At 32.2% G+C, this 56,299-nt stretch overlaps 4 protein-coding genes and 1 long non-coding RNA gene across 15 annotated transcripts; 3 read left to right on the top strand and 2 right to left on the bottom strand.

The window, feature by feature from the left end:
* The first annotated feature begins 15,900 nt into the window (after positions 1-15,900).
* LOC114415449 lies at positions 15,901-21,724 on the top strand. Of its 2 annotated transcripts, XR_003667360.1 has the most exons (4): positions 15,902-16,078; positions 21,003-21,038; positions 21,133-21,257; positions 21,451-21,724. It is a non-coding gene; the product is annotated as an uncharacterized LOC114415449 (long non-coding RNA). The 2 variants fall into 2 exon arrangements; XR_003667359.1 differs by having other exon boundaries at positions 15,901-16,078; positions 21,133-21,724.
* On the bottom strand, positions 17,116-40,052 carry LOC114415447 (protein translocase subunit SECA2, chloroplastic). Of its 2 annotated transcripts, XM_028380130.1 has the most exons (36): positions 38,321-40,052; positions 37,768-37,823; positions 36,857-37,129; positions 36,525-36,761; positions 36,262-36,381; positions 36,006-36,134; positions 32,264-32,468; positions 32,111-32,175; positions 31,904-32,024; positions 31,692-31,783; positions 31,426-31,491; positions 31,259-31,323; positions 31,075-31,162; positions 30,859-30,924; positions 30,653-30,768; positions 29,710-29,800; positions 27,310-27,393; positions 27,119-27,211; positions 26,926-27,021; positions 26,717-26,802; positions 25,461-25,539; positions 25,207-25,320; positions 24,340-24,435; positions 24,199-24,262; positions 23,803-24,092; positions 23,286-23,341; positions 22,634-22,751; positions 21,873-21,953; positions 20,621-20,700; positions 19,509-19,563; positions 19,358-19,427; positions 19,039-19,228; positions 18,837-18,960; positions 17,889-17,963; positions 17,520-17,813; positions 17,116-17,414 (listed from the first exon to the last, which is right to left on the bottom strand). In XM_028380130.1, the coding sequence occupies exons 1-35, from the start codon at positions 39,960-39,962 to the stop codon at positions 17,649-17,651; spliced, it is 5,448 nt and encodes a 1,815-aa protein (XP_028235931.1). In that variant the 5' UTR covers positions 39,963-40,052; the 3' UTR covers positions 17,116-17,414; positions 17,520-17,648. The 2 variants fall into 2 exon arrangements, with proteins under 2 accessions (XP_028235931.1, XP_028235930.1); XM_028380129.1 differs by lacking the exons at positions 36,006-36,134; positions 36,262-36,381; positions 36,525-36,761; ... (1 more) ...; positions 37,768-37,823; positions 38,321-40,052 and adding an exon at positions 32,546-32,881.
* Positions 40,053-40,288: 236 nt separating this feature from the next.
* LOC114415448 (protein KRTCAP2 homolog) lies at positions 40,289-44,509 on the top strand. The gene is made up of 5 exons (XM_028380131.1): positions 40,289-40,496; positions 41,687-41,845; positions 42,481-42,532; positions 43,387-43,453; positions 44,164-44,509. The coding sequence occupies exons 2-5, from the start codon at positions 41,690-41,692 to the stop codon at positions 44,264-44,266; spliced, it is 378 nt and encodes a 125-aa protein (XP_028235932.1). The 5' UTR covers positions 40,289-40,496; positions 41,687-41,689; the 3' UTR covers positions 44,267-44,509.
* A 525-nt stretch (positions 44,510-45,034) lies between these two features.
* LOC114415446 (pentatricopeptide repeat-containing protein At1g77360, mitochondrial) lies at positions 45,035-48,341 on the bottom strand. Of its 9 annotated transcripts, none has more exons than XM_028380128.1 (4): positions 46,439-48,341; positions 45,697-46,254; positions 45,501-45,595; positions 45,035-45,396 (listed from the first exon to the last, which is right to left on the bottom strand). In XM_028380128.1, exon 1 carries the CDS (start codon positions 48,026-48,028, stop codon positions 46,583-46,585), a length of 1,446 nt encoding a protein of 481 aa, XP_028235929.1. In that variant the 5' UTR covers positions 48,029-48,341; the 3' UTR covers positions 45,035-45,396; positions 45,501-45,595; positions 45,697-46,254; positions 46,439-46,582. The 9 variants fall into 9 exon arrangements, with proteins under 9 accessions (XP_028235929.1, XP_028235926.1, XP_028235928.1 ...); XM_028380125.1 differs by having other exon boundaries at positions 45,035-45,595; positions 45,697-45,784; positions 45,881-46,254; XM_028380127.1 differs by having other exon boundaries at positions 45,035-45,595; positions 45,721-45,784; positions 45,881-46,254.
* A 1,354-nt stretch (positions 48,342-49,695) lies between these two features.
* Positions 49,696-54,519, top strand: LOC114415445 (auxilin-related protein 1). The gene is made up of 9 exons (XM_028380118.1): positions 49,696-50,514; positions 50,662-50,879; positions 50,966-51,219; positions 51,318-51,453; positions 51,537-51,631; positions 51,950-52,015; positions 52,155-52,244; positions 53,334-53,510; positions 54,038-54,519. Exons 1-9 carry the CDS (start codon positions 50,039-50,041, stop codon positions 54,074-54,076), a joined length of 1,551 nt encoding a protein of 516 aa, XP_028235919.1. The 5' UTR covers positions 49,696-50,038; the 3' UTR covers positions 54,077-54,519.
* The last annotated feature ends 1,780 nt before the right edge of the window (positions 54,520-56,299 follow it).

Here is a 56,299-nt window from a genome sequence, read left to right as displayed (position 1 = left end):
AATAAAGCCACAATTTATTATTTTTTTTACTAAATGATAATAATATAAAGTAATCTCCATCGAAAGCAATAATTAACTTTTATGGAGAACTGGTAACACACATAAAATAAACATTTCTTTCTTAATATGATTTATTTTATGTTTAAAAATCAACTAAAATTTAAATCTTAAATCACTTTTTCAGCCAACTAGCTTAGTTTTTAGTACATTGAAAATCAAAACCTAAAGCTAATATTCAAGTATCATCCACCTAATTATCTTACGGGAAAATAATTTTAGGATTTTGTCGGGTGATGTTTGTCGAACAAGACAAATTAATTTGCCCATTTCTAATGTTACAAAAAGATGTTTTGGCATGAATGAAAATTTGTTAAGCTAGCCAGCAAGTAAGTCGTAAATTATATAAGTATTTGTAAATATAAATAAAATATACAAATTTAAAAATTCAAAAAAAAATACTTAAGAGTTTAGTTTAATTGATAGAAGTTTACATTTTACTGGTAATTACTGTCAAATAAAATATAAAAAATGTAGATATTCGAAAAATTTAAACTTTAAAATTTAGTTTGATTCATAGAATATAATGATTTGGTGATTAGTAAATACTATAAATATCCCATTGTGTTTAGTATTAATAGAAGAAAAGTAAGAATTCATTTCAAATATTAAGGAACATAAAACTCTCTTTTAGTCATGGTAACGGGCCAAACCCGTGGAGCTCGTCCTGGACCCGTCTCGATTATGAAGGGAAAAAATCTAAGTTGATCGGGTCGGGGTCGAGGATGAGATTATTAATACCCGTTTCCAAATCCGTCTCGCTAATAATTAATTTACAAAAATATCATTATATATATATATATATATATATATATATAATATTAGATTAAATTTTATGTTAGTGTTGGATTGGATTTTAGATTGTCATGTACAATCTAAAAATATATTATGGTTGTTATTTAAAATTATATTTTTTATTTTATAAAAATTCATATTTTTAATAAAATTTTATAAATATGTCTGGGGCGGGGTGAGGCAAGGAAAATTGGATCCCGTCGGAACAAAAATGAGTTAAATATACACTCTCGTTGGGTTTTGGGGGCGGAGACGGGAAAGGAAATGAGGAGTCAGGGACAAGGGTGGGGTAAGCAAAACCTGATCCCAACCTGTCCCGTTATCATACCTACTCTGTTTTGATTGAATAACTAATTAAAAAAGAAACATTAATTATCTAGATCGATACTTATACCTATATATTAAATTTGAGGAATTTAATTTTCATACATTAATTATTAATAAAATCATCCTAGATATGTCTTTTAAATCATTATTATGTGAATAATCTTGAGATTCCTTTTTTTATTCTTGATATGTAATTTTAATTCTCATTTTTTCTGTATTTTTAATTCCTAAATTTTTAGAATATAACAATTTTGGCTATACCCCAATTTTATTTATGTGATGTAAGAAATAATAATCGTAGGCTTGAATATAATCGAACCTTATTTTAGGTAAAAAAAATTTACATATTTTAATTTTATGGAAACAAAAGACCTACTAAATTTTTTATAGGAACAAAAAATATATATTTTTAATTTTATATGGATAAAAAATATATTTTAATCAAAATTAAATTATGAATGATCAACGTTATTTTAAAATAGTTTATCTTAAAAGTAAATATATATTTTACTTGATATATGTATCAAAATTTAAAATTTAAATCAAACTTAAAAAATAGTTTTTGACAGAAATAAAAAATATAAATCAAAATTAAAATTACATACTCGATGTAAAAAAGTCACGTGATTCAATAAACATATTAATAGCTTTTAAAAATATTATATTTAAAAATGAAGACTATGTATGTTTTAAAATATAGAAATAAACATGTTAATTCTAACATTCTAAAAGGCGTTTTTTTATATAAAAATGTATAATCAATATTCAATGTGCTCGTGCAGGACATTTTTTTGATATAATGTCCACTTCTGTCACCTAGTTCGCAATTAGAAACATAAAACTTATTGTGATGAGAATACATTTTCACTAACTTAAATTATACATCATTTAGTCATATGATAAATAATAACTCCAAATGAATTATATTATTTTTAGTTCAAAAATATATCGAATATATTTTGAAAACTCCTAATTCAATCCAATAATCAAATTTAGATAATCTCGGTTTGGTCTTGAGCACATGTAATGTCTAATCCCACATCATTATATGCATAATGCATGGTTTTGTTTTGGTTGATATGCTTTGCAAGGCATTGTTACTGTTATACTGCTGCATTAGAGAGCCTTCTTTAATTGATGTTTTATCATCTTTTGTTACTTGTTTCTTCTTGTGATTCATACCTACTGATCTCATTTCATTAATATGTGTACGTAACCTGTGGGTGGCCAGCTGTCCATGTATATATTCATGTACCTATTGTATGCGCATGCATATACATGATGATTTTGCATTGGAATATTATGAAGTTTGGTCTTGGAAACTATCATTATTGAACATTGATTGAAGTAATTTTGCTAATGGATTATAAAGCGACCGAATACAATTGCATACTATATTGATTAATTTGAGTAAACTCATGAATTTATAATATCTGAACTATATGCCTGAATAAATTAAACAAGGAAAAGAAAACTAAAACTGAAAATATATTTACTATTATATATTCAAATTAATTTGTCATAAAACATCCAATCATTCATCATATAATTAATGTTAGACTGTGTTAATTAATTATGTTATGCACCACGTACACAGCACCAGTCTATAGGAATTGAAGAGCCGAAAACTTGCTGGAGGAGATAGAATTTTGAACGAGGTGATCTTCACAAAGTTTCTCATGCCACATGCACGTTCAGATTTTGATTGCTTACAAGACTTTGACACTCAAGTCAATAAAAATATCTAAAAATTGTCAACAATTCAAATTTAAAACTTGAACACCTTGATATGCATGCCTCCAACAATAAATGAGAGGGGTGAAAATTAGTATCTGTATGCCTTGTGTCTTCTGTACCTTCTATCATTGATTTCTCATTGCTCGGGTAATGTCATCTGCATCACTGCATGAGTCCTTAGGCAATATGATTGCACTAGCCCTGAGATTCTCAATTGCTTGTTACGACATATTTCTCAATTTTTATTCAGTGTTTCAAAGATGTATATATTTTGGGACCATTTTTAATTGTTATTGCTGGCTGCTGATAAAAAAAAGAAATCATTTACTTAAATTTTCAGTTTCCCTTTTTCAGACTGTTAATTTTTACGAAATGTTACTGTACAAATTTATTGTGAAGCCACATGTCTATATTTTTTTATTCTAGCCACATCTTTATATTTAGTTAGATAGAAGTTAAACAAAATAATTATATAAAAAAACAACGGATTTGATGAAAATTAGACGTGCATTTGCAATGCAGTTTTTTTGCCAATGAATTGTGCAACATTTTTCGTACCACATAGCATTTCTTCCCACACCTTCTTACAACGTGCTTTTCCACGTCCTCAAGGCCACTTTAGTGTGAATATCACATTAAAATGGTAAAATATAACAGAAGCAACTATTAGTTGTTTCTGCGATGACGACGAGCATTTACAGCTTGTAAGACGTTAATTCAAATACGCTATTATTTGTAGTAATGAACAGTAGAAATATGAGTTTTTCATTATAGTTTTCAGCTCTGTATTACTTTGTATATATGAATCCTACTTTCCGTTAAGAAAAAGAATGGCCCATAATATAGTAGCCACTTGCAATAATTTAACTAGAGCTAGCTAGATTGAAATCTAGGCAAAGCTAGTGTTAGAGAAAATCCAGGAGCTATGTTAGACTAGCTAGTTATGCGAGTTGAAAGTACTGGAGACAAAGATTATAAATCTAATTCAACAATCAGGAGTCAGCACTGCACTAAATTAAACTCTCTATCTATATATTCTGTCAAAATTTAAGTAACGATCCCCCAAAATGTCCCATGTTGATCGGAACATGGGTTTCCTTATCGAAGGTCAACCAAACTCAAGGCGACAAAAGCTTAGGTATAAAGCTAGCGAAATAAACAATAACTAAGAATCGGATAGAAAAATTTAAGTAACTTAATTGGTCAAAATCTTTATATGACGGAATCACGATGTGTCTCAGTTTGCAACTTGAACTTTATGTAAGTGGAATTAGAATTTCATTTATAACATATATATTCAGAACCAAGATCTCAATTGATTAAATAAAATGTTTAAATATTATAAATTTTTTATATCGTGTTTAATTTTTATGAATATATATATATATATATATATATATATATATAGATAAGAAATGTTAATAGTCTAATTTTTATAATACTTTTTTTTAACATTTTTTGTTGTTGAAAGTTAAGAAAAATTACAAATTTTTTTTAAGTCTTGACGACTTTTACTCATAGTTAAAGTTGTCAAACTTTCAAGTTAATTAGTAATTAGACTCTGATTCTAGATATAAAAAAAAGTTAACTTATTGTCGAACTCTTTTCTATATAAATTTGGATAAAACTCGTAAACTTACATAAATTCTTAGTCATTTAGGATTTTATGTAGAAGAAACAACTTAACTTGTTGTCAAACTCTTTTTTTATGGAACCAGTCTCACGTTCCATATGTATAAGTAACAGTCTAACTGAAATAAAGTACATAAACAAAATTTCTTTCATAAAAAATAGAAAATTTAAAAGAAGAGTGAAACCTTAACACATGCAGTAGATAAAAAATTGAGAAGAAGAATTCCTATGGGCGTGAAAAAGCTAGCAGTTTTCCTTGAGCGGCTTCCATGGATCCATTTCAAATTATTCTTTTCTTTATGGTTACCACGTTATTCACATTGTTTCCCTCAATAAATGTTCATATAGTGCTCAATTATTATCTCCCTGCAGCTCAAAACTCACTCATGTGCTATACCCTCAAGCTTGAGTTTTCTGTGAAATCATTACAAATGCATTTGGCAATCAATTAGGAGAATGAAACTTCGGTGTATGTACATATATACACATGCGTGCATTAATAACTTTTGTTCGCTTAAAGGCGAACTTGTCGAGACAGATGACACAGAACCATTAACATTGTAGAAAATATTCGGAAACAATGTCCCAAATTACATAACTTTTGTTATTATTCATTTAATTTTTAAAATCCTACTTGATGTTGTGACCTTGTTACTTTTATTTTTGGACTAACTTTAAGTGTTGATCTGAATGTCTTGAATCCTTGAACCAAAGGATTTATATTGTGATCATAATTGTGATTTTGAAATCTTCAGAAACTTTAATATGATAAAAAAAAAAAGTGGTTGAAGTGTTCTTTCAGTCTCTCCTTTTATTTAAATTATTTAATTTGTTTTCTTTATTATTAAATTATTCAATGTGGTCATTTAATTTTAAAAAAAAATGTCTAATATTAGTTATATTACTCATTCATGGCTTAACTGGTTGTGTATTTAATAACCTATATATTTTTCTGTAAGAGAACGTAAGTACCAAAATGCCAGACGCCCATGTTCTAGCCGATCGACCCGTTCTAACTTGTAAAACCTGTCCCACTTCAGTGTGCTGTGTGCACAAGCAAGCTCTGACTGTTGGTAGAATTTGTCAACTTGTTTCAAGTACATTCACAATTATTTATACTAATTTTATTTTGTTCGGCCAAAGAAAATATATTATATATAACATAGAAAGGTACCAGAGATACCATAACCAAATACAATCGATCATACTAGTATATTTTAGCCAATATTTTTTGGTTTTCAGAGTGTGCATGTCGATCGTGACTATCGTGTTGGTCGTACTGTGCCATTTTATATTAAGCTTAATTATTAATTAGTGAGAATTTGAACACTAATTTCACAATTATTAAGGTGTTTGAACTTAACAAATTAAATGAAATAAGAATTAATTAGTTCACTCACACATGCTTTTATATATATATATATATATATATATATATATATATATATATATATATATATATATATATATATCAATAAAAATTTCGAGGGTACAACTTCAGTTATAGACTTTCATAGCACAACTAATTAAAAAAAAAAAACTTTCATGACAATATTATATATATAACTACACGTTCAATTCTCGTTGATATATAATTAGGATAAAATTTTGTATTATGTTATTTTTTATCGATAACAATGTAGTTTAGTTTTTCCTATAATATATTTTAAATTGGTTAGCATTGCCTAAAAGATATAAAAGAATAATTTTCCAACTATAACACATTGACATAGAAAAACACATTTTTTTTTCTATGATTATTGGTATTGTTGTTATCATTAAAATAGAAAGCATTTTTCACCACGACAGCAAATATATTACCATAAAAATCATTGCACTTTTTGTCTAACAACGTTAGTAATAAAGTTTTATTGTTGAGATAAGTATAAGTTGTCTTATGATGTTCATCTTGTTCACAAAAGAAAAATCTTATTCTAACAACAATCAAATGCTATTGTCAAATGTTTAAATTTGTCAATAATTCAATTATCATTGCAAAAAAAAAAAAAATCATTATGAATACCCTTATTTCTTATAGTGGTTGATGAATAAGTTGATTTAATGTAGAACTGCCTTGGAGGTTTTGTTAATATGAAAATTAACTCTTTTTATTGTAAACAAATGGCCATTACCTTAAACTTTGTCAAAAGTTGCATTCCACCTTATTCTTTTCCCTTTTAGTTATCTTTTGACATGAATATAATTAGTATTTCTTTTTGTTGAACAATGGGAATGGTTAAAATTTATAAACCCCATTTATTATTTTCTTTTTTTAGAGATCACAACGAGAAGCAATTATGTTTGAGCTAACTAAAACCTCACTTATTATTAATTAATACAATTAAGCTATAATTATAAAATAAAAAATAAAATTAATCTTAATTTTTTTGTTCATAACAAGACTAAGTTTCTTTTTAATTTAAAAAGTAAAAGAGGTCTAATTATATAAATTTATAAAGGCAAGAAAATATATAAAAAAATATATGGTCAACATATATAAGTGAAGTAAGACAGGATTTTGTATATGAAAAGTCACAAGTTCAAGTTATTTTATGACTTAAACCTAGAGGCATAAACATGTGGTAGAAAAAAATAGTTTGCCTTAGACTGGAACTTGCGACTTCTCATTTTTGACCGAAAATTAAAAAATCTAAACATATATATTTTACCCACTATTATTTTATTTGTTTCTAAATTAGTCAAACGAGATGAGCATATATATATATAAGCTGATAATATATATAGTTATATAAGGAAACAATATTGTGAGGCAGTCATCCATAGAATGAAGTACAATACATTCCCCCAGGACAAAGTGTCAGCAGAGATTATGAGCAAGACATGAGGGCGTGTCTAGGGACAAAGCTATAGTGTTTTCAGTTATATTCATGCATTATGCAACTTTTAAAATTCTGATTGGATTCCCTTCAATGCCTTCTTTTTCAAGATCCCCTCTCATTGTCATAGCAGAAGATGAAATAAAGAACACATGGTGCTGAGTAATAGTGTCCCTCACAAGGCACCCACGACAATGAGGATGACAAAGAGAATTGGTCCAGGGTGCATGCACATACACATAGATTCTGTTTATGCTCTTAAATTAATTTGTTTTTATACTCAATTCACTATTCAATTAATTATATATGCCTTCTTTTTCATTCCCACCACAAAGAAAAGATTATCTCATCTTCATGATAGATGTCTACCTTTTATTGGTGAATGGTGCTTTTCAGGATTTGCTTCTGAGGTGGTAAATTAACAATTACGCACATCAAGCTACATACACCAAAGTCGTTGCCTGGTCGGTGTTACCCCACCTTTTTAGCAGCAAGAGATGTGTGCACTACTTGCTTGTCATTTGATTACCTGATCATAACTTTTTAACTGAACTGTTGTTTAAGTATATTCTCATCGGAAATCAAAATTAAAGTAGAAAATAAATTAATATCGGTCCAGACAATAAGGTCAACTGTTTTATTTATGAACATCGAGGAATTTCATTAATAATATATTAACACTGATGACTTTTAATCAACGGAATATATAGATACCCCTATAAGGTACTAGTATAGAGTAGTTGTATATATTTTTAATTAATCAATTACAGTGTATATACTAAAATGATTTATTAGTTGTATAATTATATATAATTAATTTTAAATAAATTTAATTATTAATCTAAACACTTATATATAATAATAATAATAATAGTAATAGTAATAATTGTTATTATTACTTTTTTAATAAAAAACTAAGCTTAATGGTATTTTTTACCCTTAATTTTTACTGAATTTTTTTATTTGAATTGAGTAGGATTATTATAAACTATAAATTCCTTCATTTATGTATTTAATACAACTTTGAACATGGTTAAATTAAAATAACATTGGGTCAATTAATCCATGTATTTATAGTTAAATGTCTTAATTAATTTAAGTGTTTTTCATGTCAAGTCATTCGGGGGTGAATGTCTAAACCTAACTAATTAAATAATTGATCTTAGCATATAGTAGTTGCTTAACCACCTGGGCGCAATAACTGTATTTGGGTTTCGTGAATGCCCTTGCGAGTGGGGTACTCGCTTTATTGTGTCTCCTCCATAATGGAAGGGAAAAGCACGTCAATTCAATAGCAATTGTTTTTTAGATGTCTTTTTCCAAGGATGGATGGTCTAATTCTAGTTTGTCGTATAATACTTCTTATCGTTACCTTCCGAGTCTTGTGATTCCTTAAGAACTAGGTTTCTTCGGTGCATTATATTAAGTTTAACAAGTATTGTTGTCTTTGTTAATTAATTAAAAATTGTTTTTAGTAAAAAAAATTAAGATAATTATTATAAAAATTTTAAAAAATTACTATGATGATTTGTAATTATATAACAATGTAAAAAAAATTATGCCACAAATATCTATTATTTATTCTATTAATATAAGACAAAATATTTTTATGAGTATAAGAGAAAATAATTTATAAAAAAAATTATAATATCATCCAATAAAAAATGATCGTTAAGTGTGATAAGTTATACCCACCCATGATTTTTTTTTTTGGCTTAACAATATAAAAACTTGTACACTAAACATATGCACAAAACTTAAACTCTTAAATATTCAATGTCAGCTATAATATAATTAATTAGATAAAACATTTAAATGAGGTATTGAATTATGCATATTAGTAATAATTAAAAAAATATACACTGATAGCTTAAAATAATTTTACAGAATAATCCAACAATAATTTTTATTCATTGTGCAAAAAAATTTATATTAACCGTATATATCGTCATCAAATTTATATTTTTTTTATATAGCAGTCATCAAATTCATAATTAAAACTAGAATAGTACGCAAACATATTAATATATTGATAGTAATAATTACAACAAATAATCAAATAGTAAATTAAGTACCAATATTCTGATAATCGTCTTGACTATTTTAACAGATTATGTTTCAGTGTAGTGGATTAGAAAAGGTCGTTTGATCATAATTGACCTTTTCAATGTTTTTTTTCCCTCATACTTTTGAAAAGAATAAAAAGTCAAGCGTCTTTTAAGGTCAAGAACGTTCCCATGTTCTATATACTCTAGTTATCAATTACTATCATTCAACTTTAACTATTTTTTTTCTCTCCACAAGTATGTATTCTTTCAAACACAATCATATTTAAGACACATCGAAAATTAAATATAAGCATCTTTGATCTCTTCAAAAAAGATTTGAATCTTAATTTATTATATTGTGAGAGATTAATTCCTCTTAATAGACCAAATTCTTCTATATATTCTATTTCTATTGTCTCACGCCATTAGATTTTTTTTTTTTACAAACATTGGAAGTTTATTTCAGGATGCAACCGTTTTGGATAAATAATTAACCCTTATTTGAATTAAAATTCTTAGACTAAGGGTGCATCATTTTGAATCACTTATGACAGTAGTTGGAAGGATTCAATTAATAAAAGAATTTCATATTAAAATGAAAATTAAGAGAAAGAAAAAAAAAATTGATTAAATTATTTTATTTAACTGGTTTATGTTTTTCTTTTTCTTTTAAATATTGTCAAGTATTGCGAAATTCTACTTGCACAAGTCATAAGCTAGTTGAGTTTAAAACTAACAGTTTAAATAATTCACAATGTTTTAAACTTCCGCGTCGCCATATAATGAAAACAATTTTGCAACTCCAGATGCTATATAATAAAAAAAGAAACATCTTTGTCATGTGTTTTACTTTATCAACATTTTGTTTTCTCAATACTATCATAATTATTTACCAACTTAAATATATATATTTACACTATAATTTGTTTTTTATATATAAAAAAAGACCGCGCTCTAGTAATTAATTTATTTTGATAATTTTGAATTTTTAATATTTATAAAAAGTGAGCAACTCATGGGTCAGCTCGTGGGCCATCAAGGGTTAGATTGGGCTAGCAAAGCTCTAGGTCGATATTATCTTGACTTGGCTATATTCAAATTGGAAAATGTTTGTTGGAAACTTCTTATTTAGGTGTATTTAGGTGTATATATCTCGAGGCTGAGGCTGATTTAGGAGATGAAAATATAAAGGTTAAAATGAAAGAAAAATTAAAATTGAAGTAAAGCGTAAAAATGTGGGTCTAAAAAAAAAAGTATAAAATTTTTCTTCAGTATTATTTCTCTCTTCAAAATCAAACACACCTTAAAAAAGATACATAGAAATGAAATATAACTTATTGATTTGATGAGTGATAATGTAATAGAAAAAGAGATAAAATAAAATTAAAGGTATTGATGGGATGTTTAGAATTTGTAGGTATCCAAATATAATAACCATCCAAGTATGTGTTGGCCTGTAATGGGTGATAGACTAATACAAATTGATAGCTGAACATATAATGTCCATTTTTCTTAAGTTAACATTTTTATTGATTGATATCAATTCTTATTAATTAATTCTATAATGAAGACTTTTCAAAATTTCATAAGCATCTACAATAAGATATATTCAAAGATAAAATAGACATGGTCAAACAATATATAAGATGATAATTAACTTAATATTACAACTATAGATCGAGTTTTCAAAGCATAAAGCTAGTTCTTTGGTAATCCTATTCTGTCTACTACATAAGAAGAGGGAAAAAAAAAGTCTTATTACAACTTTTCCTACCATAACCTTCCTATTTTGTTCATTTACACATTTGGATCAAAATTTTGAAAAGAGAGAACTGGGTTCCAAAAGTTCGCATATGGGAGTGTGAAAATGGCGACGACTGGTTCCCTTGGAATGAGGGGGTCGTTCTAAACGGTAGATGTAATGACAAAAGATGCATCATGCATGCCCTTGAAATGTGACTAAATTAATGATTTACTGAATCCGTACTCCAATTAGTGTTTAAAAATTTAACATGGATGATGGCGATAAAAAAGGTAGTGTAGGGTTTACTTCCATTTATTTACATGTAAAAAAATCACACAAAAAAAGCTAGAATGAGTGAGGACAATTATATCACATAAAAAATAAAACAAAATATAATCACGCATTCATACAAATGAAGATGCATGATAAAAAAAATGCAATCTTAATTAAAGCATATAATTTCTAAATGAATGAGAAATGCATGAGGCACAAATAATAGTCTACTCTAGGGAGATATCATTATTTTTCCTTTATTGGAAATAGACATGACAAGAAAACCCGTACTCGTAGGTATCCGTCTGAATCCCTCTCGACTTTGACGGGTAATACTCAAGTTGATCGGGTATGGGTTCGAGTTTGGGTTTTCCCCGATAACCAAAAGTCGGATACGTATACGGGTTTGGGATTACTACATCCACCCGATCCTAAATCCAGACCCGCCCACCACTTAATTTTTATAATTTTTGCATAATTTAATGAAAAGGCCTAGAATTTTTATTATTAGTTAATTTTATTTTAGAATTTTTACATAATTTAATATTTTTTTCTTAACGATTTTTGTAGACACATGTGCTATAATAAATTTATTGATATATAAGTAGTTAAAAATAAATGTTTAGCAATCAATTTATTTTTTCTAAAATCAAATTTTTAATATTTTCTTTAAAAAAAATTATTTTTCTAATTTGAATCGAGTACGGGACGGGGTCGGAGATACCCAACGGGTAAGGGATGAGATAATAAATTTTAACCCCTTGGATATCGGGTACGGATATAGAGATATTGAGGAGTCGAGGTCGGGAATTGAGGAGACAATACCAGTCTCCACCCCGTCTCATTGCCATGTCTAACAGGGAGTGATTAGGGAGTAACATTGGTATCATTATAGTTATTTAAAATATACAAATATCAATAATCATAAGTTGCACAAATAATTAATGATTGTATCCAAGTGCCTTAACAATCAAATCACAAATTTTGCAGTGACTATAATCTTGATGAATAAGGGTTTCAAATGGATAACAAGACACAAGACAATCATTTATTATGCCACTTAGGCATTCCAAACCCATCTATTTCCAAAGTTAACTAAAAAAACCTCCTCTTACACATTCTCACCACCATCATGCTAAAATATAATGTTGTTCAACTATTTATTACAATGATATGTCATAAATGTATTCATACATATATAATTTACAAAGATATCATCAGATAATATAAACTCAAATATCAACACCAGTATATCATCTTTCACGAAAATCCAATCCCTTTCAATTTATCAAATTTGGCTAATGCAAGTGTTTGACCTGAGATTAAGATTTTGAAGATATAGGTGTAGACGTAGATTTGACATATGATTTTAATTAATAAATTTTATGTGTAATTGGGTTGGTTTCAAGTAAAAAGAACAACAATGGTACTATAAAAACACAGGACTATCCATCTGAGTGTAAGGCTTATGAAGTGATATAAAACCATATTTTAAGGCTCAAAACATTTTAGGCAATTTAATTCATTAGTTTTAACGACAACAAAAACGCATACAGATGCTTTCAACAGAATGTTAATAATAAATTATGAAATTAATTTATAAAACTTAAGGAATTAATTTAAATGATTAGAAATTAATTAATAAATAGTGGAATATATATATATATATATATATATATATATATATATATATATAACACAAAAAATGGGATTAAAAGCCCAAATTTACAATTTTGGGACAAAAATAGTAAAGGAAAAAATAGAGAAACTAAGGACATAAAATTAAAGTGTATATATATATATATACATATATAATTTAACTTAGAGTAAATTATATGTAAATTAGAGGTTAGAAACATGAAATACATGAATAAAAGAATAAATAACAGAAACTGTACCCCTTTTCCGGAACAGAAACTATTGTTACAAGAATAAAGTGTTAGATATGTGAAATAACAAGTTAGCAACAAAAGCGTAAATTATTAACAAATAGAATTTTAAGTGGTTGGTAATAATAAAGCAAATAATATGAGTAAATAGTAGATAATAGAAATTAAGAAAATAATTAAAATGATTAATTTTAGATTGTGAAACCATTTTACAAATAGATTAAATAAAATAAATTAATAAACAAGATCAAGTAAAAGCAAACGAGATAGGGTTACGGACACCCTACCAAACATACACCCTTTGTTTCTTCAACTTTGTGAGAAGTAGCTTTAGTGTGAAATTTTGTAGAGTAAGGTCTTCACCAAATTATACGTAAACAAAAGTGAGGATGTTGGGAGATAGAACATGGTGAAGCTACAAATAGAGTTGGACCAATTTGGTGGAGGATGGTCAAATATAGGAATTTAAACAGGTATAGAATACTAGAATGTTTGCTGTGCCATTTTTGTCCTTTGAATACGTGTCTTTACTTCTTAATTTTAGGGTGGTGATTCATCTATAACTTATTCTCATGACATACACAATTTTGATAGTTAGCAAAGCTAGGAAAAGTCTGGAGTTTATAGGCATTCATCACACTTGGTTGCATCTTAAGTGAATTTGGCTTGGTTTGGTTGAATTTCAACTAAAAGGTGTGGATTTAGTTCCTTTGCAATAGATTTTGTTTGTTGTAATTAACTTGTGCTCTTAAATGGAGGTGATAAGGTGTACCTCCCCACATGGTGTAGCCGAAGCTATCTAGGAGTAAGTAATTATTTTGGGTGCAAGTTGTGTTTTGCTAGGATACATTAATCTTTAAAAAAAGGGTTTAATTACCTTTTTTGTTTTATTATTTATTTTATTTAATTTCATCTCCCTATTAATTTAAGATTCAATTAGGTTTCATAATCTTTAAAATTGAGTCAATTTAATGTATTATTTACGATTAAAATTGTCGCTTAAAAATGGTCACTAATTAGATGCGGCTTTTAACCAGTAGTACTATATACATGTTTTTTTCCCACAGTTGTACTATTTACATGTTAATTAACAAAAATTGCTACTTAGCAATAATTTTTAGCATGCTTTAAAACTTTCGCTAACCATAAACAGTAACAACTTTAAGTTATACTGTAATATAGTTGTAAAATTAAATTGTTTTTCATTTATTTTTGTAATAGTTGTAAAATTACATTGTTTTTTATTTTTGAAAAGTAAGTTAAACTTATATATGTTATCACGTACATTATTAATTTTTTAATGTTCAAATAATTAAATTATTTGGAACATTGTGAATTCTATTTTTTTGATTGTTTTTCTTCATGTCTATCCATGTGAGGTTGGTTATGTAATAAAGTTATGTGGGATAAAATTAATTATAAATTTATTAAATAATAAACATTTGATAAAATTATTAAATAATAATAATTTCATATAAATTTTAATTTTATTTTATGGATAAAAATATATTTTAAAGTATTATAATTTTATTTTTTTAATTAATTATAACTTCTTATAATTTTTTATTTGCAGATAAATCATTTTCATTATATTTTTAGTTACAATTATTACATTTTTTAATACTATATATTCTATTATTACTGGTATGTTATATCTTAAAATATGGATTTATTATTACTTTTGGTCCATTAAGTTATATTTTAGTTTTGTTGTGATATGTTAAGTTAAAAAAGTTTGTCTTAATCTTTTATATTTTTAAAATATATTATTTTACTATTTTGATACTTTTTAGTTTTTCATTTAAAATGTTTAACATTGTTAATATTTTAAATATTAAAACAATTAATTTAATATAATAACCATTAAAAACACTTTAATTCCTAACTTTTCTCCTTTTGCAAACATCAACAACCATCCCCATGGCTCTGTATCCACCGACCCCATCACCCAATCCGGCGTGCGACCCCACCCCCTTCACAGTCAGATTACGTTCAAAATCTCCTAAAAATATTATCGTAAAAAATATTGTAACTCCTAAAAGAATAATTAATTTGAATTATTAGGAGATGACATCCTCTTCTACACCAACAAACAAACAAACCCATTTGAATAAACTTCGGTGAATGGACTTTCTATTATCTAATTGGGATTGCGAACAACATATTGATCAACGGCAACAACAAACATTAATGTTTGAGATGTTCTCATTATCTAATTATGTAATCTATATTTTATGCTTTATATCGTTTTATTCTGGTGTGTAATAAATTGCTAATTAACTTCATCTATTTGTGTTATCTTCGTGTGATATCAAATTCATTAATACTTAAATTTACAACTTATCTATCTATTTTATATGTAAAAAAAATTAAAGTTTTATCAACTATTTAATTAAAATTTTAATTTAATAATAATTATTGATTTGATTCAATAAATCCATAATCCATAGGACATACATTTTATTTCAACTCAGTACATATTACTCCTTCTATTATTTGTTATTTATATATTGACCCCGATCAGGATCACTCAGTAAATAACACAAGATTTATATAATAGACGCTCTTTTATCAGATTCAAAATGTTGCCCATCTCAGGGATCTCACTGTTTATTGGCGCCCCGTTCCTTGCATTCTTTGTGACTCTGCCTCCGAATCCTGCAATCGTCGTTCGTCATCAGAAGTTCTCACTCTTCTTCTGGTAGAAATGAGTGGATCTTTTTGACCGTTTGAAAGCTTGTGAGTCATTCTCTCTCTCTCTCTCTCTCTCTCTCTCTCTCTCTCTCTCATTTCTTATGCCTCGATTCTTCTTTCCCTCACTCACTCGTCAAGAAAGCGTAAACCCGTCCCCTGAATTTCAGGGTTTCTTTCTTTCGTAGAAACGCAGGGTTATGCAATTTCGGTTATGTACTACATTCTTTTGCTTCCCCTTTTTTTCTATTATTAATTATAAGAAAATTGAATGATTTTAGGGTTTAGGTCTCGCCTATGGTTTCTGCTGTTGTAATTGTTTAGCTGATGGAACTAATCAATAATCAAAGCATATAAACTGGAGATCAGTTTCCTTAGAATTTAGTTGAAGACCTGTCATGTGTTAGAAAAATAAAATAAAAAAATAAATGGGAAGAAAATATAAATTCTTAAACTAAATAACAAAAATAACAATAGCAGTAATTTCATAATAAAATTGATTGATTACCAGTGCAATAAGCACAAAGAAAAATAAATAATGTTAAGGGAGAAATGCAGAAAATAATGTATATCCTTAGAATTTAGTTGAAGACCTGTCATGTGTATATCCAAACAAACACTGCAGTTGGCATTAAGCTGCGGTGCTTCGATAGTTACATGGGCACTTGGATTCCATGTTTTCTATTTATTTAATCGGCCAGGTACCAGTGAAATTCTTTTTAGGCTAACTCCAAGTCTGAACTTTGGTATCTTTGTATATGCATTGAGTTACTCTTGTATATATCTAGATCCTAGAGTGTGGTAGCTATCCTCGTGATATCTTTTGTGGGATAGTGGATGTAGTATGGCATCATAACAGTGGGATCTGTTTATGTTATTGGGGAATAGTCTTTGTCTTGTTAAATTTCTTGTACTATGGCATTGCTGGTGCTCTTATATCAACATACATACTTATTTGCCTATATAAAAAAATTATCATCGTCCAAGAAACAAAGTTTTAGATGTAACGGATAAGGGTGGGGGTGGGGAGAGTGTGGTCTTTCCCGTCACAGTGATCTTCCAGCGGTAGCACAGAAGAGAAAAAATTAACAAAATTGTAAATGCAATTCATTATATATAATAATATATTATACATCCTTCATATTTTACATTCTGTATTTTTTGTACAAACTAACAAGACAATAAAATTACAGTCAAGCATGAAAAAAAATATGATCCACTCTGACTTCCGTTGCAGTCCTAAACTCCTTGGCACATTTTTCCATCGTGTTAGGCATAGCCCTTGCAAACCTTCTCGACAACGGACATCATCACCATGTAAACCTCATTTTAATCTAAGCAAAAACATTAAAATAAATAGGAGCAGCTCCTTTGATCGCTTTGCCTGTCAAAAAGAGGAGGACAAAAAAGTTATAATTAAAACTGTTCTCCAGGCATCAATCAAAGCAAACAGTATAAAAAGGATAACACTACTGGGAGATGAAGGAACCTGAGCCCCTAAAGCCATGTAGCTTTTTGGTTTATATCTACACCATGCAAACCAATTGACTAGTTGAAACACCAATAACATTGTGCAAAAAAAAATAGGTCTTGCAGAATTTTCTTGAATTATCTACTTTCATGATAAAAATAGTTCTTGGGATTCCATTGGAGATGCCCAATACCGCAACAGTGCTTCTACAGTTAACCTTCTAGTTGCACTCAGCATTGAGATAAAAAATCGGCAACCGTCAATTTTATACTCTTCAAGAGGATTTCTATGGCCAAAGCTCCTAATGTTCACCTGCCACAACTCTGATATAAGCCGTTTGTTGTCAAGAGAACCAAAAAGATACATGGGAGCAAAAGGAAAATTTACCGCAGAGCTGAGCCTATTCATGTTTACAAGATGATCTCTCCAGAAACAATCAAGAGTTTGCAAAAGAACAGCTCTCTGTATTTCAAAAAATATTAAATATAATGAATTCTATTTTTTAAGATAGAGAAACTGAAAACTCCCGAGAAATGGGTGAACAAGAAACAATTAGAATACAGTGAGCCAAAACAGATAATAGAAAACAACAATCTCCTTATGCATATGTTTGGTAATTGGTTTCAATGCAAAAATTATCATTTGGTCAAACACATCAAAGGTACTCCAAATTAGCAAATGAAGGAGCACCATGTTCATGTATCTATCCCCTTAAATCAATAGAAAGGGACGGGCATTGATCACTGCAAAAAGCAACTATTGGGATAATTATATTCATTAGTTCTGTAGCAAGACTCAATTTTTCCTTTTCTACTTTTAAGCATGGGCAATGACTGTGTAGGACAGTAGCAGTACTATCGTAGTATCATTTCCCCACAGTATGGATTTTGGATCATAACTTCGTAAGTTTAATATCACCAAGTGATTGTCAACAATTAAAATTTCATTCTGTTTGAGTGTGGATGTTTAAGGTTAAAAAAACAGTAGGTAATACTGATGAGCAGATGGTGCAAAACCTTAGGCACACACTTCATTTCTTCTTAATTTAAGCTAAACTATAGTTCTCTACTCTCTAGGCTCTATTTTATTTTCCTTCATAGGTCATTATGGCAAATATGGTTCTCTAGGCTCTATTTTCATTGCCTTATTGCAATAATACATAATTCAACATGGTGTGGTTTGATGTCTGTGGTTGATTTCAAAATTTTTGGATGCAATTATGCTGTAAAATGAAATAATTAGTGTATCGTACTAACACTACTTACGTTAGTAGATTTACAGATAGCAACCAAATTTTCAATTGCAAGAAGAAACAATTGAATAGAATATCTTTACCTCAATTTCCTTTGCATGTCTCTCATCATAACCAGACTCTTCAACAACATTTAAATATGAAGCAATTAGAAAATCTCCAAGATACTTGCGCAGAAGATTAGAAGTTGTTTGGTACTTCCCATTCCTACATTAGGCTTACAGTCAGTGAAAATGAGAACTCTAAATTTAACTTCACAATTCTACAGCAAATCAAGTAACTTACCCAATTAAATCATCAGTGCAAATAGCAAGCCATCGTCTTAATGAAGAACTCTTCCTGCGAATTCCCCTGAAGGCATTTGGAGGTGCTGGCAAATTCGGAAGGGAAAAGTTGACGATATCAACTGAACTCAAATCATTCACTAGCCCAAGTGAATTTAGCAAAGTATCATCACTAATTCCTCCTAAAGATTCTACCAGAACCCATTTGAGCATATCAATAAAAACAGTAAATTTGATTGAGCCAAAACACAGCAAATGAAGAGGACAAGACATTTACGCAGATGAAATTTAAGGACCATAGTTGTAGCAAACAAGCATACCACGCAACAACTTTCCACCAACAGTCACAAACTCTTTCAAGAGCTTACTCAAACCCCAGCTACGTGGATGCTACAAAATCCATTCAAATCAAAAGATTAAAGGAATTTGTGAAAAGAAATATACAACATGTTAGAGAGACAGCTGAACCACCTTCAGTGGATCAATATTACTGAAGACAATCTCATCCACCACCGCTTGCATGTACCTATAAGCAGTACACACAAATCTAAGAAAGAAAGAAGGAAAGAGCAATAGAAGAGGAAATATAACTATATAAGAATAAACCTCAGTCACAAAAAATTAACAAAAACCAATGACTATTCTAGTCTTTACAGTCAACACCCTTGTAAGTGGAAAACCAAAGCTAATTCAGCATACTTTTCTTGCCACAGATCAGGATACTATAAGACATAAGTTATAAGCAGAAAGAGAAGGACCAAGACTGTCATTCTTGTGTATCTCATCTCACAGAGGTGCTTTAAGTGATACTTTCATTCACATTTTATATAACTTGTTAGCCCCAATTACTCGGAAGGTAAATATCATACTATCAATAGTGTTTATAAAGTATGGTTAGGACTTAGTCAGGGATTTTAATGATTAAAGGAAATTTGAATTAATATAGTGCCAAAAACAAGGACAGAAAAGAGAACTGATTCAGGCCAGGGTAGTGTCTCATCAAGAACTGAAATTGTTCATGCTCCAAGAAATAGTAAAGACTTGGAATAATATTTAGCTGGGAAGATTAAGTCTGATGATTTCTTACATAAATTTCATCCTAATATTGAATAATAAAATAAGACTGAAAATGCCCAAAGGTTTGAACAAATAGAATGAGACACGATGGCCATTAAAATTAAAATTTAAAGTATAAATGAATGGACCTGAAAAATAGCTAAAGATCAAAATGACAGAAATGACTAGTCCTCATACTACTGTGAAAAGTATCAATAACACAAGAACTTAAATGGAACTCCTTAACAGAACATGATTCATCATCCCTGATATTTTAGACATTATCAAATGAGACAGGCACCAGAAAGTAGGCAATTAGGCACTATAGATTTAGACGAGGGTTCCAATAGAACAGTGTGGATACAATCAGTCCACACACGTAAATTTTTATGCTATGTACAGTATTAATTACTAACAGAATAATCTCCTAAGTTAGAGCTAATTAATACTATACAATCACCTACAAGTCAGAAATAACTTAAACTACTAAATCTAACAGGCACGATTGAGAATTTAAAGGCACTCACTGGAATATATGTTGGGAACAGCTTTCATCATCTCCTGTTAAGATTAATTGCCTTAGATCATAAACATGCTTTCGTTGCACCTTATAATAAAATAATAAATACAAAAGCAAATTAGTTGATAAAGATTTTGCAGACTTCAAGATAAATTCCACTGTTAAAGAAAGAAGTTAGAAATTTTACTCAAGGAAAAAAGTGCATGCTCTACTACTTTAAAGTTTAATCTAACAAGTATTTTAAAAGATTTTAGATAGACATATAAATGAAGTTAGCCGTTTCTACTCCACGGCTTAAGCATTCATGAATGTGATTCACATGAGTCCTTGAAAATTTATTTCTCACCGATATTTTCATTTTATGATTCTGGTTTCTTTTAAAATGGTAGATAGCTCAAAAATCAGATTTTGGGAGAATACTTAAGGTGATGTCCCTTTCTTAGAAGCTTTCTTTGTCCATTACTATTCACAATTTTCCTATCAAAGATTTGTTTATTCTACTGGTGTTTTTTCTTGCAGATCTTACTTCCAGTTTCTCAAACGTTCTCCCACAAGGTAGATGTTTACCTTGGATATGCCAATTTGGAATTGTAAAGCTCCTCCAAAGGCCAAAGCCTTTTTTTGACACTAATAACATGTTACAGGTTAGATGCCTTCATATAGCTCTCTCTCCCTGCTGATATATATGTCATGTAGATCTGAGTCTGAAACTGTGCCTCAATTATTTCTCCACTGCCAAGCTATGTGATTTCTTTGGAATAAACTATTTTTGGTATTTTCAGAGAGTACTGGTTTTGTCCTAGTTCATTTGATAAGTTTCTATAGATTCATTTTCAGGAGTTTGGGAAGAAGGAAAATGAAATCAAGTGGCAAAGAGTGCCAAGGAAAATGTTCCAACTTTGTATCTGTTTTCCTTTTAGAAAATAGTATGTGTTTGTGTGTGTGTGTGTGTGTGTGTATAGCTTTTATTCCATTGGTGCCCAAACTCCATGTTCTGCTCAATATTGGCCGCAAAATGCACCGCAACAGCTCTACAAGTTATTTTTAATAATTGAACAAAGTTCGCTATAGAATAAAAAGTCCATAAACTTTTCATTATAGAAAAGTATTCACAAATTGAGTTTTACGTAGTTGAATCAATCTAGAATATGAAAACAAATAGAAGTTATTACTTATTAGACAGTAGACAACATCTAACTAATTACATAACCTCGATGGAGTGTGTATTTTTGAAATATCTCTTCATGATAGAAACATACCTCCAATACTTCATCAAACTCAACAAGGTTCTTTCTTATGCCAAAGAAGAACTTTTCTGCATTGATTTGCAGTGCCAAAAGCTATAAATATGTGATGGTCCCAGTTAGTATTGGGAAGATGGCATTCATCAAGCACAGCATATGACAAACATATGAATAAATAAAAATTGGGAAAAGCAAGTATGTAAAATTATTTTACTGTATTAGTTATCAAAGAAGAACTTTTGTAACGAAGAAGAGAAAGAAAAGGGAAGAAAAGCGGAGTTAAGGAACTATTTGTTTCCTATTCTTGATAACCAATTTCTGTTTTTCAGAACAAGAAAAAAAAAATTGTTTGATAAAAATAGTTTTTGAAAGTTGTTTTCAAAGTAATACTTCTTTTTCAGTTTTCTGTTGCTCGTGAACTTCTTTGCACTTGTCAAAAAACTAGTTTTTGAAAACTGTATTATAAAATAGTTTTAAGAGTTTAATAGTCATGCACTGGTAGTGTAAAACAGTTTTACGCTATCATTCAATCACAAATCATGGTTGATACGACTTTTTAAGTAGTTATTGTAAAAGTCAACAAACTTACCATACATGGTGATCTGTGATTGGATAATAACGTAAAACTATTGTACACAATCAGTGCATAGCCCTTTTTTCTCCTTTTAAAAACTAAAAAACAAGAACATGATCAAATACACATTACACACCCTAAGACATTCTTCTTAAATCAAATATTTACTAATCAATCATAATGTAAATAAATAGATAATAACCTGCTTTACAATTGCATCACCCTCAATTGGCAGATCCTCGTCATTTGTAATCTTTGAGATAAGTCTGACTGCCCATTCAGTATCAAAATTGAATTTCTGAAACATCTCATCCTGCAAACTATAACATGATAAGATAGTGTGAGAACTGGCTGACAGCCCTGAATTCATAAACCACACACACCCAGTCATCCTGCTCCCTCAGAAAATACAAAAGTATGAAGCAAATAGTATTCAACAGTTCAGCTATAAAAGTCGAGGTTCTTACATTTTAAGAAAAAAAAAAAAGCAAGGCACTAATCCAAATTTATACTTCAATAGTTCAACAAAAGACAAAGTATATTAATCACAATAACAATAGCTTTTTGTTTGTTGTAACATTCTTTTGTATTTTGAAAGAAACTTCAAATGCACATAAGGAAACTTCAATTCTAATTTGACCTTCCAATTCCTTTGAGCCTATGTCGACCTAAAAGTTTTCAATATTGGTAAACTTATAGCACCCTATAATCAAAACAATAGTTTGTCTGAGTAAGACTGAGGAACAGTCCTTTTTGGTCTATATATGATGACAAGTCCTCTTTAGACTTGTATGTATATAAAAACTATTTAGCAGTAACAGCAGTAGCAGTAGTGAGTAGTCTACTATTACTACCTGACCATAAATCGTGTTGATCCTGGATCCCCCTGTCTTCCTGCTCTGCCACGTAGCTAGAGAAAAGATTATTACAAGTTGAGTAACAAAATGTGAGGAAAAATGTACCAAGGATAATAATAAATTAATAATAATATATTGTTATTAACAAATGGAAAAGAGGATAAGCTTTCCATCATTGAGTAGAAAGTTAAAATGGTTAAGTATAACTTCAGTATATTATGCCCCAAACTCTAAAGAAGCCCCAAGAACATCTTATTGGAGGCATGAGTACTAATATCTATCAAATGCTTGAATTATGCCTACCCTATATGTTTTTGTACATACAAGTAAATAACATTTCGATATCAAGTTAACATTATTCATAATTCAAAACAGTAACTGAATATAAAAATAAAAATATTCCTTGCATATGGATAGCCAAATCAGTCAAGGAAATTGTTTTAATAATCCAAGGGGAACAATACAGCAAAACAAATTGCAAAATCTTAGACTTTTATCACGCTTAAGTACCCACCTGGTTATCTATTCTCCGGGACTCATGTAAAGATGTACCAATCACATGAAGACCCCCAAGCCTTTTTACCTCAGAACCTTCATGCAAACAGTGTTCTTCACAATCCTTCAAAACTGACAGATAGGCAAGGGCTACAGTTGGACCAAGAGGGTAGATCTCAGATTCTTCATTAGCAAGCTTCTCCAGCCCCTCCAAACTATATGAAAGGCTCATTTCAACAGCCTCCAAGATAAAAGATTTAGCCTTCTGATATGTCCAACTTTTACCCTCACTTTTGGATACATATTTAGCTGAATTCATGTTGCAAAGAATATAACACTTTCAAGTTAAAAGCATGTAATTATGATTAAAATGAACAGAATTTCATTTCTCAACTAGAACCACAGAGGCACAGACCCATTAAGGTTGTCTTAGCCAGTAAGGCCATTGATGATGATCCAACCTTTACCTTTGGAAGCACCTACATCAAAAGATTCATTAAAAACTGAATGTTTAAGTAAGGAAAATTAAAATACAATAAGTAACAGACAGGATTACCTTCTGTGAAATAGCCTCATCTGCAAGTTCAACATTTGGATCCTCTCGTGTCAAAAATGAAAGTAAGCTATCCTCTATAATTTCTCTGGCAAGCATCTATATATACCAGGAAGAAAATGTATGAAGTCACTTCCATGATCCAACTCATGCCAATGTGACATGTCAAATGGAGGTTGGGGGGGAAGCTCAATGGCACTTTATAGTTTAAAGTGTGCAATTTTGGTCACCCAATTTTTATAGCTAATTACGTCCCTTTATCTAAAATTAGGCAAATCCACCTCGACTCACCTACCCAAAAATCAATTTTCTTCTACTTGAAATTTTAAAATGCCAGCTTCTTCTATCTAATATATTTGGATGTTTATGATGAAATTGGGATATGAAATTATTTTGAAAGTTTAAGTGTAAGAAATCGAGTGGAAACTTGATAAAATTTGAAGCACTTAATAAGATGTGAGATAGGGTTTGAAGAGGGAAATTTTAGGATACTTTTATTTTGGGTGAAATTTGATATTTTGGTTGGCAGGTTTTGAACAAAGACAATCCAATTGATTCAATTTGAAAATATTTTGGGCAGAAAATGAGAATCAAGGGTTTCCGATAGAAAAAAATTGACAAGGGGACCAAATTTGCTAAATTTTTAAGAGACTTAATTGGCTTGAGAGAAAAAAACTAGGAGGACAAAAGTCAAACACAAACCAAAATAAAGGAATCATAAATGTAATTAAGCCAAAAAAAATCTACTAACAAAAAGTGATACAAATTGATTTGATTTTTTCTAGATATTTAGGCAAGACAGTACCCTAGGATTCATATTGTTCTGACAGAACACTAGGCACAAATAGAAAATATTAGTGGCACACATACTTTTGGATTTCCGCCAAGGATTATATCTGTGCCCCTGCCTGCCATATTTGTAGAGAGGGTAATGGCATGTTTCCGTCCTGCTTGAGCAACAATTTCAGCTTCTTTTGCTGCATACTGAATTAAATGAGGAGGAGGGGCTCAGTGAGACTGGCAAAACTTAAAAAATGAAACACAATCTTAGTCGTATGAAAGGAAAAGACAGAGCATATGCTTCTGAAGATACCAAGTTACCAACACTTTATGCTTTCACAAACCTTGGGTCTAGCATTTAGAACATTATGAGGAATATTCCATTCCCTAAGCAGACCAGACAAAAGTTCTGAATTTTCTACACTGCATATGGAAAAAGAATGGAAAATAATCATTCTACATAGCCTCAACTGTAGATAACTGAAAAGCTTATGTGCAAACATATGCAATATATAGCCCGCACAAGTAAAGAATCCAAGGTAAATATTTGATTATAACAAGATACAACAAATAAGTATGATGATGATGAGGGAACAGGTGGCTTAATGTCAACAAAGATATGTAAAGAAAACAGAGCAAGATTTAAAACTAGACCCACTGAAAAGACATAAACTAATGTAACAAAAAGAGAAGATGGTTGTTCAGAACCAAATCCCCCAAAAGTTTGTGTTTTGTCTAGAAACACTAGAAACACGAACGCATCCCTCTCTGGCTTGCCACCTCTAGTAAAAGCTCTGTTGGGCTTGAAACATGGATGAAGCTTAAGTTGTTGGCTGATTTTATACCATTTCAACAATTACACCCACTAAAAGCTTAAGCTGTTCGCAATAGACCTAATAATGGTTTATATCTCTAACAATGACACTGATAATTTCTTGCAAAAACTGTGCCGTCATAAATAATTTAAAAAATCAATTTTCTTTCAATTGATTGATTTTGAACTCAAAATTCAAGATCATAGAAATATAAATTTTAGCCTGCTCAATATTGATCAACAAATAATAACGTATGGACACACTATAACAATAACAACCAAGATTTATCCCAGTAGATCAGATTGGCAACATGGATTAATCATTGACATTGAGCTATAATAAAAACCAAACTTCTCAGTGAACAAAGCATTCAAGGTTTTTTCCAATGTCTTAACAATATGGACACTAAAAACATAAAGTCAATGTACAATATGTAACAGTCAACACTAAACAGATTGTAATTCTTAATTATTTGTTTATAAAAGCAAAATCATGACAGCAAGGAAGCATAAATTTGAAGTACAAACAAAATATACATTTTAAATGGTACAAAAGGACAAAACAAGCAAGTTCACAAAATATGTAGCTCTCTAATCCTTGAGCATATCTGTTGACAAGATTCCCATGAATAAATGGCAAGCATATATGTAAGTTCTTCCTTATTAAATAGAACCTATCATGTGTTTCAGAGCTTTAGGCTCAGAAAGAAGTATTTTGTAATGATCATTAGTTCTGGAAAGAAAGCAAAACATGACTCAGTGATAGACAACATCCAAAATAATTACCTAGTTGTTCCAACTAAGACAGGACGACCTTGTCTAAACATATATTCAACTTCTCGGCGAACTTGCTCCCATTTCCCACGAGCAGTCTTGAATAATATATTAATAGAAAAATATACACTTAAATAAAATAATGATTAGGCATTGAAAAATAATTGTATTGAAACTAAAGATACTTAAGAAGCAACAGTAACGAATATTAAATGTCCTACAGCAAAAGCTTGAATAGGCAAATCTTTTCGAATATTAGGAAGATTTGTGGGCACTTCAATGACTGGCATCTGGAACATTTTTAAGAACTCTTTCTCCTGCAATGATATATATGGTCATCAAGAACTCATAATAGCACAAATTATAATAGTAATGACAACTCAAATGAAATGTCAAAACTATATAAATCTTTACTTCTGTTTTGGCAGTCCCAGTCATTCCTGACAACTTTGGATAGAGCTTGAATAATGACTGGTATGTGATCTGTGCCACTACAACAGAATCTGCCTGTGCAGGTTTAAGACATTGTAATGTAGAACCAATTAACTATGTTTGAACTATTTTCAAGATTCAAAATAACAAAACCAAAGAGCCCTCATATATACCTGAATCTTCAAACCTTCCTTTGCCTCCACAGCCTGGTGAATCCCCTCAGACCATCTCCTTTTCTCTTCAACTCTTCCAGTCAGCTGAGAAATTTTCAAAATTTTGTTCATTATATCATCAGATTCTTAAGAAAAGTATCAGCAAACAAAACAAAAATGAAAAAGTATCTGTTTAACTATTAAATGGAAATGAAAGTCATACACTGCTGCCGAAAATACAGGAAATAATACTGTTAGAGATACGGATATTTAGTAGTAACATGACAAGCATCTAGACATGCCACATCAACAAACACTCAGGGTGGTATCTCATATCAATAATTAGTATTGATAGGGATTAGGGACCATCTTCAAAAAGTTTATAAGAGCTAGAACCAAAAAAAAAAAAATTGAAGTTCTAAAACCAAATTTAACCATATTTATAGAGACAAAAAACATATTTTACCCTAAAATTTATAATATCTAAGATTATGTCAACGAGATTACTCACTTCTTCATTGTGTGATGCCAAGGTTGCTAATTATTAATTGTATTATTTACTTTAATCTCTACTCTAATTTTCTAGTCTGCCCAGATCTGAAGATAGCTAACAGTATCAGAAATTTATTCAATCACAAATAGATTCTTATATCCACCCTTGAAGCCTTTAAACCACAAACCCCAAATTGCAGGTACCATTCTCAGCATCAAAATAGCCTCCTTAAACCCATTCTATATTTCTATTGCCTTCCAAAGTGACCCCCTTAGCCCTCAAGCACCCACAATAACCATTCCTTTTTCAATCTTTCTACTTTGTGAAATTTGGGTTTGGGCCTAACTAAATCCCAAAAACTAGCTCATGAAAAGTGAGGTTTGTCCCCCATTAATATATTTGGCCATATCACTAATTGATGTGGGATCTCCAAAACACACCCTTCACGTCAAGGACTAAACATCTCGAGTGTGAAGTTTACAATATTGGACATCTATGAGTGGTCCATTAACGACCAAATAGCAGGTAGCCCAATAGAACCAACAAAAAAAATACTAGGATAGACTTTAATACCCTCTTAGAATTTGGTTTTAAACCTAACTCAACCCCAAAAGCTAGATCATTAGGTGAGAATTGTCCCAACTTATATACATAATTTTTTGCTATATCACTAGTTGGTATGGGATCTCTGACACTACCCTTGGTTCATCCCAAAAAAAAACTAGCATATTTATATTATAAACCTTCAACTGTCCTAAATCACATAACAGTAAGAAAGCTGAGGCATGTAATAAATAAAATTCAAACATCAAGCCAAACAATTTCATAAACCAGAAGCTCATTGTCACCTTCAATCAGGGGTTATAGATCATGTTTCCTAGCATAACCGATGGGGATAATATATTTTCATAGTGAAAATTAAATTATAAGTACTGAACATCAGTTAGTACTGCCACATGGCTACATCTAGGCAATCATATCATTTATTCAAGTTGCATCAACATCTACAAATTTTATATGTGTGTGTGCTTGGGGGAAGGAGGGGAGTGGAGGAGTCTGTTAGCATTCTAGAAGACCATTTGATTAGACTAGTTTCCACTGCATTTGTTAATCAACATATCTTATACAAAGTAAATACATATCAAGAATAAATGCTAGAGCATCAAATCTTTTCACAATTCTGTAGACAATGCATAATTTGTAAAATCAAAGGCATATACTACATGTAAATTTCGAGAGAACAAAAACTGAACTACAGGTAGCAAGTCAAATTTCAGAGTACAAGCTTATAAAACAAAACAACACTGAATAGTATGCATATTTTTAGCTCAATTTTTTTTAAAATATCATCTAGGATGTCAATCGGTACATTTTCTCTACTTCTCAACTAATTGGTTGCTGTCATCCAACCCCCTCTCCGAATCTTTAAAAGCAAAAGATCTAATATGTGGCCAAGAGTCACAACTCACAATTGATGTATGTCCGAAAATATCCAGTTTTAAAATTTAAATATCTACTAGATTCAAAACCAAGGAGGAAAAGTAACTTCATTTCCCCATTTACCTTGCATGGATAACCAGTATGCCCATCAGAAAGGCATGTTATTCATGCCTTGTGTATGTGCTGTGTCCTACATTTTTTTGGATTTGGTGTGTTCTTGTGTGATGTTAAATATCCAGCTTTAAAATTTAAATATCTACTAGATTCAGAACCAAGGAAAAAGTAACTTCATTTCCCCATTAACCTTGCATTGACAACCAGTATGTCCATGCCCATCAAGAAGGCATGTTACTCATGCCATGTGTATGTACTGTATCCTACATTTTTTTTGGATTTGGTGTCTCTATGTTGCTGGTCTTTGCTTTCATAGGTAAAAGAAAAAAAAAGTGCATAATATTGAAAGCATAAAGATGCCTTGAAAATGTTACCTCATTGATAATCAAAGCCTTCCCATCTCTAACCATGTATTGCACATCTCGGCGATAGAATTCTTTAGCTTTTATAGCATTCATCACAAATCTGCAGTAACTCAACTCTTACTACTCATATGTAACTGATTGGGCAGGAATATTCCAATTCCAACATGTTAGCCAGAAACTTCACATGAAGCAGCCATTATTCAACACATATAACCATGATTGTTATGATAAATTAGTGTAAATCTCTAGCATATTATGCACTCAAAAAAATCATGATTACAAATGTAGGTTGTAAAATAGAGGAAAACATAAAGCACGTGATCTTTTACAGGGGTGTCATTTATGTGTGCACTGAGGCCTTGAGGGATCAAATGGCTTTACTATATTAATGCCTAATTTTTCTTGTTGTTTTGTTTTCTTTTTCTTTTCAATTTTTTAAGGAAGGCATCTTATCCTCCTTTCCATTTGTAATATTACTAGTATGTGAGCCCATGCAATGCACAGAGAATTAGCATTTGGTTATTATTCAGATTGATATGCAATATTAAAAATTTGTAATGTTAATATATATTTTATTAATATGTAAATTTTTACATGTATATTTTAATACATAATTAAAATAAAAAAGGACTATAAGTTTTAATAGTTTTAGTAAAATTAAGTATGATGATATTATCTTTGACTTAATAAATTAAATATTTTATCATTAAAAAGGAAAAGGAAAAATGTAATCAAGCACTTTATTCTTTAGCAGGTCATTACGATGTTAATGTTAATACCATTCATAAAAAACAGAGAGCATGATGGAAAAAAATCAATAAAGATATGCTGACATTAATGCCAACCTACATTTCGCCAAGCAACCATTGGGCATTACTAACAAGTAAGCACCAACCAAAGTGAAATGAATATTGTTTAATTCAAAAAATTATTAAAGTATAAGAATGTTCACCTGGCCCAGGGATCATTTTCATCCCAAAGGTCATTAGTTTCTAGAGCCATTTCAGCAAGATCAATTCCTTCCTCAGTCAACTCCACAGAATTATCTTTAAGCTCCACTTTGTAATGCTGTTAATAAAATAAAATCAGTGTATAGAACTGTGTTTCTCAATTATCTGCATAAACTAGAGTTTTCAGAATGGAAGAGAATGTACTCACAATGCCCTGTATAAGCAGTTCAGCTACTTTTGCAGCAACAGGGAATCGTGCGGCATCTTTACTAGCCTGTGATAAAGGAGAAGCAAGAATCATATATCATTGAGCTTGATCAGTTGAAATGATTTTTTTAATACTGTCAACCTGGATATGTAAGAAGAGGATGGTGATGATGCAGGGGACCACAAGAAGCAACAATAAAAGGAATCTTAAGCTTACCTCACCACTGATTAGCAAAGGATTTCTTCCTTCATCTATCAGGACAGAATCCACTTCATCAACAATTGCAAAATGAAAGGGCTTTGGCCTGCTTTCATGTAGAGTAGTCATAAGTAACCAAACATATTCCAAACCAAAATAAAAAAGAAGAAAACAACTTAGTTCTGTCCAGGTAATACACTACCATCTCATTACAAGCTGTTCACTATTTCCAGCAAGATTATCTCGCAAGTAATCAAAGCCAAGCTCCTAAGGTAAGAAAGGGACAAAAAGGAGCAAACGAAAATCAAAGTAAATAAATAAATATACAACTAAAAAGAAACAAAATAAGTAACTGACAATTTTAATTACCGAATTATTGGTATATGTTATATCACGTCCGTAGTTGAGTCTCCGTTCTTCAGAATTCATTCCTCTCTGTGCATGCAAACATGAGATAATAAAGTTAACAATAGGTCATGCAGTACGTTTTCAAAAATTAATTAATAAAAAACTTCAATACCAGACCCAGCTCATTTGTACATCACATCATTAAAACATGTGCTCTAAATCTAATCTTTCCCACCACCAAACACAGTAGATTAACACAAATTTTACCACCACCAGAGAAAAATTACCTGAATAAGGCCAACAGATAGACCTAAGAAACGATGAACACGTCCCATCCATTCAGCATCACGTTGAGCTAAATAATCATTGACAGTTACCACTGCGAAGAAATCACGGATCAGATAAGTTTATTTTTCATAAAGCCAAGAGCTGGTATCGAAAAAATTCTCCGGCATATCCAAAGCTTTTAGAGTGTTAGCAATAACACACGGTCACATACCATGAACACCCTCAGAGGTCAGGGCATTAAGATAAGCCGCTAGCGTGGAAACCAAGGTTTTACCTTCCCCCGTTTTCATCTCAGCGATGGAACCATCATGCAACACTGCTCCACCAATAATCTAACAAAACCAAAATTTTCATCACTCAATAACTTAATGAGTCTAAATAAACCAAACACGCAGACAGTGATATGATAGAATGAGACCTGAACATCGAAATGGCGCATTCCAAGCTTTCTCCATGCAGCTTCACGAACAACAGCGAACGCCTCTGAAACATTAATAAATTACAATTCAATCACAAACACGATTCAGAGACCAATCGAGCAATGGCGCAACAACGTAAAAGAGTAGCGAACCAGCTTGAATATCGGCAATGGTGGCCCCTCGCGCGAGCCGGCGGCGAAATTCGGCGGTTTTCGCGGCCAGCTGTTCATCGGAGAGCGTCTGAATTTGCGGCTCGAAGGCATTGACGGAGTTCACGAGACGGTAGTAGTCGCGAACAACCCAGTAGTTTAAGCTCGTGAAGTCGGCTAAACTCTTCTGAACGCGGCCGAGATTTTCCTATAAGTGAGAAAGTGAGGTGAGATGTAATTAAGGCATTTCGTCGAACAGGTAACGGGCGCGGAGCGCAAACGCACCTTAACAGACGCTGCAGCGACGAGAACGGGTGCGCAACGACGTCGTCGCAGGCGAGGTCGAGGAGGAACAGAAGGACGAGGCCGAATGAAGAAGGCGTTGGCGTTGGCGCAGGCGGAAGTGGAAGTGATTCTGTGAAGGGCGAAGAAAGGTGAATATGAGAGCGCAGCCATAAAGGTGTGTGTTTGTGCTTCCAACTTCAGCGGGTTAGCGCACATGCAATACAGAGCTTAGCATAAGATGGTTTGAGTGAAGTTGCTGCCCGTGCCCGAGATTCTTCCACTCTCCAAGAAGCAAACGGTTTGGCATTTGAATTATAGAGTTAGAAACCAGTTTAATTTTAATGTATTTTACTTGGTTTAAATATATGTTCGTACAATTAATATTTCACTTGATTTCTTTAAATAAAATTTCTAATTTAAATTTTGTAGGTAAAAAAAAATCATAATTGAAAGGAAAAAATCTCATTAAATCTAGTCATTTAGGCCCGGACAGATATTAATTATCGGCAAAGTCAATAAATATTTTATACCAATAATATAATAACAAAATTATATTGAAACTTTTTTAAGACTTTTTTATTTCTCTAAAAGGAAGAAAATATTTTATCTATTTAAAGGATGCATAAAGCCATTCATCTTAATGTTTATAGAGAAAATTATTCCAGCAAAATTATTTTACAGTTACACTCAAAGAAGTGTATCAAAACAATGCAACTTCAAAGATAAGCTAGGATCCTTTTTTGGTGTGAATTAAGGTAATCTTCAACCTAAAAACAATAACTAATCCCCTGATGTACTAAGATTCATTTAAGTGGTTGATCTCTTTCAACAAGTATTTTTTCATATGCACGAGTCAAAGATCAAATCTATGATTACATGCTTAAGGGATAAGGTTATCTACCAATCAAGTCATGTTAGTAAGCTATGACCATTTACTGTTAATAGGTATGTCATAGTGTTATTAAATATTTTATTTAGCAAATAATGTTATATTTAAAGGCAAATGATAAACAATGCATAAATGCATGCTTGAAACATGGTCTATGGCCTAATGGAGTTGGCACCAAACATCTTAAGGTACATTTGATTAATATTTTCTTAGACTTGGATAAGTTACTCTAAAAATACTGATAGGTTAGAAAAAAGAAAGCTTATCTTGTAAGCTAACTTAACTTACTACATATAAGTTAAAATATTTTTTTAAAGAAGTAAAATGATTTTTTATTTATCTATAAATAACATTTGGATAAACAACTTAATTAAGGACTTATTGGATAAGTACCGATTATATAATTATTTATGTATAAGTTGTTTCTACAATTAAAGAAAAAATCTAGTTAACTTGTTTCTATATAAGTTGTAAGCTATCTTCATAAGATATATTGGAAAACTGATTGAAATAGGTTAAAAATAACTCATGGTCCATGTATAACCTATTTTTTAAAGCTCTTCCAAACATTTGTACAAATGCTTATACCATAGAATAACTTTATATAAGTTGTAAATAAGTTATTTCACACAAACCCTAGCGGTGGTTTGGTTGCATCAAAATTGAGAGGGGAAGGATGAAAGAGCAAAGAATTGAATGAATATTGGGATGCATGTGCAGATTGATTGCACTTAAATGTGAAGAAATATTAGTATTGTCATTTAATCTCCGAAATGAACAAATTTGCATGGAAATCACTGTTTCTATTGTGTGTTTTAGTTTTTTGTTATTACTTGTTGTAGATAGATACACACATTTAGATAAGATGAGTGGCTGAGATGACTATTTCTTTTTAATTTCTACAATACTCACCATTTAATCTCCGAAATGAACAAATTTGCATGGAAATCACTGTTTCTATTGTGTGTTTTAGTTTTTTGTTATTACTTGTTGTAGATAGATACACACATTTAGATAAGATGAGTGGCTGAGATGACTATTTCTTTTTAATTTCTACAATACTCACCTCATTTCTTACCTATGTGTTTCTCTTATTTTTATTTTCTTCCGTTCTCTCATTTTCTCTCCTCACAACCAAACAAAGAGTAAGTCCTCCTTTCTGTTTGTTTGCTGTGAGATCAAACCAATACAAAAAGGCCGCTAATCAATTGTTAAATTGTTTGACATGATATTTAAATTGTACTTGACAGGTCTCAGCCTCCTTACGTGGAGACTGCTGCAAAGTTTTTTAGGATATTCGAAGGCTTTTGATTTTAATACGTTAGGTTAAAGGTTTTCTTGGATCAATCAAGTGTAGGAAGATAGCAAATTGAATGGTTATAACTTATAAGTATTTGGGGGAAAGAGGGGTAATGTAAATTTTGAAGGTGTGAATCTAGGACCAGACAAGATGAAAATAAGCTCTCCCAAAATGTCCAAAACTCTAAAAACGAATTAAGCTATAATATATTTTAGATATATGATAAACCTGGCACCACAAGCCATATTATAATCTAACTAGAGCACAACCCCTTGCAAAGCAAGGGGGTAGTAAACCACTGGATATAAACCAACACAACGGAATCGTGATAATGTAGCAAAAATAGAAAGAGAGAAAGTAGAACTGGCGGGAAATTTTGCACTAAAACTTGACATGTGTCCTGAATCTGAACAGATTTACTATGATATAGACTATGGTATAGATTACATTAAGCTCACTGCAATAGTTTCAAGTTATATACAAACCTAAAGAATCAAAACCCAAAAATAAATAGTTTAAAATATGTGCATAACACCTTTTAAGTATCACTTGAATCATATCATATCATCTGCATTTGTGTCGAAAATGTGAATTAACAAGCACTCCAGAACCGAGCATCACATGGATGATGCATAATTTGAGAAGAATCAAAATGGCTGCAACTTGAGCAATCAAACCATGAGTTGAACAGATGCACCTGATAAACTCTTACTGTTTACAGATAAACCTGGAGGAATCAAATCAATAATAACTGTTGAGTGTTAAGGATTTCACAAGCATGAATAAAAAGACAGAAATTCAGTGATAAAAAGTCATGTTATAAACTTCAAATTCTAAATTATCTTATATGCTATCAAAAGTCTGTCAAGGTATGTAGATTTAAAATTTGCTTGTGCACCTAAAGAATCTAGGCTCTAGCAATATATTACAACAGAAGTTATGGTGGAATGAAACAGTTTCTGTGGTATCCTCAAACAGCTCAACATACACTTCCAAAGATTTTTCTTACGGTTGGGGGAGAAAAAGGAAATATCTAAATGGCTCTAAGTTGAAGTATTTTCATTTTCCATTTATGGAGACACATAAACAAGTACAAGGGGAAATGTTATGTAAATGAACAAAATTTACATCAAGCATGTGAGTTGTGATTTCTTTTATATCATTATTCTATTAAAGCAACACTTAAACTAGCTCTCTAACATTGAGAAATGAAAATACATGCTGAGGCCTGAATTTAAAAATTAAAATAATTGGATGAAGTGAATGAATACCTTGATAGACTTGTCAGCATATCCAACGTACAGTTTTCCTTGGCTGCATAATATAGCTGTTGCAACAGCACTGCAAGGAATGGATCCATATGCTTTGACATCCAGTTCAAACTCATCTCCAGATAATTCCTACAGTTCAATAACTTTTTTAAAGAATTTCTATGCTAATTGAATAAACAATATTAAACAAAATATCATAAGTTGAGCAAATTGCCTTGTAATTTCCAAAACAGAGCACAAGAGTTTGCATATCTACCTGTATATTAACATTTTTGTCCCAACCTCCTGTATAAAGGCATTTTCCCTGCATACTCATAGCAAAAATGGCCCCTTTATGCAATGTTTTGGAATTCATGAACACATCGTTTCTCCAGACCTAAACAAGCAAATGATAAAAGAGATGTTACACAATAATGGCAGGAGTTGATTGTCTCGATCAAGTCCATATTTCATTTCAAGTGGGCTACAAAATTCATTATTAATCTTCAAAAGGCTCAAAATTATGGAAAAGTAAGAAACCTTTATGCATCCATTCTCATGTGCAGCAACAAGCAAATGCCTATCTACAGTAATAGCCAAGATAGACTTCATCTCTGCAGGCGGATCTTCCCCCAAAACTGTCAGTGGACTGTGGTCATTAAGACTCCACAACCGAACTGTACCATCCCAACTACCGCTGTAAAGAACCTCATCGCATACAGCAAGTGTGGAAACTACAGATCTATGGCCAGTCATTGTGCATATCAAAGTTTCATCCTGGGAAAAGGTAAAGAAACCCAAAGAATTCATTGCCCAATGAAGCTTTTATTTTAGGCAGCAAATAAGTTAAAAAAAGAAAATGGCAAACTCACCTTTAATGACCAAGCTTTTATTGTTCTATCTCCACTTCCAGTGTAGAGAGAATGATTTTTGGAAACAACCAAGGAGTGGATACCACTAAAACGCCAATCCTTCTTCTCATACCATTTCCTTAAGGGATCTTGCCTAAGAGGGGCAGCAATTCCCCAGATAAATATGCCCCCTCCACTGTCACCACTTATGCACAATGGTTCTTCTTCATCTACATAAACTAGAGCCATGACTTTATTCTCATGACCTCTAAATGTGTGTAAATGAGAAAAGTCCTACATAAAATTTACATTGATGAAACTCATCAATAGAATAGCTGAGAGCCTGAGAAACAGCTTGTACAATAACAGCCACACTAATTTATTGTAAAAGACCATAGCCCTTCCAAATGTGTCATTATCATAAATCATTCTTTGATGTTACATAATAATATAGCATTCAATATGGTATTTTCCATTTATCCATGTAAAACAATGAATGCAATATTTCTACATAGAACAAGGTAGGAAGAGTAAGTGAGCATCTGAAGGAAATATGCCTGATTCAATTTGTCTTAAAAATTAGAATTCTAATTTTGGAAAATCAACTGCAATTCAACTGAAATTAGACTTTTAAAGCAAGTCTTAGTTTTAATTTTTAGAGGAAAAAGGGAAGCCAGCATTTTTCTCTCTTCTTTTATTTATTTGGCTATTGTCATTAAATATTAATCAGAAGGTATTTGCTAACTGGTGTCAGTAGGGAAAAAAACTGAAGAACTATTTATTGGAAATTATAAAAGATTTTTTTTCTTCTAAATCTGCTGCATTGACTGAAACAATAATGATAGCATCGTCATGCCAAGATTATGAATGAGATTATGCTATTTGAATGCACCCAATAGAATATTGTCATGTTGTCGTGTTTTAAGTGTTACCTGCAAAGACCATACATGAACAGTTTTATCAAATGAGGAGCTCAATAGATACCTCCCTGCAGAACCAAAAAAATACTTTTTAGAATGAAATATAAATTCAGCACTGCATAATCAACATATCTTCTAACAGATCAGAATGGTAAAAGGGAAACTCTAATGATCCAACCATGTATAATTGTACAGATAAATCAGCCCAAATGCAGATACTGAATACGAACATAGCTTATAAATTTCGTTAAATCATGTGGTTTCAAACTATTTTAATGCAATGCATAGTTGTGAGCAACTGTGACTATATCAATTCAAAAGCCTCACATTCACCTGGCATTCAAACCCATGACATGTCTCAATTATTGGATAACTTATTTATCATTTGTTTGAAGGCCTTAAGCAAACTTCCACCCACTTTCAATAGCAAAATGGAAATAGGATTTATTTTTATGCCCCAAAACAATAGTCCTAAGTATCTTGTCACCCAAACATTCAAAAATAGGTATCATGAAATATGATTGGTAAAAATAGTAATAATTGAATATAAATTTAGAATTCACACCCCCAACAGCCAATCCACTGATACAATCAAGATGGCCCTGCAGATCTTTGAGTTCAGTCATTCCCTTAGGTAAGCCAGCAGCAAAGTCCTCATCAGATTTGCCTTTGCCATCTTGAACAACATTTGGTTGACCACCAATTTCTTTCTCCCACAACTCATGTTCAATCAGTTCATTAGAACTTTGCTTAGGCAACAAACACAACTCCCCTAGAACCAAGCAGAGACCTGTGTAGTCCCTACTTATCGTGACCTCCAAGTTGCCCAGAAAATCAAATTGCGGTTTGACTAACATATTCTGAATGCATTTCCTTACATCCACCACATCTGGCCGGTTTCCTGGATTGACATCCAAACATTTACAAAGAATCTGCCTCAGTGACAGATATTCAGAGCCTAGTTTGTCTTCCAAAACAGAACTAACTTTCTCCACCCAGCATGCATAACTAGCAGAGCTATCACCGTCATTCTCTTCCTTCATTTCCAAGGTATTCCAAGGCAGCACATTTCCAATAAGAAGCCGCAGCAGTACACAAGCCAATGACCATACATCCGAGCCATACCCAATTGGATATCTCGAATGCCCACTATCGGGAGCAGTGCCCCTCTTGTGCAACAACTCATACAAAACCTCAGGGCTTGCAAAAACCTCATTTTCCAAGCAATCCTTACACATTGCTTCTTCTTTGTGTTCAACGGAAACAGCATTCACAAACTTCCTTGCCAGCATCAATGCCTCATTCAAATCAACACAAATCCCACCAAGCTCATCAAAAGAGAAACAAGAAAGCCCCAAACAGCCAGCAACCAACCCTTCCAAATGCAAAGCAAGCACAGCTTCACATATACCCTTCCCAATCATTAAAAAACTAAAAATCCCACCTTTATCCAACTCCAAACCACCCTCACTCACAGCAAGAAACCCATTTCCCAATTCACCAAACTTGTCCAATAAATTACATCTTTGCCTCTCACACACCATATACAGAGGCCCTTCCACCCCTTCACTCCACAAACCATAAACCCTACACATCCTCCCCTGCCTCACGGAAGCTTCTAGAATCAACGCCAACTCCTCCTTCGCACCCTCGTTCATCCCCTCCAAACACTTAATCACCCATGCGACATAACTAAACCTAAACTTGGAACGATCCCGAGGAGGGAAACAAACAATGGGAGCAAGACTTACACTACGGTTAACTCCGAAGCAACCCCTACCCTTGGTCGAACTGAACCAGCCAATACAATGATCGTCCGTTAAAACGGCGTCGTGCGGGAGAATCCAATCCTTCCATGTAACATAAAGCTCATGGGACGAGAAGGGAGGGTGATAGTAACAAGAATTGGTTGTGGAGCGTTGATTCGGTATCTGGGAATGATCAGAGGAAGAGGAAGAGGAAGGGGAAGGGGAGTGTTGGAGGGAGAGTCTGAGGAGGTCAATGTTTTTGGGGAGAGAGGAAGGGCCTTGTTGAGAAGGGTACTTCACGAGTTGGGTGCAGGCGGGGCACCGAATAGTGTCCTGGTACCGCTGCGGAAGCTCCGCGAGGCAAGCTTCGCAGACGGAGTGTCCACATGATAAGACACGAGGAATTGCGTCGCGCTCGTCGAAGGATTGAAGACATACCGGGCACTCCGGCGGCTCCATCGCCGGCGGTGATAACCAGAGCAAGTAACTAAGGTCGAGGCAACACCCCCAAACAAATGACTCTCAAACGACGTCGTTTATTAAGCAGATTACTTTTTTCGTAGCCTTGATATTATATTTTAGCAGGAATATTTAGTAGTATAATTATAATTTATAATAAATAAATACTTCCAAATATATAAATTATATTATAATTAAAATATGTAATCTCTAACACTTAATAAATAAATATCTTTTGAGATATAAATTATTCAGTTTCAGATCAATGATACACATTTATACTTTGTATGTATAGATATGGAGGGATTATTAAATTAAGTTAGCTTTAGAATTAAAATTAAAAATATATTTTAAAAAATATTGAATAAAATTAAGTGTTCAGTAATTTTTAAAAATATTCTTATTTTAAAAAATTCCTAAAATATTTTTTGTTGAAAAATACTACTGAAGAGTGAAGATTTATCAAATTGCCCTCGGGTATTTGACTCGTGCGTTTGGTCGAGATCTGAACTGAAACCGCTGCTCCGATCTGAGGTAAGCTCCTTTGTTTCTCTATTTCTTCACTTCTCTTATTCTTTGCTTGTTTTCTGTGAAAATGCTAGAGTTATAGGGAATTAAATTGATGGATTTGATCTCGAATCCCCCGATGCTTCTTTTCTGCTTGTTTGGACGGCGAATTGTTGTTTGTTTTTTATGAAACTCGGCTTGCGTAGCTTGGAGTTAGGGTTTTTGGTCAGATATTATATTTACGCTTGGGATCGGTGTACCTTGAGAACATTGTTGGATTCGTTGAGCTTTAGTTGTTGACTTTTTGTTTTTGTGAACTTCATAGCTTCAGCTACTTATAAGCTAAATCTGCCGTTCATGCCTTTGTGTTTGAGCGGTTAAATTAGTAGCATTATCGATGTTTTCTTGCACGGGGTGGCTTCCTTGTTTCCTTTTGCTGAAGAGTGTGTGCTTATTCTGCATGTTTGAAATTGAATAAACCATCAATTTCGTCGCCGAGCTATTATCCCCTCCCTTAAGTCGCTCCTAAAGTAATAAAACTATTTAAATCATCTCTGAAGTATTGAATATCCGTCACTTTAGTCTAGTTGATGTGTTTCAGTAAAGTTTAGGAACCAATTTGAAGGGTTTTTAATATTTAGGGGACTGCTTAGTGAATGTTTGAAAATCTGATGCAAAATGACTTTTTGAGGCAAAAGTCATTGTGCCAAAGGATCAAGACCCTTGCTTTTGTTTTTGTCCATTAGATCTACATTGGAACGTGTGCTGCAACAATTTTAATTGCAAACCAAACATGCACTTAGTACTTGGCATGATTTCTCATAGTTTTAGAACTATTTAAGTAATTTTTATACTGTAAGGACCACTTGATAGAGTGAGTAATAATGCAAGAATAAAGTTGGTTGTTTACTAGTTTGAAACTTATCAAGCCCGACTTACTTGCTATTCCTGTTTTTCGTGAAGAGAAGCTTGCCATATACACTGTAAAGAGCGTTTTCATGTCATGGATAAAAACATTTAAGTGGATTATACTTGTGGCCACTACAGATACGTGGCTGTTTGGATTCATGGCAAGCATATGTTGTAATTTTGGTATAATGTGCTTTATACTTTTGTGCTGTTTCTGCTTGCAACTCAGTGATGGGTGATGGTGATTTTTTTCCTGTTATTCTCACAATTGTTTCTGTGTTCACAATTGCTGAACTTGCAATGAGAAGGCCATGGCTGGGTCTGGGAGTTCCATGCTGTATTCCTTTCTTCTCTTCACAGTCATTCTCTCACTTCAAGAAATGTACCGAGGGAAACTAGCATCATCAGAATTATACACTATACTTGGAGGGTTTGTTAGCTCTATCCTATTTCTTGTGCTCCTAACCGTGAGTTTTGAATCCACCTCTTGACTTCTTTCTCAGCTTTGAAGTTTTATATGCTGATAATATTATGTTCTTTTCTGAGTAATAAGATCAATGATAGAATAGAAGGAAGGAAGGAAAAAATATTTGTTATGACATCAGAAAATGAAGAATGACTATCACTTTTCCTTTGTCATTACAGCCGTTTTGATACTAGTGTTTGGTTATTTGTACTTGTATTATAGTCTATAAACATATTTGTATAAAGGTTTGTCTCTAGAAGGCATCAAATTGTGCACTGCATGATTCTTTGTAATTCTAATGAGAAGTGCCATTTCTGTAAAATGAAGCCAGAAGATTTTCGGAAGACTTAGAAAATCCCTATTTTTATCACTTTGTAGTTGTTGGTTAATGTTCAAATATATTGATTCCTTGGTCACTCATTTATACGATCCTTCTACCTTGAGAAAAGCAAAGAATCTTTTGTTCAAACTAGTGCTAGATGGACTGTGGTGACTTATTTTAACGAGATATATGTGAATTCTTGTACTTATCTATGTAGTCTTCTTTTAATTATCTTTTACTCATATAATTCTTCCAAGAATTCTATAAAAGCTAAATCTTTCAAGGTAATTTAAGGTATTTACATGTGTCTGCAGTTCATTGGAAATTTGCAGGAAACAATTGGTGCAAGAACTGGTTGGGGAGCTGGTAAGTACACATTGATTTTGAATGTTGATGACAAACTGTATTGTTTTATATTTAGGGAATTTAAAAACAAGTTTAACAGAATGAGTATTGTTTGTAACTTTCCAATTTTGTGATGTTAAACTTTGAAACATACTACTTAAGGTTAAGGCAATTAGTTGTTAGTGACTTTACTGTACTGTCCTTTGTGCATCAGTACCATAAGTTTCGACAAGTTTTTTATGCTTGTTTACCAGCATTGGGCCTGTGTTTTTAGGCAGTTATGAATATGCTTTCCTGTGTCTAGTTGTCATTATAAGTTTAACCTCTCATTGTAAAAATAGTCCAAGCTTGTTATTTTGTGGAGAGCTTTCTGCATGTCAGAGTTTTACAACTGCAGACTATATCGTTCTGCAATATGTATAGAAGGTAAACAAGATTATGCAGCATTGTACAGAGGGTTTGTATTTCTTCATGTCTATTTAGAGAGGCAAAATGATAGATATTAATTCTTCATAAAGAAGTAAAAAGAAGACAGTTTTGTCAAAGAGGATTGTGATATCCCTTTTCTAAACTTCTGCAATATAGGCGCATAAATTAGTATAGTAAGTTAGACTGATCAGAAAGTGAGAGAACATTATTTGAATGAGTAAACACGTATGTAACAGAAGAAACTGTATAATTACTGGATTTTTTTTCATTCATATTATGTCATTAGCATTAGCAATAACAATTCAAGTGGCACATGCAGCTGAAGAGATGCTGAATTTTATTGTCTAGGTCACTCACTCTTTAAAAGGAGTTGTTACATTTGAAGAACATCTAGTATTGTGTTTTATGCTTATGGAAAATGAAGATAGTAAATTTTTATTTTGCAGTCATAGTTGCAGAAGCAGTTGCTCTGATTGCTGCAAGCACTGTCCACCGAGTTTGCATCACTACATGGTATGCTCCCCCCAACCCTCTTTTGCCTTATGAATGAATAAGAAACTCAGTGAGAAGTGTAGTATCTGAAATATTCAAAAAAGAAGAGAGAGGGAGAAGAAAAAACACATCTCAAAAGCCAATGACACCTCTGGTCTCAAAATAAATAAGGTTTAATAGTAGCATATTTATTGTTCTTATTTCTCAAAATAAAGAGTTTTCACTTAGGGCTGGCTCAACGTGAGTGAGGCCTAAAACTTATTTGCTCTATAAAAATTAATAGAAAAACTTTAGTTATTTTACCTGTGGCCTGTCCTGTTCTCACTTGATAGACTTCTTGTATATATGTGTGTGTGTGCCCTATATTATTACATTAGCTGAATTGGAGAGTTTATATCAGTTCATGTCTCTGTCAGAGTCTGCTTCATAGGTTTTAGCAGCTTAATATGCTTGCAAAAGTCAGAAGGATGCTTCCATTTCGGAGGGTATAGTTATTTTAATGAAATAAAAAGGATCTTTGTGAAGAATATATTAGCAGTGATGGCCTAGTGTACCAAAGTATTGACATTATCGTGGTCTGGCTTATAAAGATGAGAAATCATATCCTAGCACAGCAACACGATGGCTTGCTGTGCATCTTTCAGTATTTAAAAAACATAAAAATATCTTTTTTTTTTTAATTTTCATATTAACTCATTGTTGATGTTCTAATATTTGTTGCATAAATGTAGTTTCCTGTTCTCGGCTGCATTGCTGTATGAAGTTAACAAGATCTCTGGGTCAGCGCTTTCAACAAGTGACTCCAGGATTAAAAAGCAAAGTGGAAGAGCTTAAGCCTTTGTATGCTTTTACTATAAAGGCCTCTTTAGAAAATTTTCCCAGGAGCATTAGTTTTATAACTCTAGCATCATAACTTCTAAGAAGAGTGTTTTAAGTTTGTCTGACTTTGTACAATTTCAATGATATGATTTGAATTTTGAAAGAGGTGCGTCTAACGAAAAATCAGTCAGTCATTTTTTTTTCTCACAGGTGGCCCTCTCTGCTTAATCAAATAATGCAAAAACGAGTTACGAGGGATCTAAACTTTTGATGGATCCAACTTAAATATATTGAATGGTTCTGGATTTTGTTCACTGCTAAAGTAAGCCATTGACACCATTGTGGCATAGAGCTCCGTTAACTGTTGCACGGATCTTAGAACTCTGAACAGAAATTTGTAATAGATGGCTACATTGTCCGTCTGTTGTCTGAGATTACCTTTAGCCGTATGAGTTCACGCATTTGGTAACTCACGAGTGAAAAAAGAACTTCCCACATCGTTTGTTGTGGCTTAACCTAGATTAGCATACAACTCGTGCTCGATACAATTCATTTCATTAAATATCAGGATTCAAGGAAAGTTAAAGCGTAATGAAATTCAAAAATTTAAAATCCGTCCGTAAAATTTCCAGTTTGGATATTTATCAGGAAAATTGGAGTTTTCATTACGAAATTTGTAAAACATAATAAAACTCATGTTTTTTCCCCCTTGAATGTATAAATGTAAAACTGAATGGAATAATTGAACTTGAATGAAATAATTAAAATTTAGAAAAATCTACGTAAAATTAAAAGATATCAAATACTTGGAAATGGGAATTGTGGCTTTTACATGGATTCGAGCCTCTACCAAAATACCCCTTTAACAAGAACAAAGCAAGTTTTAGCCACAAAATATATAAAAGAAACTTCGCTAAGCACAATAGGTTGACAGAATTTAAACTCTATACTATCCCCAAAAATAGCAATCCTAAGGACCATTTACACAGCCGAAGTTCTTAGGGCAAGATATTGTCTTTTGTTTTTTCTAATGAGTAAGTGAATATTGACATTCTAGGCCTCTTGTTTACCAACCTCTCCTATGTCCCTATCTATGGAATCGCAACATTATCATTTACAATGTCTCGCCTATCCACAAAGAAAACCTGCACAGCACCCAAGCCGGTGCAGCCACAAGACACAAATTAGCCCCAAGATTTGCAACAGCTTTTAAGATAGCACATGGCTGCTTTTCCAAAAAGAATAAGACCTAAGGTTTAAACCAGTAGCAGCTGTAGCTGATGCACATTGCACAGTGGTTAATTACAGCAAGTCATATTGAAATAGCCCTTAGAAGTTAGCTTCCTGCAAAAGTTGTGAGAAAAAAATAGAGTAACTCCAGGCAAGTTATTTTGGTTCAATCAACATTTTAATGGTTCTAAATTCTAATTGATCCCTACTTTTACCTTCACTGTTAACCCGGGACTTACCCAGATCTCACAACAGAGCCACTTCTCAAGATCCCAAGTGGATATGGATATTTTTTTTTAACAGCTGAAAATTTAGGCCAAAAGAAACAACATACTGGAAATCTAAGCATAGCATTCTAAGACTTCAATCAATAAAAAAGTAAGTTAAAGGGAGCTTTACCAGGGGGAAGCATAACAGTTGACATCACTGATATTTATCAGAGGTTGATAAGCAGTTCCTAGTTGTTATAGACAGAGCCAGTGCTGTTAGATTTTTCTTCACTAAAAGATAATCAGGATAGTTTTCACTACACCAAGGACAAAATCCAAAACAATTTCCTTTTTACTACCACTCATTTCCAATAGAACTTCAATAATCATGAAGCATCAAATCTTAAATCACTAAAATTCGAGGGTGAATGCTCCCCTGCTTATTTATAGATATTCTCACTTTAGAGGAACTTTTTCCTGTAACATGTACCACAAAACAACTAAACACATTCTACACATCATCATGGCACTGGATAATGGTCTCATAATCTCATCAGCAATAACCTGCGATATAACGTTTGATCATCAATGCATTTGATATTTAGGAAGGACGTGGCAGTAGCATCATCATCAGAGGATTATAACAAAAAACTTGTAAGTTTTAAAGCAAAAGGAAAATCTTAACAAAAGGAGCAACATAAAAATGAAATAACAGAAGTCAGTGTGAAAAGTAAAGGAAAAAGTTTACCAGTGAGTAAATGCTCTGATTTTTATATTACAAAATAGGCAGATCCCGAATATATAAAACTGTGGCCACAAAACTGTTTTGACAACAAAATCAGTATTCAAAGCTTGTTATATGTTTCTAGTTGCCCGTTGTATTCCATGCTTTTTAATCATATAAAGGCTCCTTGACGAGAAGATTCATTTTCTCGTGAAGAAATTTGAGCACATCCTCTCTCCCTTCCTTTATAAGCAACTGTCTTAACCTCCCAAATGTAATACGTGATGGTCGAATTCCCTTCTCTATCATCTCTTCCATCACAACACAAGCCTTTGCAGCATTGTCCTTTTCACACAACCCCTTGATAAGGGCAGAAAAGGTGTGCATGCTTGGAACAAACTGTTTTGATTTCATATACTTCCATATTTTCAGAGCCATCTCCAGTTCATTTTTCTCACAGAACATTTTAATCATCATTGTATATGTGTCAGCATCCGGTTCACACAACTTGATCATCCGGCAGAAGACTCGGAAAGCTCTATCAGTCTGTCCTTGGCCAATCATACTGCTTATAATAACATTGCAGGTCCTTGAATTAGGAGCGACACCATTGCTCTCCATCTCCTTCAAGACCCTATGCACATTTTTAAACTTATTTACTTTACAAAATGCACCAATCAAGGCATTATATGCCACAACATCAGCCTTGATTCCCTTCTTCGCCATCTCAAGGAACGTATCAATAGCATCTTCAATCCGGTGCTCCACTCCATAAGTATGAACCAAGACACTATAAATGAACGACGTTGGCCTGCAATTGCCCACATCCATTTCCTTCACAACCTCAACAGCTTCATCAACCCTCCCCGCTTTGCAAAGAACATCAACCATGATACCATAAGTAACGACATCAGGGTCGCACCCCGCCTCAACCATCTCTCTAAAAACCTCCCTAGCCCGGGGAAGATTGGGAGCCTTTCCCCACCCCTCAAGCAAAATGCTGTAACTTTTTTCGTCCGGCACAAACTGACCCTTCATAGCATCAAAAATCTCCTGAGCCTTCCTTACATTGTTGGACTTGCACAAAGCACTCAGCAAACCATTAAATGCAGCAAGATTCGGAACCACGTCATACTTATCCATAACATTAAAGGTGTAAACAGCCTCATCAACCTTGTTAGCCCTAGCATACTTTCTCATCATGATGCAAAAAGTTTCAACATTTAGCATACCCTTTTTCCTCATTGCACTAACAAGGTCCCACACGATCTGGTACTGTCTAATCTTGGCCAAAGATTCAATCATCAAGTGGTATGCCCTAATGCTATGTGAGTAACCTCTCTGCTTCTCTGCCCACTCAAAGAACCGAAATGCTGGCATGCCCGCATTCTCGAACCTCTTGAGAACGTTCTCAACTAAATCAGGGGAAACTCTAACACCGGTTTGATTAAGAGCAGTGTCAAGTCCGAGGGTAGGACACGTCATCATAACCTTGCACACTCTTTCACTTGCTTCTCCAACATCCTGAATCATCGCCTCGCTTGCGCTGTGCATTTTCGTAAACACCACCCATTTGGAAAATATTTTACTTCTATGGGAACAGAGCTTAATCATTGCGTGGACAAAGCAAGAGTCGCAAATTATTCACCTGAAGCAAGCTCCAAAATTGCGAGGCTGCAAACCCTAACGTGATGAAGGCGATGGCTCAAGTTCGTAGAAGCAAAAGCCTATTTTTTTTATCTTCTACTACTGTATTTCTGTGTATGGAGGTTCGGTTCAGACCAAAAGCGGTTCGGTTCGCGGTGGTTTGATGGTGGCTGCTGGCTGGGTAGAGGTGACGCCGCGGTTGTGTTCAACGTTCAGACTTCAGAATCTAAAACTAAAAACAAGTACCGAATTGTTTATTCCCGAGAAAGAAAAAAAAAAAACTTATTAATTTAAACAAATGTATATCTTGCTCTTGTGAATTGTAATTGCAAGCTGAGTGTGTTGTAACCCTGTACAGTTGTACTAATGCTGATAGTTTTGGTTTTAATTATTTTTCTCTTAATTTTTTTTTTGAAATCTCACTAAATTAAATTACTCGGATTTTTCTATATTTTCATTTAATAATAATATTTAAATTTTTATTTTGAGGATTTCTGATAAATTAGATTTTGATATTATGTACATGAAGAAAAATTAAAATATATCTTTACTTGTGAAAAGTAGTTTCATATAATGTAATTCAGAAGAAAAAAATGCAACGTATAAAATATATAAAAAAAGTTATATGGTAAAATAATATTATATGAAAATAATTTAATTTTTTCCTATAATATATTTTTAATCAAATTTACTTATTAAAAACACAAAATGCTTTTACATTTTTAAATATAAATATATTTAATTCTAAATCTAATACTTTTAAAAATATCATCCAATGATTATAATATCAATCAATCATTATACATTATAAAATATAATTTCATATTTAAACTTTTTTTTTTATCATCGTTCACTATTTGAATTTTAAATTGTCTGCTCAATGTCAATAAATAATACTTAATTCTATTATCTTAAATAAGATTTTATTAGTGATTTGATTACGAAAAAAAGTTGAGGATTCACTTACTCCAAACTATGAAGCTTGAAAATTTGTCATAAGACATTATTTTAACTCAATTAAAGCTTTAGAATTTATTTTTTGTATGTCAAAAATTATCAAAGAAAATTAATCTTGTCTTACTGTAACTATTTTAGTATTTTTGACTAAAAAACTATTTGCCGAAAAAATATTTATGTTCCGGTAAAAAAAATGTTTCGAGTAAAAAAATATTAGGGTTAATTAATAAGTAATTTTCTGGATAATTTGAGAATTTTTAAATTAAAAAATTATAATTGAGACTTTTTATTTATTTTTATCAAGAATACAGTTACATATTTTTAAATTTGAGATATCTAATTAAATTTAAACAATATCACGTCAGAAGATCTACTTGTTCGATACTAGACTTTTAATTGAAATTTTCAAATGCAATTTATGATAGTTTAAAAACTGTATATGCTCCTTTAACCTATACAAAACAAAACTATGCTCATTTTTTTAACATATCAAGGGCTCAATTATAAACCTTTTCATTTAAAGACCTTATTAAAAAATTCAAAATAATTAGAGATACTATTAATTTAACCAAATATCATCTGCTTTTAGAATATAAAAAAATTAACATGTGCTTTACAGAAGTGGATCCATCATTAAGAATGCAATAAAAAGCAAAAGATAGAAAATGACAGAGAGAGCAATAAGCGCGTGGAATTGCGCTTTGGTCATCACTGTCGATTATTGAATTGAAGTCTCTCAGACGCAGAAATACAAGGAGCCAACCGACATCCTCAACCTTACATCCCATTTCCCTACATTTCTTCCCTCTCTTTCTTTTCCATTCTCCCTTCACAATTTTCCCACAACCCTTTTTTTTCCTTTCATTTTTTTAATTTTTTTTTTTTAAATTCTTCCATCGTTTTTTTCCTTCCTTCAGAGAAAATAAACCATAACGATTTTGTTTCAGCTCTTCTTAGCTCACCCCAAACCAAATCCAATTCCATCACTGCATTGATCCGTTTCCTTCAAATTATTCAGCAATGGACGAGTTCGGCGTTTTGACCGAAAAGTTCGGTCTCAAACCGCAAGGAAAATCCGCTCCAATGGCAAGGGCAAAGCGACCTCCGAATGTCGCTGATTCCCAAACACGCCCCAATCCCAAATTCCCCCTTAACGGATCCCCGTCTCACCAAAATTCCACCTTCGATTTCGATTACGGAGTTTTCAGCAACAGCAACACCGACAACAAAACGCAGCGTTTCGACGACATCTTTGGCGGAAACGCCAAATCCAACGGCGCTTCGTTCGATTACGATTCCATATTCGCCGGATCGAACACACCAGTTTCCACGTCATCTTATGTGGATGACATATTCGGTGGAATACATGGGAAGAGTGTCGGTGTTGATGATCTGCTTGATAAGATTGGTGGCTTAAATACAAACGCTAAAAGTCCAAACGCAAAATCACCCGCTTTTGATGATTTGATCCCTGGCTTTGGTGTTTCCAATAATGGGTAACCGAACTCTGTCTTTAATTCCTTCTAAACTTGCTTGCATTATTAGTTTAATACCTCGCTATACGTGCATATTTTGAATTGGTTGGTATCAATTGTTCTATTTTTATGTTAGTCTTTTAATGTGCCAATTGTTGTATTCTTTAGTGTTGGGATGAACAATCCAAGTGTTACTCCAAACAAACCTGCTGCAGCAGCGGCGGCGTCTCATGATGATCCGTTTTTTATATTTGAAACTGCTTCAAGCTCGCCGTCTTCAGAATCTTTCCTGGACGCGCTGGAGCAGATTAGTAAGTTGAATAATTCTAAAGGGACAAAAGGAGGTTCCCCATCATTGAAGTCTCCACCCAAGCCAATGAGTAAAGGTTGTTCTAAATGCTTGAGCTTCATTACAAGAATGGCCTCATTTTTGTTATGTGTAATTGGCTGAATTGGGTGGTTTTTAATGCAGTTAATAGTCTGAGTGTATCAACAATCGATGAGCTTGAGGACTTTGCCATGGGTGGGACACAGACTAATGCTAGTAGTAGAAAGGCCAATGTTAAAGCTGCTGAGACTAAACAAAACTTGGCGGCTAGGATGAACAATGGTAAAAGAGTTCCAGCTGCAAAAGTGAATCAGGCAAACGGTGTGGATGATCTTGAATCCTTTTTCAGCATGGGCTCTCGATCAAGCAGTGTGCCAAAGTCAAGGACTCCAACTATGGTAAATCTTAAATGTTATTAATATATAATGAGAGCTTGAATGATTTCGCAATGCTGAGAAACTATATTCAGTTTTTTTTTGGCCGATATGTTACTTAGGATCGTATGTATGATAACCAAATGAAGAACAAAGGGAAACCTGAGGTGTCACCAAGAGTGCCATCTAGATCCTCAGCAAATGTGAATAAATCTCCAGTGATGACATCTCTTGATGACCTGTCTCTGATGTTTGGGGGTAAGTTTTTTAAATTTATCAATTTCTATTACAGTGAAGTGGTTTTGTGGTTGACAAATCATTTATTCTTTGTGTTGCAAAAGGTTCCCCGTCATCTGAATTCCAGGAGGTTGAAGGGGAAACTGAAGAAAGACGAAAAGCAAGATTAGGACGTCATCAGAGAGCACAAGAGCGAGCGGTGTGTATTATTATGTTGTCTCTATTTCTTTTAATAAGGAGAAGGGAGCTAATCAATGCAAATTATACGTCATCTTTTTATATCTTCTTTCTTAATATTGTGTGATATTGTATTTTCTAAATGGTTTCAAGTTTCAACATCAAGTCTTTAGCTTAATGATCTCTACAGTGACCCTGTATATGATATTTCTGCATATACTTCTTTAAAAGCACATATGGTGTCTTTCTAGCTCATTCTAGACATTAACATTACCAGTTTTATTGAGAAATAAACTCTCATGGGATAGTTTTTTCACTTTTATGACTTTGATATTTTCAGTTAAAAGCAGTGAATGATATGAACCAGCGTGACCTTCAAACTAAGATGGAGCAAGAAGAGAGGAGGGTAGGCATTTATATTGTTTTTGTTTAGATTGTGATTTATTCCCAAGGATAATCATTGTATAATTATCCATAATTATTTTGATTTTATTTTATATATTTGTCAAATTTTCTTTGCATGACTTTTTGTTTTAATTTGGCAGAAAATTGCTGATACTGCGGATGTTCAGATAAAGCGCTGGGCTGCAGGGAAAGAAGGCAATATGCGGGCATTGCTATCAACATTACAATATGTAATGCTCTTTTACAATAATTACTATCAATTGATAACAGTTCATTTCACTTTAGGGCATTTGAATATACCTCTTTTGCCCTGTAATTGATTAACATTCTTAACAATTATCTTGAACAGAATGATTAAATCCAGCCAGTAAACAGTATTAAAAAATGTAAAAACCATAGTTGTCAATGACAAATAGTGGCATGGAGTGGCCGACTCCAAAAATGCTATGGCAGGATAATAGATAGTGGGTTGACTGTTATTTTTCTTCGGCATTCTGGGGAGCGGGGTCTTCCCATGACATGCAGTAATGGCACTACCATTCTGTCATTGCACACGATCGACTAATATGGGGAAAACAAAGAAATAGTATACTATATGTAGATGAAATAATTTAGAACTTTATTTTTAAATCATGGCATATTGCGACTCTTGTCATATCAAATGTTCTGCCTTTTTTTTGTGTTTAAATTGTTTGTAATTTTGCGTAAACCAACATGACAACATGGTGGTCCAAATGGAATATTTTGAGTTGTTGACTGAAAGTCCATACATAAAGGTTAAGATTTGCCTATAAAGTAGCATTTGGCTTGCAGAATTGCAGATAAAATAGAATTGCTCAAAGTATTCCATTGGTGGAACAAAATTGTACTTATTTTCTAACCTCATTTTCAATTCTTTTGTATTTTTAAAAATGAACTAACATAGCAGAACTTGTGTTCTTTTTCATTCTAGCCTGTTTACCAAACATTATGTAAGTTTCTTTTGGTAAGGAGGATAGAAACTTAGTCTATTTGAAATTAAACTCAGACACACGATATATATAAATAACTATTTGAAATTAAAGGTACCATTGATTGGGCTATTTCACTATTTGTGTAGTATATATGCCTTTGGTTAAGTGAAGGCTCTGCCAAAACTCTCCTCAGTCATCTCCAGGATCTTATTTAACAGGAAGATGATGGACTTTTCTCGTGTCTTTTATTTCCTTTTGGTGGTAAAATAATATGATAGTTAATAAATTAAGCTTTTACCTTTTATCCCATCTTACAACAATTTGTTTTATTCCATGACTCTGTCTTACCATTGAGTTTATATGCAGGTTCTTTGGCCAGAATGTGGTTGGCAGCCAGTGTCTCTGACAGATATGATTACCTCTTCTGCAGTTAAAAAAGTGTATAGAAAAGCAAATTTATGTATTCACCCAGATAAAGTTCAACAGAAAGGTGCTACTCTTGAACAGAAATACACAGCGGAGAAGGTTTTTGACATTCTTAAGGTACCTTATTAATAGTCATGTAGAAATAATATACTACTTTACATAAAAGTATAAACCCATTTTTATCCCTTTGGTTAAATGTCACGATTATATTTTACTTTTACCAGATATAAGTCTACTTAATTTTATTGAGCTACTGCTAGCTGGATTTGCTTTAATCACACCATTAAGCTGAACATATATATCTTCCCTTTTACTTCTCTATAGAATTCAAGTGCCGGATAATAGATATTTATTTTGGAAAATTCCCACGCCCAACAAGAAATGCTGAAAACATTAACATATCCATAATTTTTTAATACATATCCAACCAAATTTGCTGACACTAATTATTTTTAGAATTTAATTAGAATGTATAGAGTATAGACATCATCATTGTCATCCAATAACAAATTATTGTTAACTTTGTAATAATTACTTTAAGTCATTTCAATGTGATCTTTAATTGCTTGACGGTGTAAATGGTTTTATACTATATGAAGGTTAAACTACTACACTTATATTTATTTTTCTGACCTTAAAAACAGGAAGCTTACACCAAGTTCAATGCGGAAGAGCTTTCTTAGATCCCACTGCTAATGTCTTTGCAAAATCAATAGATCTATTAGCACTTGCACGGTTTCGGCATCGGCCTGTTTGCTTGCCTAGCTGGTGCCTCATATATTTGTTTTTGTGCCGTTGAAGATAACTGCATAAATGTTTCGTGGCATCGTTTGGCAGCAGATTCTTTTTCCCTATAACGTTGAACGCTCTACGGTGAGTTACCGAGTTATAACATATCTTTGTAAGTAATTATGTTGATTGATTCAGGTCAATGTACAAATTTTAAATGTTCATGATTCCCTAAGGTCAGACAAGGGTTTATCTTATTAGATATGCACAATTGCACGCATAATATATTTTGTGGGAATGAGTGGTAATTTTATACTTGTAACTAGGCTTTTGTACGAATAGAAATGTTTCGATTGATTTTTTTCATTTGAATCAAGGAGATTGTTTGTGATTTTGATTTCTTTCATATTTATATTTCATTTCTAGCAAGTTAACCCCCCTCCCCCCCCCCCCCCCCCCCCCCCCAAATTGATTGAAATGTTAATAGTTATATCAATCCGATGCGTTAGTACATCATTGAGGTTATTCTTTTTATGATTAATACTAGTTCTTACGAGAATATCAACTAATACAGAGAATTATCAAGCCTGTAATATGTCTTGGTAAATAATAGTTTTTTGTATTTATATTTGTAATCAAATATCTTGATTAAAATATTGCGATGTCATATGTTAAGATATATCTTGATAACCATCATTTCTAACAATGTTTTATACTTTCATAGTTTCATATTTAATTTTGGGGTGCTGAAAATGTTTTGTACGTTTGGGATTTGGCCAAACGCGGGTAACCTCGTCACCATCAAAATGAAAATTAAGGTAATGCCAAACTTTTTGGGACATTGATTAAAAAGAAGGATTCATTTAATCCACTTTTAATGAGATAAGACTTTATTAATGATAATTAAGAGGGAGTATATCTTTATTTTCATACCTTGTTTGTTTTAGTGTAGAATTCTTTCCGAAAGCTTTGCTTATTAACCATCAAAGTAGAACTCACATGAAAGCATAAATGATTTTTACACTATTTATTCCAAGTTTTCATAATGATTTTTTATGGTAATTATAAACAAAAATGATTATAACATTTGGACCTGTAATTTATTTTCGTAATAAGGTTACCATACTTCATACTTATATAATAGTAAACACTCTTTTAACAAGAGAATCTAGCTTAGTTGATTAAATAATGTGTGAATTGTTGTCAATTTTTTAATACTTGAATTTTATTTATGAATAAAAAAAATAGATACTTTCCTTTTGTTTCACTTCATTCTTGATGCAAAATTATTCATCATCCTAATAAACATTAGTAAAATTAAGAAAAAAAGATAGATTGGAAAAAACAAATTAATCAAAAGTTGTTGATACAAGTGGTTTGACACTTAAGTTTTCTAATCAGGGTATAGGATTTGATCTCTGATTTGAATATGAAGTCGCAATAGTATCATTTTATCACAAAATGGACTTACTTTGTGGGAGTGAGATTAATTAGATGTCAAACAAAAAATTCTAAATACCTATTGATTACTCATAAAAGAAAGGAATAAATTAAATTTATTTTGGAGTTTGAGTTAGTCCCTTTTTTGTGCGAGGGGAGAGGATGGATCCATGATGAAGGTAGGAAAGGGGAAATATCTTTTCAAGTGAAAAAAGAAATTGAAATTCTTAAATATTGAGATTTTACCGTTAATTTTTTAAACTTCTACTTTATAATAAAATTATATATTATATTATATTAATAAAATTTGAAGGACTAAAATTTAATCCAGTGCTAGTGTTACTTGAGAGTTGAGAGGATCCATTCCTACGGAAAAGGGAGTGAAAGTGAAGATGTCTTTCGCAATTGCATATGCTACTTGAAACGGTGAAACCCATTTGTTTCAGACTTCAGCGGCTAATGTATTGTGCTCGCAGTGCTGATGCCCCAAAAAATTAAGACAATCTTTTTCTTAAAAAAAAAAGACGGTGTTTATTTAATTATCAGTGAACACAACAAATAAAAATGGGATGTTTTCTTTTCTTAAATCAAACATATCTCCGTTTCTTGTTCAGTATCTTTATGACACATCAAACAAGATCACATCTGAAGGGGAAAAAAAACTTATAAATTACTAGTATTATTTCTACATTTCTACTTGTTAGTTGTTACCTTTGACCATTTTTTCCCATCAAATA

The sequence above is a fragment of the Glycine soja genome, chromosome 6 (genome assembly GCF_004193775.1).
Source record: "Glycine soja cultivar W05 chromosome 6, ASM419377v2, whole genome shotgun sequence".
NCBI classification, from domain to species: domain Eukaryota; kingdom Viridiplantae; phylum Streptophyta; class Magnoliopsida; order Fabales; family Fabaceae; genus Glycine; species Glycine soja.
Note: the sequence above shows the minus strand (reverse complement) of the source record. Positions and strands in the feature narration are given on the sequence as shown.

What these genes read in the sequence shown, in the direction of transcription:
- LOC114415447 (XM_028380130.1), bottom strand. Translation starts at nt 39,962, where the DNA reads ATGGAGCCGCCGGAGTGCCCGGTATGTCTTCAATCCTTCGACGAGCGC. An exon ending in CCCGGAGAATAGATAACCAG is followed by an intron (nt 23,342 to 23,802) that starts GTGGGTACTTAA and finishes TCTTTTCTCTAG; the next exon opens with CTACGTGGCAGAGCAGGAAG. An exon ending in TGTTCCCAACATATATTCCA is followed by an intron (nt 19,564 to 20,620) that starts GTGAGTGCCTTT and finishes TACTGCTTATAG; the next exon opens with GTACATGCAAGCGGTGGTGG.
- LOC114415448 (XM_028380131.1), top strand. Translation starts at nt 41,690, where the DNA reads ATGGCTGGGTCTGGGAGTTCCATGCTGTATTCCTTTCTTCTCTTCACA. An exon ending in TATTTCTTGTGCTCCTAACC is followed by an intron (nt 41,846 to 42,480) that starts GTGAGTTTTGAA and finishes ATGTGTCTGCAG; the next exon opens with TTCATTGGAAATTTGCAGGA. An exon ending in CGAGTTTGCATCACTACATG is followed by an intron (nt 43,454 to 44,163) that starts GTATGCTCCCCC and finishes GCATAAATGTAG; the next exon opens with TTTCCTGTTCTCGGCTGCAT.
- LOC114415446 (XM_028380119.1), bottom strand. Translation starts at nt 48,028, where the DNA reads ATGATTAAGCTCTGTTCCCATAGAAGTAAAATATTTTCCAAATGGGTG.
- LOC114415445 (XM_028380118.1), top strand. Translation starts at nt 50,039, where the DNA reads ATGGACGAGTTCGGCGTTTTGACCGAAAAGTTCGGTCTCAAACCGCAA. An exon ending in CCTGTCTCTGATGTTTGGGG is followed by an intron (nt 51,454 to 51,536) that starts GTAAGTTTTTTA and finishes GTGTTGCAAAAG; the next exon opens with GTTCCCCGTCATCTGAATTC. An exon ending in AGAGAGCACAAGAGCGAGCG is followed by an intron (nt 51,632 to 51,949) that starts GTGTGTATTATT and finishes TGATATTTTCAG; the next exon opens with TTAAAAGCAGTGAATGATAT.